This window comes from Vombatus ursinus, unplaced genomic scaffold, assembly GCF_900497805.2.
Source record: "Vombatus ursinus unplaced genomic scaffold, bare-nosed wombat genome assembly UNPS02014822.1, whole genome shotgun sequence".
NCBI lineage: Eukaryota > Metazoa > Chordata > Mammalia > Diprotodontia > Vombatidae > Vombatus > Vombatus ursinus.
Window position 1 is genome coordinate 14,766,570 of NW_020954600.1, and position 69,684 is coordinate 14,836,253.

A 69,684-nucleotide genomic window follows, 5' to 3' on the forward strand; every position below is an offset into this window, starting at 1 on the left:
AGAATCCACTGGTCACCTCTTGAAAGAAACTCCAAAGGGAAAACTCCCAGGAGTTTTCATAGCCAAAATTCAGAGGTTCTAGGTCAAAGAAAAATGCTTCAAGCATCCAGAGAGAAAGATTTAGAATACTGAGGAACCATAGTCAGAATCGCATACTATTTGGCAATCATCACTAAAAGGAGGGGAGAGTTTAGAATACAATATTCTAGAAGGCAAAGGATATTGGTTCATTGCCAAGAATAATTTACCCAGCAAAATTGAGCATAATCCTGCAGGGGGTCAGGGGGGAATGGATATTTAATGAAATAGAAGATTTTCAATCATTCCTAATGAAAAGACCAGAGCTGAGTAGAAACTCTGAAATGCAAACGAAGGATTCAAGAGAAACATAAAAAGGTAAACATGAATGAACAATTACAAAGGGCTAAACGAATAAATTGCTTATGTTCTAACTTGCATATCGTATAATTCTTGTAATTTGTATGTGGAAATTCTCTTTATTTGTCTGTCTTTCTTTGTCTCTCTGTCTCTGTCTGTCTCTTTCATTTAAAGTTAGAACAAAAAAATTACTCACCTTGGAATATTCTACATTCTAGCCATTCTGGCCTTTTTGCCATCACTCACACATGGCACTCCATCTTCTATTGCCAGACCTTTGTATTCTTTGTCTTTTATACCTGAAACACTATCCCTCTTCCCCACCATTTTTTGGAATCCCTAATTTCCACCGAGACTCAGCTTAAGCACCACTTTCTGCACAAAGCCTTTTCTGATCTCCCCAGATTCTAGAGCATTGCCCCCAAGGTTAACTAATAGGGAGGAAGGGTAAGGGAAGGAAGAGGAAGAGTAAGCATTTATACAGTGCCTACTCTAGGAGCACTGTGCTAAGTACTTTACAAATATTATCTTATTTGTTCTTCACAACAGCCTTGTGAGGTAGGTGTTATTATTATCACAATGTTGAGACAAAAAAATAAGGTTAAGTGACTTACCCATGGTCACCCAGCTAGTAAATATCTGAGGCTAGATTTGAATTTGAATTCAGGTCTTCCTTACTCCAGGCTCAATGCTTCATCTACTGAACTACCTACCTGCTATTTACATAATGCATACATACATACATACACACACATATGTGTGTGTTTTTTCTTCCCCATTAGAATGTAAACTCCTTGAAGGCAGGGATTGTTTTCATTTTTGTATTTGTATCTCTAGCAACAAGCTAGTATCTAGCACATAGTTTGATAGGGATAGGGATTAGTCCTATGATTTCCTTGGTATAGAGAACTTCAGAGTGAAGAAACTCAGCTAACTAATGCAAGTTAGCAGCTTTCCTTTAACTTACAGAATTAGAGAGTTGCTTAGAGCATGAGTTAAGTGACTTGCCCAGGGTCCCATGGCCAGGATATGTCAGAGGCAGAACTTGAATTCTGTTCTTCCTAACTTCAAGTTCAATTTCTCTATCCACTACATTTCAACAAATATTTGTGAATTGATTGGGGAAAAAAAGAGATAGAGTGTGCTAATAATCTCCTACTCTTTATATCCTCTACAAACATTAGATTAGCTGTTGGTGTTCTAAATGTGAGATCTATATCCAAAGACCAATGAGTAGACATTCTACTGAAAAAACTGAACTGTGGCAATCTTGATATTTTCACAATAAATGAAACTAGGAGACAACAGGAAATTATAGTTCATTGGAGAAATAAAGGAGTGGGGGGGTTGGTTTTATTATACATACAAAGGCAACAAGAAGCATCATTTAATGGAATATTTTATTATCTTGTACAGTAGGACTCATGAAAAGTATTTGCAAAAAGACAAATAATTGCAGCTTACATCAAAGGATGAGGAGGTAGAGAAAGTCTGTGAATAACTTGATAGGACCATTCAAATTAGAGCAACACATACTTTGATGATCAATGACTATGCCATGCCCTACAAAGGTAAACGTGGAGGAGGATAGTAAGTGTGTATGTATGTGTGTGTGTGTGTGTGTGTGTTTGCGCATGTGCACATGTGCATGGGCATATTGGAAAATATGGTTTAGGAGGAACAATTGAGAGAGGCCAGAGACTTTTAGAACACACAGAAACTTCACATCATAAATCATTGCTTCTAGAAACGACTCAAGGAATGCTGGATATGACAAACTTCAAGGTAGCCAAATAATATCAGAAAAAAATAAAATTGATTGCAGTGTATATGTCTATTTATCCCAATCTTGACCAACCCATAAGGGTCAAGGATCATGGTTGCTTTTTTTAGTCCATTTTTAAAATAATGAACTTGACAAACATCAATAAACATCATTCCATGTACAAGAAGAACAGGAAGAATTGCATAGCAAGCCTTGAACCTCATGTATAGCTTTAAAAAAAAATTTAACTTAGTAAAATGTTAAATGATTTTGACATGGTAATTCTAGTACCATCCTGCTAGTTACTGTCTCTCTGAACTTCTGCTTTCTCCTGTGTATGTTAGAAATGTTTTGTTAATACTCTTTTATGTCTTTTCTTCTTTTTTGGCATCACTATTAGGGCAGTGATGTGGTACGGTTCCTGGACTTGGAGTCAGGAAGACTTGAGTTTGAATCCTACCTTAGATATGTGTGATCCTGGACAAGTTACTTCACTTCTCTCTGATTCAGTTTTCACATCTGTAAAATGAGGATAATTATAGCACCTATCTCATAGGATTGTTGTGAGGATCAAATGAGATTACGAATATAAAATGTTTTGCAAACTTTAAATCACCATGTAAATGCTAACTGTTATTAATATATCCCCTACCAAACCAATAAATAAGAAGTAAGCAGCCTCACTTGTAACAAGTAAATATAGTCAAACTAAACAGACCACATGCATTTGACATGTTAGAATATATATGTCTCATTCTATATACCTCCAGTTCATTCTATCTCTGTCAGAATTTAGGTAGTACACTTTATCACTGGTCTTCTGGAGTTGTAGTTGTTCATTGCATTAATCAACACTTTTAAGCCTTTCAAAGTTGTTTTCCTCTGCATTATTGTTGTATAAATTGTTTCTCAGCTTCTATTTTACTTTGCACCAGGTCACACAAGTTTCCGTCCTCCATTTCTCCGAATCTATCACTTTAGTTCTTACAGTGCAGTAATATTTCATTACATCCATATACCATAATTTACTCAGCTATTCCTATTACCCAGCTGATGGGCACCCGCTTTGTTTCCAGTGTAATTGATGATGTTTTTATTGACATGAAACAACAAATTATTGATTTGTTAGTCATTCCTAAATGAACTATACCAGATCACTGAAGTGTTAAAGTAAAGATCAAAATTAATACAGAGCTAGAATAAAGAATCAAATGAGAAAAAGAAATGATGTACAATTAAAACAACTCCTGCCTGTCTAAACATATTGTGTAAGAAGTATGGAATAGATGGAGAAAGGGACATTAATATGGTTATAACAATTTCCTAAAGAAATTTAACCAATGTAAGTTAATATCCATAAAAAGGAGACCAAAAAAAGCAACAACTTCAGAAACAACCTCAGCCGATAAACACTTGACCTTTCCAAGTGGAGAACTCTGATCACCCAGGCCAATGCTGGTTTAGAATATAAACTCATTTGAAAAAAATCCTTCTAATACAGGAAAATTATGAGCAATATCATCTAAAGAAACAGCAAGAAGCAGTAGAAAGGAAAACAAATTTAGAAAAAGCTTGGCAGGCGACTCAACTAAGCAAAGCCATCTCAAGAGAATGTAAGGATAAAATCAGGAGGACAATAGACAGATAAAACGTGAAAAAAAATGTGGAGAGACTTTTATAACATCTATTCACCATCAAGAGCAATGAAACCATCCCATTTGGATTCCAGCGTTACAGTCTGAGATGTGCTATAAAACAAAGTAGAAATGGCATTGAAGAAAACAGAGATACAAGAAGACCGGAAATGTAGGAGGGGTCAGGTTATGGAGGGCTTTAAAAGCCAAACAAAGGATTTTATACTTGATCCTGGAGGTAATAGAGAGCCACTAAAGTTTATTAGATATGGAGATGACATCATCTGATATGCCTTTTATGAAGATCAAATTGACAAGCAAAAAGAAAGACAGCCCTTGACTTCAAAGAGCTTCCATTCTCTGACATACTCAACAAGGCTCCATCCAGCCTGTGTTTGAATACCTATAGTGAGGAGAAGCCAATTGCCTCCTGAGGCTGCCGCCCGTTCCACTTATGGAATGATCAGAAGTTTATCCTGACATCAAGTCCAAGTTTGTTTATTTACGGCTTCCACTCATTGCTTCCAGTTCTGTCCTCTGGGGCCTAATAGGATGAGTCTGATCCCTCTTTCACATAACAGCCCTTCAAATACTTGGAGACAATTATCATTTTTCACTAGCTCTGAAATATTCAGTTCTCAGGGGTAAATATCCCCAATTTTTTGTTGTTGTTTGTTTATATATTTTATTTTTCTCAATTACATGCAAAAATATTTAACATTCATTTAAAAAAATTTTGAGTTCCAACTTCTCTCCTTTCCTCTACCCCTCCCTCATTGAGAAGAAAATCAATTTGATACGGGCTATACATGTTCAGTCATGCAAAATGTATTTCCTTGTTAGTCATGTTGCAAAAGAAGACAGACAAAAAACCAACCTAAGAAAAATAAAGAAAGTTTAAAAAAAAAGTATGCTTTCATCTGCATTCAGACTCCATCAGTTCTTTCTCTGGAGGTGGATATCATTTTTTATCACAAGTCCTTTGGAATTGTCTTAGATCACTCTATTGATGAGAATAACTAAGTTATTCATAGTTGATCATTGTACAATATTGATGTTACTGTGTACAATGTTCTCCTGGTTCTGCTTACTTCACTTTGCATCAGTTCATATAAATCTTTCCAGGTTTTTCTGGAAGCATCCTGCTCATCATTTATCATAGCACAATAGTTTTCCATCACAATCATATACCACAACTTGTTCAGCCATTCCCCAATTGATGAGTATTTCTTAATTTCCAATTTTTGCCACCTCAAAAAGAGCTGCTATAAATATTTTTGTACCTATAGGTCCTTTTCCTTTCTTTTTTTTAATCTCTGTGGGATACAGACCTAATAATGGCATTGCTAGGTCAAAGGGTATGCAACTTTATAGCCCTTTGAGTACAATTCCAAATTGCTCTCCCAAATAGTTGGATCAGTTCACAACTCCACCAAGAGTGCATTACTGCTCCAATTTTCCCATATTCCTTCCAAGATTTGTCACTTTCCTTTTCTGTCATATTAGCTAATCTGATAGGTGTGAGGTGGTACCTCAGACTTGTTTTAATTTGCATTTCTGTAACCAATAATGATTTAGACCAATTTTCATGTGACTATCGATTGCTTTGATTTCTTCATTTGAAAACTGTCTGTTCACATCCTTTAACCATTTATCAATTGAGGAATGATTTCTATTCTTATAAATTTGACTCACTTCTCTGTATATTTGAAGAATACAGCATTTATCAGAGAAACTTGCTATAAAATTTTCCCCCCCAGTTTCCTACTTTCCTTCTAATCTTGGCTGCATTGGTTTTGTTTTTGCAAAAACTTTTAAATATAATGTAATCAAATTTATCCCTTTTACATCCTGTAACGCTCTCTATCTCTTGTTGGTCTTCCTTTATCCATAGATCTGACTGGTAAAGTTTTCTGTGCTCCCCCAATTTATTTATGATATCTCCCTTTATGTCTAAATTGTGTACCCATTTTGACATTCCTTTGATATTCTTGACCTTTTGTTCTTCCAGATGAATTTTGGTTTTTTTTCTAGCTCTATAAAATAATTTTTGGTAGTTTGAATGGCATGGCACTGAATAGGTAAATTAATTTAGATAGAATTGTCATTTTTATTATATTGGCTCAGCCTACCCATGAACAATTAATATTTCTCCAGTTGTTTGGATATGACTTCATTTGTAATTTTGTAATTGCATTCGTATAGTTTCTGGATTTGTCTTGAGAGATAGTTTTTTGCTGTTGTTCAGTCATGTCCAACTCTTTGTGACCTTATTTGGGGTTTTCTTGGCAATGATGCTAGAGCGGTTTGCCATTTCCTTCTCCAGCTCATTTTTCAGATAAAGAAACTGAGACAAATAGGGTTAAATGACTTGCCCAGGGTCACACAGCTAGTAAGGGTCTGAAGCCAGATTTGAACTAGAAAGAAGAGTCTTTCTGATTTCAGGCCCAGCACTCTATCTACTGCACCACCTAGCTGCCCCTTGACAGGTAAACTCCCAAGTATTTTATATTGTTTGAAGTAATTTAAAATAGAATTTCTCTATCTCTTCCTGCTGAGATTTGTTGCTAATATACAGAAATGCTGATGATTTATGTGAGTTTATTTTATATTCTGCAGTTTAGCTGAAGTTGTTAATTATTTCAACTAGTTTTTTTAGCTGATTCTCTAAATATGTTATTATATCATCTGCAAAAAATGATAGTTTTGTTTCCTCACTGCCTATTCTAATTCTTTCAATTTCTTTTTCTTCTCTTATTACTATAGCTAGTATTCCTAGTGCAATATTGAATAAACATGGTGATAATGAGCATCCTTGTTTTACCCCTGATCTTATTGAAAAGGTTTCAAGCTTATCCTCATTACAGATAATACTTGTTGATAGTTTTAGATAGGTACTACTTATCATTTTAAGGAAAGCTTTATTTATTTCTATGCTTTCTAGTGTTTTTAGTAGGAATGAGTGTTGTATTTTATCAAAAGCTTTTTCTGCATCTATAGATATAATAATATGATTTTTATTGTTTTTGTCATTGATATGGTCAATTATGCTGATAGTTTTCTTAATATTGAACTGGCCCTGCATTCCTGGTATAAATCCCACCTGGTCATAATGTATGATCTTTGTGATATATTATTGTAATCTCCTCACTAGTATTTTATTTAAAACTTTTGCATCAATATTCATTAGGGAAATTGGTCTATAGTTTTCTTTCTCTGTTTTTTCTCTTTCAGCAAAAAAGCACCATATTTGTCTCATAAAAGGAATTTGGTAGGGCTCTTTCTTTGCTACTTTTCCAAATAGTTTATATGTAGTATTGGAATTAATTATTCTTTAAATGTTTGGTAGAATTACTCATGAATCCACCTGGTCCTGGGAATTTTTTCTTAGGGGTCTCATTTATGGCTTCTTCAATTTCTTTTCCAAAGGTAGAGTTATTTAGGTATTCTATTTCCTCTTCTATTAGTGTGAGCAATTTATATTTTTGTAAATATTCATGCATTTTACTTAATTTATCAGATTTTTTGCCATATAGTTGGGTAAAATAGCTCCTAATAATTGCTTTAATTTCATTTTCATTGATGGTGATTTCACCCTTTTCATTTTCAATACTGGTAATTTAGTTTTCTTCTTTTTTAAATCAAAGTAACCAGTGGTTTATCTATTTTATTGTTTGTTTGTTTGTTTTTTCAAAAAACCAGCTCTTACTTTTAATGATTGGTTAGTTCAATGGTTTTCTTACTTTCAATATTATTATTTTCTCCTTTGATTTTCAGAATTTTCAACTTGGTGTCTATTTGGAGATTTTTAATTTGTTCTTTTTCTAGTTTTTTTTTTTTAGTTGCATGCCAAATTCGTTGATCTGCATTTTCTCTATTTTGTTGATGTAAGCATTTAGAGATATAAAATTTCCCTAAGTACTTTGGCTGCATCCTATAAATTTTAGTATGTTGTCTCATTGTTGTCACTCTAATGAAATTATTTATTGTTTCTGTGTTGTTGTTTTAACCAATTTGTGTATGATAGCTGGAGGTAGTTTGGTGGCACAGTGGATGGAGGAGTCAGGAAGACTTGAGTTTAAATCTTGCTTCAGACATTTATTCCCTGTGTGATCCTGAACAAATAACTTAATCTCTATCTGCCTCAGTTGAATAGGAAAAAAAAAATAGCACCTCTTTCCCAGAGTTGTGAGAATCAAATGAGATAATATTTGTAAAGTGCTTAGCAAAGTACCTGGCACATAGTAGGTACTTGGTAAGTGTTTGTTTCCTTCTCTCCTTTATATGACATCAATTTAAAGTGCTTCAATATCCTGGTTCCCTCCTTTCAGATACCCTTGGGTTTCTCAATGTCATTGCTAAGAACTGAACCAACTCCTCCAGAGGTGACCAGACCAGGGCAGACTTCAAGAATACTACTTGCTCATTCCTGGAGGCTATATTTCTCTTAATATTTGCTTTTTTTTTTTCACTGCCACATCACACTGCTGACTTGTATTAAGCTCCCAGGTGATTAAAACCCCAGATCTTTTTCAGACAATAGCTGTCTAACAATATCTCTCTCATTCTCCATTTGTGAAGATACACTCAAGTGGGGAACTTTCTATTTATTCCTTCTGAATTTCATCTTTCTAGATTCAGCTCAGTACTCTACCCTGTCAAAAAATAATTGGATCCTGACTCTGTCATCCAGGGTATTAGCTGGCCCTCCCAGTCTGGTGTCGTCTGCACATCTGATAAGCATGCCATGGCATCTTTAACCTGCTCATTGATAAAATATCAAACAGCAAAGAAACAACACAGGTCCCTGGAGCCTGCCCCTAGAGTCCTGCTGCCAAACTGACATCAAATCACTCATTTGAGTCTCTTCATTCAATCAGTTCCAAATCTTAATTGTATTATTATCTAGCCGATACCTCTCCATCTTTTCCACAAAAATAGTATGTGATACTATAACAAGTGCTTCGCTAGAATCTAAGTAAACTCCAAATACCTTAATCCCCTGATTGATCAGTTTAGTAACTGCCAAAAGAAAAAATAGCTAGCATTTATATAGTGCTTTAATGTTTACAAAGTACTTTGCAAATATTATCACATTTTATCTTCATAACAACCCTAGGAGGTAGGGGCTATTATTAGCCCCATTTTACAGATGGAGAAACTGAGATATAGAAAGGTTAAACGATTTGCCCAGAGTTACCCAGCTAGTAAGTATCTAAATGCTAGATTTAAACTCAGGTATTCCTGACTCCATGTCCAGTGCTCTATTCACTGCATGCCCTATTCTCCTCTAGGTTAGAAACAAGAAAAAAAGAAGTCAAGTTAGTCTGGCATGACCTGTTCTTCATGACACATCATTGGCTCTTTGTCACCCATGCTTCCTTTTCTACATATTCACTGTCTTTAAAAATCTGTTCTAAAATTGTCCCAGAACTTGAACTCACTGGCTTATATACTGCAGACTCTATTTTCTCTCCCCTTTTGTGAAAATTGGGATATTTGCATTTCTCCAGTCCTGAGGTACCTTTCCAACTGCCTAGGATCTTTTAAAGATCACTGATAATTGCTCAGCAGTCCTATCTGCCAGAGTTCTTTGAGTACCAGAGGATATAGTTGTATGGGCCAGGTGACTTGAATTCATCAAGGGCAGCTAGGTGCCTTCTTAATATCTCCTTATTTATCTCGAGAATGTTACTTCTTCTAGCTGTGTTCAGAAGTATAAGAGTAAGTAGTTGAGGAGAGGAATGGAGAAGGTATCTCAAAAGTGAAGATTGGAGTAGCATAAATGGCAATAAGCCAAGGGGAAATGGGACGCAAGGGTGAGAAGCAGCATAGAGTTTGGCAGTAGGTCAAGACTGTGAAGAAGGGAAACAGAGGCTAGGGAAGGGGTGATGGACTATGAGAAAAAGGAGATATGGAAAGTCCAGAGGATATAATGAGATTTAGAAGGAGAAGAGGTTTAGAACTAGTGAGGTGGGCCTGGGGGGAGAGAGAGAGAGAGAGAGAGAGAGAGAAGATTATGAGCAGGAAGTATAATTACAGAGTTCCATGTCACGGAAGTAACACATGGGGATAGCTGAAGTAAAGATGGAAGTATGGAAGTTGAGATTGCTAAACTGGGAAGCCACTATATTTGAGGGGACCTTAATGAAATCTTTAAATATGAGCAGAGATTGGATAGTGGAAAAGACTGTAAGCCACATCTGAAATCCTTGAAAAAGGAGGGAGAATGAACTGGAAGCTGACGGATGGCAGCAACAAGGATCTAGACTGGGTGATATACGTAAATGGGATGAGCTTCAAAGCAGAGGAGGTTGCAGAATGATGGCAGAGGGAGGGTCTGGAAATAGTGGTGAGAAGCAAAGACTATGTAGATTCCTTCTTCTGGCCATATGTTGAAAACAAGAGAGAAGGGGCTGCCTGTACTGAAGAGGGTAATTGGGAACCTGGTATTTTCCAGAGGGACCCATATTTCTATGAACATAAGAAAATAAAAAATGTAAGACGAGATCTGTGATGAAGAGTTTGTTAATGACAAAACATAAGGCACTATGGAAAAGGAGGACAAAGAAGGGTTATGGTTGAGGACTGGTAAAATTGGCCAAATCTCTTAATTTCTCTGAGCCTCAATTTCTTTATCTGTAAAATGAAAGACTTGGACTTAATGACCTCCAAGACTCCTTCCAGCTCTGAATTTATGATTTTATGAACTTAGGGACAGGAAGTAGAATGTAGAAGTTTGTTAACCAAAGAACAAATGGTAGCCCTTAGGGTCCTACAATGATGGAGTGCCACGTCAGTGTTGGGACAGCTCCTTCAGGTGTATCTTCTTTCTAAACACTAGCTGCCTTGAGGCAAAGGTGGCAGGACATTTGGGTCAAATATCTAAGTAGGCAAATATCTGTTGATCTGGTTCTTTGAACTGGTGCTAACTCTGTAGCTTCACTTGATGGCAGAGTATGAGGTACACTGAGAAAATACCCTAAACATGTAATGTGCACTTGGTTCTTGGTCATTTAAGGAGGCCTGGATTAGACTAAGCAAGGAGAGTCACAGTGAGGCACTGGAACTCTAGGGGGCGGGGCACGGGAAGTCAAACCTCTGGTTTAGGACTGGATGGGAAGGGGCAGCTAGGTGGTACAGTGGATAGAGTACTGACCTTGGAGTCAGGAGGACCTGAATTCAAATCTGACCTCCAATGCATAACACTTACTAGCTGTGTGACTCTGGGCAAGTCACTTAACCCCAATTGCCTCACCGCCCCCCCAAAAAAAGACTGGCTGGGAGTTAGATGGTATGGGATCTGTTGGCAATGGGGCACTTTTTGCCTCTGGTTTGGGTCAGGTAAAAAAAAATGGATTCAAATTTACTGTGGTCTGACTAGGACAAGGAACAAAGGAGAACATCTTACCCCTCAACAAAAATGTACCTTAGAATTTATGCTTTATATAGCTATATCATCAATTCTGTGCACATAACAGGTGTTTAATAAAGGACCAGTTGAATGGGGCTAAAAGATTAGTGATTTCATTGAAGGTACCCTGTACATCAAACTGGCCAATTCTTAGTATTTCCCAAAATGAACATCTTATATTTCCCTAAAACCTGCTTTCTCTTCTGACTTCCTTGTTTCTATGGACATCCTCTTTGACTTTTCCCTCTCCCTTACTGATCATAGCTAATTACTCACCTCTTCATAATATAATATCTCTTGTATTCATCACTTCCTTCCTTTGCGTCCCCACTGCTACACCCTCTACCTGGAATATTATGATAGCCTCTCGATTCTCCCTTTTCCAATCCATCATTTATATAGCTGCCAGATTAATATTTACTATGCAAAGATCTGGTAATGTCATTCTTTCACTCAAAATTCTTCAATAGCACCTCACTGCCTACTGAATAAAGTTCAAACTTCTTGGTGTGCATGGATTTCAAGGCCCTCCATGATATGCCACTATCCTACCTCTCCAAAACCTCTACATTGCCATCAACCTGGATGAATTGCTATTCCCTGTATATATATACCCTATTGCTCTGATCCTCATCTCTCTCTTATGTCTTAAATGCTCTCTCTTCTTATTTTGCCCTGTCCCAATTCCACCTGTTGAAATTCTACCCATCTTTTAATAATTCAGTACTTCAAAAAACAGAGATTTTGTCAATATGGGTTTCCCCCCCACTTCCTGCTCAGTAGATACAGAGTGTATTTCCTCTATAACTTAGCAGAAGGTGTTTGAGAATTGGTGTGGCCCAAAAATTCAATATCCTGAGGCCAACCTAATGAGCTAATCAATCAACCCAACAAGCATTTACTAACTTCCTACTGGGTATCTTCAATGCACTGGACTAATAACAATAATAGCTAACATTTATATAGTTTGCGAAGACTTTTCAGATATTATCTCATTCGATCCTCACAACAACCCCAGGAGGTAGGCGTTATTATTATCCCCATTTTACAGATGAGAAAACTGAGGTAAACAGGCTGTGACTTTCCATGGGTCACACAACTAGTAAGTTCCTGAGGCTGGATTTGAACTTAGGCCTCCTTGACTCCAGGCTCAGTACTCTATCCACTGCAGCACTCCATAGCTGCCCTGTAATAATTAGTTTTTCACTAAAACCTGAATCTCTCCAAACTTAACTTGACCAACCCTACCCTAACAAGGACTGAAATATCTCTCTCAGAATCTGGCAAATCACAGGCGCTTTGTGTTTATTATGGTTGAACGTATCAGGAAGGCTGGAGGGGTTTGGGCAGAAAGCCTATAGCATGTGCTGAATAGCAGTAGACCTCTACTTATTTCCTCCTTTCTCCCTTTGCCATGAGAAAACTAAAATGTAAAAAAAAATAAAAAAAAAAATAAACCCAAGCAGTCCTATTAGTAATCTCTTGCCCTGGGTCTCACACTTCTAAAGACCAACCCTGATTTCTATCTTCCTAGGGTTATAGGCCAGGAGCTAAGGTCAAATACAAACATACAATTGGCTCATGCTCTTGCCTTTCCTGTTTCTGTCATTGTCCCATCATTTTAGTTACCCAGGCTCAACATGGTTATTCATCTTTGATTACTCCTTCTTTACATCTAATCAGTCACTTATCATATGTAGCATCTATCTTTTTCATTTCCAATTCCATGAATTTAGATTGGACATTCATCACCTTATATGCTGCTATATCCTCCTACTTGGTCTCTCCATTCCTATTTATTCTGTGCAAAATTGTCAGAAGGATCTTCCAAAAACCTGTGTTTATTATGTTGAAAATACTCAGTGAGTCCTCATTATCTATAGGATACAAACCAAATTCTATAACCTTGCTCTTCAAGCCCTCTACAGTATTCTTCCCAATTTACCTTTCTAGTATCAATGAATAGAATGCATCTGTGTGAACTCTGTTCCATACTGCCTTAATTTGGCTGCTGTCATCCCCATGTACACCCCAAAGTCTGTGTTTTGGTTATTCTATTTCTTTTTCTAGACTGCTGTTTCTCTTATCTAGAATATCTTCCCATTCCTTTCCACTTAATCAAGTCCTACCCATCCTTCAAAGACCAGCTCAAGTCTCACCTCTTCATGAAGCCTTCCTTGAGCACTTCATCTCACAGTGAATTATCTCCTTCCTGTGAACTTTTAGCAACTGTCATGTGGTCTGATGATTTGTCACTCGCACACAAATGGCCTCGTGACCAGAGTTCCAGCGCCTTTCCCTCCAGGCAGTCTGTGCTTTGGGAAGAGCAGGACTTTGAGGATGGCAATGAGTAAGCATCAGGCACCTGACCTGAAAAGTTGGTGAGAAACCCATACTTTAGGGTTTATAATTAATGTGCTTTTTGTCAGTGTTGCTAATTATGTCACTTCTATGATAAAAAAAACAGTCTTGGAGAGTTGTAAATAAAAAATTCATCCTTCCTATGGCCAACTTGGTAATGAGCTCCTCCAAGCCTAGTCAGATTGATCTTCAGACAACAGACAATATAATCTATCCCTAAATCCACTCTTGACATCTTTCTGGCTTATTAAATCTGCTATTCTCCTCCCCAGGCTTTTCTTATACTGCCATTGCTTGCAGGTCCTGCTAGAGCTTGGGGCCTTATTATATAACTTTTGAGAAGGCAGGGACCTGTCATACCACAATAAGCCATCAAAACAAGATTTTAGTGGAGGTGGTGTGCTGGGCAGAACAAAAATACCTCTGCCCATAAGTTTTATTTAGTCACAGATAAAGGTCAATAGTAATTTCAGGCAAAATGATAAAGTGAGTGATGTTTCCTACCCTCTTCTTTTTTGGCCCCCCCGCCCAACCTACTGCACCAGTGGTGTTCCAAACCCCTAGGAGGCAATAAATCAGCAACAACTTTCAGAAATAATAACTGATATTTAGATAATGTTTTATAGTTTGCAAAATAATATATATTATCTCATTTGAGCCCTCAAAGGTAGGTATTAGCGCTATTATTATTACTCCCATTTTATAGCTAAAGAAACTGAGGCTTAGAGGGCTTAAGTGACTTACTTGGGTTTTTGAACCCTGCTTTTGCTGACTCCAGTTCCAGTACTTTATCCACTATACCAAGCTAGTACTTAATACTAGTAGAAAAGTGACCTAAGCATTGGGTTTCAGGTCCTTACCAGTAGGTCAGGGGTGGGTAACCTGTGGCCTTGAGGTCACAAGTTGCCCACCCCTGTACTAGGTCACCAAGGGAAAAGGAGAAGATGAAAAGTTCATAGAACAAAGATTAATCTGGAAAATTTGGAATCTTCACAGATAGTCAAGTTTGGATAGGGAAAACAGGTGTGTGTTTGTGTGCACCGGCTCCCCTTCTCACACCTGTTTTGTTTAAGGGTTCTTAGAACCCTATGGGGGTCAAGTCCATAACAAAGATAGTGTGTAAATACTTTGAGTGTTCAAATCGTTGAATTTCAGGAGGACCAGGCAGAATGCTTGGAGGCGGAGAAACTTAATGCTTGGGAAAAGCCTGATTTGGGTGATGACAATGGCCGGATCTGCCATCCTCCTTCCTGCTCTCCACCAGGCCACTCCAAAGATTAGAGTGATCTTGACTTATCAGTTATCTCCAGCTCAGCAGGAGAGAATTCAATTCAGTTCAATTCATTTATTAGTGGTGAGAGGTGGTGGTTGGCCCTTTCTTTAAAAAACAATTATTTTTATACTGAACTCAACAAACACCAAATAATATGGACATTTCCATGTACATAGTGGAACATAAGCAATAACAACAAGCATTTATTAGGCACTTACTGTGTGTTAGGTACTGTGCTAAGTCCTGAGGGTACAAAGAAAGGCAAAAACATCATCTCTACCCTCAAGGAACACACATTCTAATAGGAGATACAAAATGCAAACAATTATTGTGTGCAAAGTAGATACAAATCTAAATGAGAGTTAATGTCAGAGGAAGGCATGAGCTGTGTCGGGATGTGAAGGATTGCATATGAAGTTGTAGATCTTTAACATACACAGCTAGTTTTTCTTTTGAACTATATAAAAATTAAAACTGTATCTTTCAAAGCTCTCCTACTTGTCCATACTTTTTTCTGTTCTCTTCATTAAAAAAACCCTCTTTTCTTTTTTTTTTCCATCCTATCCCTTTTATCCCTCACTCTCCCATCCTTCTATTGGGAAAACAAAAATAAAAATGAACCAAAAAAAAGCCCTCATAACAAATACACACAGTCAAGCAAAAACAAATTCCTACAGTGACTGTGTCCAGAAACATATGTTTTATTCTGCATCTTGAGTCTATCGCCTCTATGTCAAGTGTCATCATCAGTCCTCTGGAATGGTGGTTGGTCACTGCATTGTGCTGGCAACACAGTGTGGCATGTATAGCTGTTCTGTAACTGGTTATAGTCAGCTGACCCTTCACTGAAGAGGAAGAGCATGATTTTTGTCAAAGCATTCAAAATGGCCTCTCAGCTTCAGCCACACACACACATACAAAAGGGAAGAGTCCCTTCTTTAGGGACTCTTTCACTTCCAGTGTCCAAGAAAGCAGCATTTTCAGGGAGAGACACAATGGAGCCATCTCCCTTCTGAGGCCACGTGACCCTGTGAAAGGGCAATCCTAGATCCTTATCTCCACATTTGTTCTTTTCAATTTTAGATGGAGGGGAGCCTCCATAACTTTGTGAGTTCTAAAGATCCCTAGGGTGCCTCGGTACCCCAGTGTTCCACAGTCTCTGTTCCAGAGCCAGGGTAGCATATAAATGTTTTGCTGTTGTTATATGTTAGCGACCTCTTCTGGAGGGCGATTGTGTGTCAGTAATATTCTATGGTCTATTGAACCCCCCTTCTACCTCCACCCCCACATATATCCCTCTGTTGCCATTTAGGTGACCAGCAACTTTTATTATTTAGAATCTGGTATTTCACAATTTATAGTCAGAGTGCATCACTGTAAGAACATTGGTATGGAAAAGATGGGATTTTATTTCAGGGAGGAACTTGGGGGTTAGTAAAGGCCCTCTGCAATTTCCCAAAGGCAATCCAGCCTATTTTGCTCCTCCTCTTCCTTTCTAGGCCCAGTTGCAATGTCTGTCCAAGAGAGTTGTACTAATTGGATCCAACCCAGGACCTTCAGCAAGCCATTTTCCATGTTTTCATAGGCAATTTTGCAAGGGAAAGAAGAGACACTGAGAAGTAAGACAGTGTGGTGGATGTGAGGACTAAGGAGGTTTCAAGGTCTAGCTGAGATGAGGGCAAAGATTTAAAGCTAATTTTGAATGCCATATTTGGTTTAGAAACTGGATCAAACCCCTAACTTTATTTAGTCAGATTTAAAATAAATCTGACATAAATCACCCTCCTCAGTGATCTCAAATTGCTGCCAAGACTTGTTTGGTCACACCCAAATCGCTTCTCTAAATGGTGTAACATTCTACTATATAATATACTATGTAACATTTTATATGGTTCTTTTAGTATTTAGTGGCATTTCAAAAATAGCAATTGAGTAGCATGGTGGCAAAGATAAGCACAGAAATTTAGAAATAGTTCAGTCGAAGACCAGTGAATAGACAAGAAGGTTAAAAAAATGAGCACTGGCGTAAAAATTTGTGGGGCATTAGGGTCTGGGACCCAGATATGGGGAACCTTCAGCCTCAATGCCACATGTGGCCCTTTAGATCTTCAACTGCAGCCCTTTGGATTCAGTTAAAGGGCCACACTTGAGGACCTAAAGGCTACATGTGGCCTGGTGGCCGAAGGTTCCCCACCCCAGCTGGGCTCGTGGTCTCTTTCTGCCCTCATATAGTATCCCTTGTGGGGACTGCTATTTTAAATTCTTCCCTTCCCAGTGCAGTTGTTTCTCAATGTTTCTCTACCCTCTTAACAATACAAAACAGTTAAACAAAACCAACCAGAAATTGTCCAGATCTGATACAATATGCAACCTTCCACTGAGAGGAAGCAAATATGTCTCATCATCTTTTCTCTGGTACCAAGAGAGTTATTGTAGTTCATGCAGTTTTAGTTTTCATTGTAGTGGTCATTTTGTATATTGTTTGGTTCTGCTTACTTTATTGCACATGAGTTCATGCAAGTCTTCCTATGATTTTCTGAATTCCCATATTTATCATTTCTTACAATTAGTTACGCAATTAGTTATCCTATCATATAATATACCACAATACTATTCTGCATCAGTGGGCAACAACTTTTTTTTTGTTATCACAAAAAAGTTCTGCTATGAATATTTTGATATATAGAGGACCCTCCTCACTTTTCTCTTTCTTTTGTTGTTCAGTTTTCAGTTGTGTCTAACTCTTCATGACCCCATATGGGGTTTTCTTGGCAAAGATACTAAGGTGGTTTGCCATTTCCTTCTCCAGATCATTTCATAGATAAGGAAACTGAGGCAAACAGAGTTAAGTGACTTGCCCATGGTGACATAGCTAATAAGTGTCTGAGGTCAGATTTGAACTCAGGAAGATGAGTCTTCCTGACTCCAGGCCTGGCACTCTTTCCACTGTGTCACTTAGCTATCCCTCTCTCTTTTAGATCCTTCTAATTGGTAAGAGTTTACCAAATCTGTTGTTTGTCCTTTGTTTTCAAAGAAGACCTATGACATCACAGGGTGATATCTTGACTTACGCATAAGTTGGATTTAAGTGAAATAGAGTTGCACAAAGTCTTCAGCCTCACTCTCTCTTCCAGAGTCATTGAAGTCCAGTGGCAGGACAAAAGTCAAGGTGACTGGCAATGGCCCAGGAAGAAGTGAATGACCTTGGTGTCTTCAATGCCTGATCAAGCTCTAAGCTTTCAGCTACCTTCATGGCCATTGGAACAAATTATTCTCATCTGCCTTTTCCGCCAAGGAAAGTCTTCACATGCTTGGGTTAGACGTCCTCTAACTTACCAACAGGTTTGGGGCCTGTTGGTTACCCTCAACCTGTTTTAGCCCATCTATCTAGATGTTTTACTGGGATCTGGCTGTTGTACCTGCTACAGCTTCTTGGAGCCACACACCCCTCACCAAATCTAGCCTTCTCCAGACTCACCATGTTGCTCTCCAAGCATCTTCCAGACATATTGTTATATCTCTCTGCCCCTCTTTGCTTTTTACTTCTATCTCTGTAACCAGTAGTAAAATCAATGCTATCAATCTTATTGTAGCTGGCCACATTCTACTGGTGCTCCTGAGGGGTTGTGTGAAGTCTTTCTTCTAATTCTATTAGCTTAATATTTCAGTCTGATGTGTGTTTTGACCATGTCATTGCCACCCTCCCCAATGTTTAAGCACAAGTGATTAGCCCCTCAGTCATTTTTACCCAATTAATTTCAATTAGCTTTTACAAGAGATATTAACTTTGAGGGTACAGTAAGAACAGGAGAGTAGGCTCAGATTTAACAAAACTTTTAGGTAACTTTGATCCCACCAAGTTCACTTCCAAATGTGGTATCGAAACTGGATAAGCCATTGTCTCACCTGCAATTTATCTGGGTTCTGAAAGTAGCTTCTAGTTCCTGAGGGTATCACATAGGGCTGGTTGCAAAACAGCATTTACTTGACTTCCTGACCCTCTAGTAGCTTGTTCTCTTGACTTCTTGAAACTCACAAGGCTGTAGTATCTCTAATCTCCTTCATTTAAAATGGAAGAACAAACAATGTTCATGGGCCACACATGAGTCTTGGTTGGGGAGGACCCCAGGCCTCTGTATTGTCTCTCACCAGAAATCCACTAGACTGGAAGAACTCAAACCAATAGAAAGGATGAGGTCAACAAGTACCTTTTGAGTGCACCCCCAGTTCTGTCTACAAAGCCTTAAAGAGGCTCCCATTTACCACAATGTTAGTAGACTAGAACCAGTGTCTGCCCACACATGCCAGAAAGTCTGTGTGGAAATTGTACCAAACAAGCACTTTCTGCATGCTTGTGAGGACTGGGTTCATCAGCCAGTCTCTCGTTAGACTAGAAAGGATAGTCAGTTAACATCCCTATTGTTTGACTCACCATTGCTGTAACTCCTCTCTCTGGGCTTCACTACCCCATGTGTGACATTGTCTTCCTACTTTAGACCACAAGCTCTTTGATGGATTGTCTCGCTTTTTGTATTCATACCCCAAGTGCTTAATCCAGTGCCTGGCCCATAGTAAGTATTTAATAAATATTTTTTCATTTATTCATTCATTTTCAGGATCAATGTTTAGTCATGTGATCACTGGGTCAAAAGGTATGAACAGTTTAGTCCCTTTCCTCACACAATTCTTCCAGAATGGTTGGACAAATTCACAATCCCCAAAATAGTATGTCAGTGAAGGCTCCTTTTCTTTAAACCTGGTACTAAAATTGGTTTCAAGAATGAATACATTTGGAAAGAACCAATTCTTTTGCATGCTGATTATCTTGATGTTTGCTGCCTGTGCCCATTTTCCCACATCACTAATTATCATGTGACTATAGGGTGGAGGCAATTATCCAGATAACTAGGTCAAAGAATTCTCCTTCCCTTTCCCACTCCCCTCCCCAACATATTGCAATGGAAAGAACACTGGACATGAGGTCAGAAGACCCAGGTAAAAATCTTGGCTCTACCATTTATTGGCTGTGGGATGTTGGGTAACTCAACCTTTTTGAGCATGTTTCTTTTTTTTTCTTCAATTTTATTTATTTTTATTCTGAACTTAAGAAATAAATAAGCATTTCCATAATATAGTAGAATAGAAAAATTTTGAAAAATGGAGCATGTTTCTTAATCTGTAAAATGAATTGAGTATTTATCAAAAATATGGATCATACCTTTCCTGTAGTGCAGCACAGGGGAAAGAATACTGGATTTATATACAGAGAACCTGGGTTCTAATCTCAGCTCTGCTGCTTACTACCTGGGTGACCTTGGACAAGTCACTTCTCTCTAGGCCTCAGTTTCTCCGTATGTAAAAATGAAAAGTTGGGTCTAGATAAGAGCCCAATTGCAGACCTGAGCCAGATTAAAATGTAATACTTAACAAATACTTAACAAAATAAATAAAAATACAATAAACTAGATAACATTACATTTAAAAGGTAAGCCAGTATGTGGCCAGGGATCCTTATGTATAAATTAGTGGCCCCTGTTTCTATTTAAAACTATTCTAGATGACCTCTATCATCTCTCACACCTCCAAATCTGCAATTCTGGGGTCATAGGCTCCTGTCTATCTCGGGGTGTTTTCTTTTTTCCAGAATCAAAGAAAACAGTTAATGTATATCAATGTACTTTGTAAACTTTAAAGGGTTCTATAAATTTCTGTATACAGCTATAATGTCATCAGTATAGGTACCTCCTGGGATGAAACTCCCTCCACCATTGCAAATGGACAGTTCACCTGTAATTTATACTCAAAGATCTGACCGGGGACATTGAAAGGTGCAGTAATTAGCTCATGGTCATATAGTTAGTATGTGCCAAAGGTAGGGATTTCTTGACTCCAATCCACTATGTCATGTTTCTTCTCATAGTTTTTATTAGCATTATTAATAAAATAATATTTATTTGTCTTAGTCATCCAGATTGTCTGCTTCGATTCAACATACAATTCTCTAAGTCATTTGACTCTTCAGACGTAGATTTTTAATGTTAGAACAATAGAGGTAGAAAGAATCTGAGTCAACTCCCTTTTCTCATTTTTACAGATGAGGCAACCAATGCCCAAGGAAGTTGTGATCTGTCCAAGGCCACATAGCTTTAGAAAGCACTAAGCCTGGAGTCAGGAAGACCTGAGTTAAAATCTTGCCCCAGACGCTAGCTGGGTGACCCTTGGGTAAACCATTTAACTTCTGTCTCAATTTTCTCATCTGTAAAATGGGGGTGATAATAATAGCACTTACCACCCAGGGTTGTTTTGAGGATCAAATGAGATATTTTCGAAGTGTTTTGCAAACCTTAAAGCACTATATAAATACTAGCTATAATAATAATTATTAAAATGATTAGTTAGTGGCAGAAACGGAACTAGGTCTTCCAGTTTCACCTAGCACTTTTTCTCCAGCCATATTTAATTCCTGAAAAATGTTTGACTTCTGCTTTGTACCTTACATGACTTATTTTTACATTTTAAATGAGAAAATGCTCCACTGATGACATTCTCTGATGCTTTATTGTGGTGTGGAAAGTAATACTGGAGATTCCAAAGGCCTTGTCACCAGACTGCAAGTTCAGGAAACACCCTCAGGTTTACAGATAAGGAAACTGAGGCAAAGAAAAGTGAAGCTGAAAGAGACCTTAGAAGTTGCCTAATCCATTTCCTCATTTTGTAGCTAAGGTCCAAAGTGACTTGTTCTAGTCACACAGAGAATAAATGATAGAGCTGGATACAAAGCTGGGGCCTTGGACTCTATGTATAGTCTCTGTCAGTACCACCCTGCCAGTAGGAGTTGGAGCCCAGATTGGATTACTTCCAATTTAGGCCTCCAGAGTACAAGACCAGTGTTCTCTCTATCTCTAGCTCTGTCTCTCTGTCTCTGTCTCTGTCTCTCTCTTCCCCCTCTCCCTCCTCTCTCTTTAACCACATCACACTAACCAACATGACTCTTGCATTTGAATACAATATTTTACCAAGAAATTAAAAACCTGTACCTCTTAATTATGTTTGCCCTTTACTATATTGTCACTAACTCCTTTCTCCCTAAAACAGGAGTTGTTTTAGGGTTTATCTACACATTATCAAACATTAGAAATACAGATTTAAAAAAAATCAGGTTTTTTTTCACCATGTAAAACAAATTCATTGTTGTTTAAATTAACAAAGCATTTGGTTTGATTGTGTTAAACAGTTATGTGCAGAAGTAATTTTTCTTTTTGAGGTAAATTAACTAGATTATTGACATTACTTAGAAAAAATTTTAATCTCATTGCTGACAAATGTTATGAGTCAACTGTGTAAGTATTAGGAACTAATTTGGGAATTGACTATGGGATAGGGTTGGATTAGATGACCTGAGGTCTCTTCTAACTATGTACACAGTCAGGCAGCTAAGTGCTCCAGTGGGCAGACCAATAGAGCCTTGGTTAGCTGTAGGACCCTGGGCAAATTACTTAACTCTTGTCTGCCTTAGTGTCCTCATTTGTAAACTGAGGACAATAATAACTCCTAACTCCCAGGGTTGTTGTGAGCATCAAATGAACTTATGTTTATAAAGTGCTTTGTAAACTTTAAAGCTATATAAATGCTAGGCATTATAATAATGTAATTATTACATTGACATAAAATTGACATAATGTCAATCTGTCTGGAGTATTTGCTGTCTGAAGAATAATCTTCCAAAATGAATTGTCCTGTATTTTTACTTTCAGTGGTGGGAAAAAATTTTTTTCCTCTATTACTCCAAATTCTATGTGACAAATGTCTGATGTTACGGTTTGGGGTTTGAGTTAAAGGAACAAGTGAAGAAAGGAAGGGTTGGAATAGGGCCAACTCAAACAAATTTGTGAAGTTGGTGAAGCCTGTCTTATCTTTGGCAGCCTCTTCTTTCTGCCCCTCTTACAATAATAGCTAGCATTTATAGAGTGCACTTTAAAGATTTGTAAAGCACCTTCCATAAACTATTTCATCTAATTCTCCTTCTCCTCACAAAAAACAAACAAACAAAACTCCTGAGGTAGATGCCATAATTGTACTCATTTTACCCATGAGGAAAGTGAAGTTAAGTTACTTGCTAATGGTCACATGGCTAGTGTACAGAGCAAAATTCAAATGTAGGTCTTCCTTATTCCAGGGCCAGTGTTAGTTGCCTTTAATGCTTTTCTACCACTGCATTGGGAGGGCAAACTTGTGAAAGCCAGTACAGAAATAGAAATTATGTGTTAACAGCAGTTCAATTTTTTAAACAAAAATTTCAACATTTTAAATTCAGAGAGTTGGTCAGTATCTTTTTGGAGCTCAGCTGAACTGTGACTTTTTGTTTTACTGACTTGACTAATCAAATCTGTAAAGATGGCCAGATTGGTTTGTCAATGTGGACAGCCTGTTTTATCCTTTAGAGAATTTAGATTGTGCTAGACACATGCTGATAGAATTTAGAAGATGAGAGATTGGACTCAACTTCCTATTTGCAACTGACATCCCAGGCCACTCACAAGCCGTTTCCACGTAGTAAATATTTAACATATCCACAAATCAATGTGTAATATGACCAGTATTCTTGCTTTTATGCACATTGCATTCTGATAAATGCATTTATCCAAGTCTCCAAGTGGAAGCAAGATGTGGATTGAAATACAATGTGTCTCTCTTGTGTTTTTCTCTGTCACTCGATTAAATACAGTTGCAGGCCACAAATACGAATCCTATTTTCAGAAGAAAAACAATTTAATGTAACGTTTTGGCCAACACAACCCTAGAAGACAAAACGATATTTTATATGGAATGTGGAGAGGATCTGTGATTTTATCAGTATGGACAATTCTTGGAATAGGAACACCAGTTTTCATGCAATTGCAGGCTGTGTACTACTTCATAGATAGTTGCTAGATGTACGTAGAGGCTAGGTGACTTGGCCTGGGTCACATAGCTAGTATGTATCAGAATAGGGATTTGAATGTAGGTCCTCCTAATGTCAAGTCCTGCATTCCATCCATGATGCATCAATATTCAACCTCGAAACCATTCAAAGAGACCTTCTTACTAAATGTCTGCTCCTGAATCAGCTGTGTTCACCATGCTGGTCCCCACAGGCTGATTTGAAGCCATATATGGCAGAAAGTTCAATATGAGTCCAATATTCAAACTTCAGTGACACCTTGTACCAAATAAAAAATTTTTAAATAGCAAAGAATAGAATAGTAAAATGAAGCTACTAAAATACTATAATAAGTAATAAATATTTACTTAGTATAAAATGCCAATACAAACCAAGTTTATTATACAGGTACAAAAATGTACACAATAAGAAAGGATGATTTATGATACAATGAAAACTTGAGGGAAGGCACGCTTTTAAAAAAGTTGATTATTCTAGTGGATAAAAATACCAGTACACATTGGGCAGACTGCCTTACATAACCAAAGAGAAACATTTAAAAATGATCAGAAATTTCTGAGGGAAGCACACAGCACAGCATATCATTACATTAGAAAAAAGTATAAAAATTGAATTTCTATAGTATCAAGTTACACTCACGTAGAAATACAGACTTTCAAAATGCAACTGAATAGAAAACATGGCAAATGGATCCATTCTAAATGAGTTCAGAACTAAAATGTTTTACTAACAGTTGATTTTGTGATTTGTCACCATTTTGCAAGTTTTATTTTTAAGCACATGATATTTAAATCTTCTCCCCCCTCCTCCTCCGGAATGAAGTCTTTAGAACATGAGGCTGGTTTTGAGAAAGGTCCAGCAGTGGAAGCCTCTGTCTTTAAAAAACTGAAAATAATTATCACACTGAAAGCTAAGCTTTTCCATCCTCAGTCCCTCCCCTTCCCCCCATCCTAGGTTTTCTCTTCTAATAGATGCACTGAGAAGTAGGAACAAAATCCTGCCAGAGGAATAATTGACTCCCCTGGGAACAGAGAGGTAGTCAATAATTAAGGTCAGTCTTCAGTTTTCTTATTGACATGACTGACCTGTAATATGGGCATTACTCAATACCCTCATTAAAGTATCTGAATATGTAGTACCCACAATCTCTAGAAGATAAAATTGGTAACATTTTGGGTCATATTTTTTTAAATAAACCATTTGGAAAATTTTTAAATTCATTGTAAGTCTTAGCTCACCCTGTTATCCATTTTTGTAAACTCATTGTTTCCTGTTTTTCCTCACGTGAGAGTTCTCTCTCATCAGTGAAATCACAGGTCCAGTCTTTATCCCTACTATTCCATGTTATGCTAGTTTAGTCACTGCCTGTTATAATGGAAGTTCCATCATCCAACAGAACAATCTGTTCCAAGGTTTTGTACATGATGGGCACTTACAATATTATTTGACTGATTGAGTTAGTGCCCAAAAGAGATAGGCTTTGGCCCATTCGTCCAGCAGCATCTAGATCATACCATCTAACTTAGCTAAATATCATGAAGAATTTTTATCCACAGAAATGACAAACACCCCTCAGAAGATGAATCAATTGTGCATGTCATATGTATACATAGTTTTATACACACATATATATACACAAATAAACACATATTTCTAAGTTGTTTCATATCCAGTTAATGGCTTGGTACGATAGAGGAGTTCGTCTTCAATGAAGATGTAAAAACAATCATGGAAAAGAGTTTTTCTTTCATCTTCCTTATCCTAGAAACTAATGCCCCATGTCAAAAATGCAAGAATGAGCTGGAACGGAATTCTGGAAACAAGTTTTGGGGAACAATTCAAGGAGTTACTCTTTCTAGTTCTGCTGGTGTGGCACCTAGAATCATAAACAATTTAATTTTCTACATACATAAAAAGCATACACACTCATAATTTATTGGAGGGGAATACATTGTTGCAATTTTCAAAGACAAGACAGGCTGAAGGAGCCCCAAGTAAGGGACAAGATCCTCCCAGCTCCTATGCTGCCTCCTACCCCCATCCCCATATACATTGGTAGTTTAGATCACAATAACAAATGATGATACAACAGTTATTCATTTAAACTTTTCTAAATAAGCTTGAGTTTCTTATACTGTGTATTAGAAATTTACAAACAGCTGGAAAGAACCAATATAACGCAAATGGAATTCTTTTTTTTTAAAAGAGTTTTTCTTTCTGAAAGTGAATCACTTATCTCCTGGACTTGCTTGGCCAGGTAGAATCATTACACTGAAACTATCATGCCGCTAAGATTTATCAGCCTCTTTCCAATCAGACTGATATAAAGCCTTCATTCCATCCAACCTCTAATAAAAATGAAAACAAAACAAAAAACCCCAGTCCTATCTAATTATTTGTGAAATTTTGTGCTCAATGGAGCTCTATGAGATAGCATTTTAAAACAATGGAGATCTCATAGTTAATATTAACCAACAACAAAAAGGAATAAAAATAAGCAATAGGGTGAAATTTTAAAAATAAGTTACTATTGAAATATTGCATTTAATATAGCCATTTGTCAATTAGGGTCTTCCCTCTTATCATGAACTGTAGAGATACTCTACAAACACCATGGATTTCACAGTTCCTCTGAGAATAAATCAGAGATTATTTCATACTGAAGTTTTATGATAAATGATAAGTGCCAACTGTATACAGCAGGGAGAGAGTTAGAGGCTCTGAAGCTAATTTGGACTAAGAGCTTATGTGTCAGTGGGCAGGACTCATAAAAATTTGAGAAGAAAAATTCCTACTGTCACTTAAGGGAAAGGCACCTTTTAATTATCAATTTCAAATACGGACACATTGTCACTAACATACCATTAGGTAATGTGTGATCTTGTGAGCAAGGTGGGGGCTTGGAGAAAAGCTTCTATTTCAGTCCTGCTACAAACTCCCTGGGAGATTTTGGTCTCCCTGCAGGACATCTGTTGTATTAGCTTATCTACTGTCAAAGGCAAAAAACTGAGGTTGTGGGAGAGAAATAAGTTTTACAAAAAGTCTTTAAGCTAATGCAAGAAAAGGTATGTAAAATTAGTACATAATTATTTCTGGTACTTTTTGTTAGATAATAATGTGTAGCATAAAGAAAAAGACTACTTTTCTCAAATTAAATGTGAAGTTCCTGGTTCTGCCACTTATGAGTCGGATGATGTTAGGCAGGTGCTTTCCCCTCTATGGGTCTTGGTTTCCTCCTCTGTCCAATGAGAATGCAAGACATCTACCTCTGACATTCTGTGAGCAGGTTAGTGACAAGTAGGCCATACAATGGAAGGGACTCTGAAAAAGATGCCTAGAGTACAAAACCTTACAAAGTTTAGAATGGCAAAGATCTTATTTTTTGCCTATATTAAATAAGATCTTATTATCCAAGAATACAAAACCCTCCAACTTATGTGTGATTTATATACAGGGGTAGGGAACCTGTGACCTCGATGCCACATGTGGTCCTGTAGGTCCTCAGGTGTGGCCCTTTGACTGAATCCAAACTTCACAGAACAAATCCCCTTAATAAAAGGATTTGTTCTATAAAATTTGGACTCAGTCAAAAGGTGGCACCCAAGGACCTAGAAGGCCACATGTGGCATCGAGGCCACAGGTTCCCCACCCCTGGAACCAACAGTACTACTTTGGTTTAGCATTCACCACCAAATTGACATGGACTGCAGCCTCCCCCCATTAAAAAAAAAACTCTGTAAATTATCATATAAAACAAAAAAATAAAGAAATAACTGACAATTATATAAGGAATAGAATCTTCTATTTCCCATCTCAGGGATATACTATTATTTGACCTCACCCCACAGGGGGAAAATATGTACATCTATACATCTATATATAGAGAATTCAAGTTCCTTTAAGTCTTTAAAGAAATAATGACAATAGAAGGGAGGATTGTAGGGAATCTGGGTTGAATGATCATTTTAAGTGTGCCTTAATGCCTGAGAAAACATATCACAGAGATGCAAAGGGTCACTGGTGACAAAATTGTACACATCTTTAACCAGAACAGAGATGATAAGAGGATAAATAAATTATCCCTTCTGGATTAAACTATTAATTGTGAGCTAGAATAAAACTCCCAACCTGAGTAATCCCATATGAACCAAGCATATAGTCATGTTGACAGAATCTATCTATTTCCTCATGGGACAAGCAGATTCATACAGAATCTAGAGATTCTGGGTCATAGAGGCTTTTTTTTTTGGTTGTAGAAAAGAACTAGAATTATAGCAGAGCTAACAAATCTGCAACCTTGTGTCACTACACCCCTGCCGTCTAAGTTTTAATGGCAGCAAGCCATTTGATCAGAAGAAAAAAGGTGTCCTTTCCTTCTCCCCACTAATGTATAGCTGATATAATCTCTAAGTACAAATACCTAGAAGCAACATCATGTGCTATTTCATATAGAATAATCATCAGGATTCTCTTTATGTTTTAAAGGCCACTGATTTATCATGGCGTTTAAAAGCTTTTTTACAAAGTCTCCTTTGCTGGAGAGTTAAAATAAACAGAGGAGAAAATACTAGTATCTTGACTCAAGAAGACTTAGAGCAAAAGAAATTCTTGTATTACATAATTCAGTTCTCAACACAACCAGTCCAGAACCCTTTCTGTGATGGTGGGTATGTTACTCTTCCTTCAGAACATTATAATTAGTGAGTTTTTGCCTAACGAGCTGGGCTGGTGATCTGGAGACTCCTACATCTAAATCAGTGCCTGCCTCCTAGCTGCACACAAAAATGAAGCCAATTCACTCATTATTCTGATGTCAGAGATAAAAGTCAGGATATCTGGAGCAAATGGACAGTCATCATTATTGCCATGTGTTTCTTAATACCTTTACAGAAGTGAAATGGCCAGCACTTGAAAGTACTGGAGAACCAAGTCATGGCGCCTTCTTTGAATAAACATCCATGTCTACATTGATATTGGATTTAGTGAGAAGGGAGCGACATAGACTTTTTAAACACCTTAAACCCTTTTGCTGGTCCAGGATATGGAGGAGGGGGAACGTCATATTTTCTAGTCAATGCCACAGCTTGTTCATAAGAAGGCAGTCCTGAGTCCTCCAAGGGAAGAGGTGACTGGGTCAAGGCAGATTCCTCTTGTCTGCTAAAGATAATAGTAGGATGATGTCGACCAGCTCTTATATAGACAGCTGAGGAACTAAACAGAGACACATTAATAGCACCGATTTCATTTTCATGTTGATAATTGACATTGTTGATGACATTTCCAGGTCAGAGTGTGGGTTTTTTTTTTAAAGTTTTTATTGATATCTTCTGGGTTTTTTTTTATATCATCATAGCTATCTCCAGTATTCCTCTCCTTCCCAGAGAGCCATTCCATATAACAAATAGTATTTTTAAAGAGTAAAAAAAATCCAGTACAACCAATTGATAAATTGAAAAAGTCTGAAAACATGTACAATGTGTAACAGCTGTGAACCACCCACTTCCAATCCTTCCATGAAGGTGTGGATTGGGGGTATCCTCTAATATCAATTTGTTTGTTGTATAGTTGTTCAGTGATGTCTGACTCTGCATGACCCCATTTGGAGTTTTCTTGGCAAAGATACTAGTGCGATTTGCTATTTCCCTCTCCAGCTCATTTTACAGATGAGGAAACTGAGGCAAGCAGGTTGAAATGACTTGCCCAGGGCCACACAACTGGTAAGTGTCTGAAGCCAGATTTGGATGCAGGTCCTCCTGACTCCAAATTCAATGCTCTATCCCCTGAGCCACCTAGTTGCCTCTCATATCAAAGCGTGTGTTTTTTATAGTAAAAGATGGAGACAGGAGGTATAATAGATAGAACATTGGATGTAGAGATGGGAACGCTCTGAATTCTAATCCTGCCCCATACATTTATTGGCATGAGCCTGAGCAAGTCCTTTAGCCTCTTTCTGCCTCAGTTTCCTTATCTATAAATAGAATAATACACCTACCTTCCAGCATGTTGTGAGGATAAAATGAGAAAATATTTGTAAAGTGCTTTGCAAACCTTATAGCACTATATAAATGCTAGCTATTATTTTGTTGTTACTATAATCAGAATATTTATTATAAAGAATTAGAGCATTCATGTTATAATTACTCATAATTAGTTGTAATATAATTAGTTATAATATCAACAATATAATTCTTCATGATAATTAGTTATAATAACATAGAACAATTAGTTACAATAACAGTTATTCTATTCTTCTGTGACTTTGGGCAAGTCACTTAATTCTCTGGGCTACAGTTGCCTCATCTATAAAATGAGAATATTGGATTTCAGATGTAAATGTTGATGTTCTCATGAGATGATTTCTAATGTCTCAGCTCTAGCTATACTTTTAATAATTTGATCTTGTCCACTGACCTTTCTCTTTATTCAGTCCCTCTCCAACCATTGTTATCATTCAGTTATCATATCAAGCCAATCCTGGCTTGATGAAAGCTGTTACAGCTCAGATCCCTGGAGCAGCCACTCTGCCTCTGGCTTCTTTCAACTTTATTCAATCTGCAAATTGCTCTCGGACTAATCTCTCTTATATGTCTTTGTAGTATGTAGAGATCTCTTTTCTCTCCCTAATCTTTTCTTCTTCTTTTCAACTCCTGTAGGACTTATAATTTGTATCTTACTATTTTTTGGCCCAAGATTATGATTTCATTAGTATAGGGCACTTTGTTTTTCAGTCATTTTCAGTCATGTCTGATTCTTTGTGACCATATTTAGGGTTTTCTTGGCTAAGATACTGGCATGGTCTGCCATTTTTTTCTCCAGCTCATTTTACAGATGAGGAAACTGAGGTAAACAGGGGTAAGTGACTTGCCCAGGGTCACACAGCTAGTAAGTGTCTTGAGGCTGGATTTGAATTCACAAAGACGAGTCTTCTTGATTCCAAGCCAAGTGCTCTATCTACTGCACCACCTAGCTGTCCAGTATAAGGTACACCCAATGAAAAAACTTCCTCTGCCAATTCAGGTTAATGATTTGCCCAGGGCAACACAGGCAGTATGTGTCAGAGTGGAGATTTAATTTAAAAAAAAAGAAAAGAGAGAAAAAAATAAGGTCTGAAGTAGTCAGGGATGACTTCACTACCATGGAGGGGTTTTGTTTTGTTTTGGTGAGGCAATCAGAGTAAGTGACTTGCCCAGGGTCACACAGCTAGTAAGTGTCAAGTGTTTGGTCTGAGGCTGGATTTGAACTCAGGTCCTCCAGACTCCAAGGCCAGAGATCTATCCACTGCGCCACCTAGCTGCCCCTACCATCCGTTTTAGACTTGACTTTGTATTATTTCATGCATTAGCTTTGTCTAAACCAGAGATTCCCAAACTTATTTGGCCTATCTCCCCCTTTACCAAAAAAAAAAAAAAAAATTACTCAATGCCCCTTGGAAATCTACCTTTTTAAAAAACCCTTTAACAGTTTTTTTAAAAAAAATTTGTGTCATTTCAAAAAAAATTTTTTAAAATGTTTTGAAAAAAAAGACACATCTTAAATTTAATAATTTATCGTAAATTTGTGGTTTTCCCTGCATTGAAATTTTGATGATGAAATATTGTGTCATGTAACCATATAGTATCGTATTGTAAACAAGTCATTACATGCATATTCCTGCTGATGCATGCTGGACTTCCTGACAGTGTGTGGAAGGCTCGCCTGCTAACATGTGCTTGTTAAGACCTGTCAGTGGACTTGACCATTGATGGATTATAACTTGCATTTTGTGTGTTTATTTGAAAAATAATGTAATCACTATGACTTTAACTCTGTTACACAACAGATGAAACATATATAAACGGTTTTTCAAAATTTTCTTATCTTCTCTTTTTTCCTTATGCTTCCATCGCCCCCTTATTTTTATTCAACACCCCCCCTCCCCAATTGCATCCAAGGCTACTACCACCCCACTTGGATTGTTCCAGCACCTCTCCCAAGGGGCAGTATCACCCACCTTGGGAACCTTGGGTCTAAACTCTGAGATCTTTATTTATATCTGCTCCCTATCCCACCCTCTGGTATCTAGCAGAGGGTTCGGCCACTTAAAATGTATTAGATTACTCAATTAACACTTATTGAATGGTCGATATGAAACATAGCCCTGGTGTTTTGAACTATCATCAGCTATTAATATGATTATGGTTATTATTCTCAGTCCTTCTGATGTATACATTTTAAACACACAATTTATAATTTATGATGAGTGATTTGTTGAATGGTGGGGCATGTACTCCCTTCTCAAGCCTCTTCCCAACTGCTTATAAGTAAATTAATTCCATTCAATGATTAGATCATAAGTTCCTTGAGGCAGGGAATGTCTTTTGCCTCTTTTTGTGTCTCCAGTGCTTAGCACAGTGCCTGACACACAGTAGGTACTCAATAAATGTTTGTTGACTGACTGATATATATATATATGTTTATGGACTAATCAATGACCCAACTGTGGTCATTTGAAACTGGATACTGAAAATCCAGAGACAATCTCTAATCCTCACATCAGTTGATGAGGACAATTTCCTCTTAATCAGATCTAATAAGGAAGAAATTCACTGACCTGTGTTTCTTTTCACTTGCCTTTGAAGGATAAGAAGCAAGGGGACATTGTGGAAAGAAATAACAGTGGACACAGAGGGAAACAATTGAAGTCCCAAGCCCTGTTTGACCACTTCCCAGGCAAGTCCTTGACTTCAGTGAGACTCACTTTCTCCACCTGTAACATGGAGATACTACAAGGTGTATCAGACCTACCTCTAGGATACTGTGAAGACTTTGAAAATTGTAAACCATTACCTCATGTCAGCTATTCTTTTTTGGGAAGAATTGATGAATACTGTTGGTAATGGGGAGAGGCAAAGATTGGGTGGGGGTAGGGAAAGGAAGAAGGAGGGAGGGATAGGAAGAGGGAAAAGGAGCAGGAGGAGATGGAGAGGGAGAAAGTCAGTGTAGGGAGCGGGAGAGGAAGAGGGAAACAGGGAGACTGAGACAGAGACAGACAGACAGACAGAGAAGAGAGGCAAAGGCTTGGCTAATTCATAAACTGGCTAATCCTCTCTGGAATAACTGATAATGGACTGTCAGTGAGGCGAGCACAAGTGTGTTCAGAAGGCTCAGCACACACTTCCTCTTCTGTCAGAAATCTGGAATGTCTTGATGATAACTACTCATCCCCTGCTCAATCGAGCTGAACTGTCCTCCATTTGGGAGGGAGACAAGCCCTCTGTTTGCCCATAAGGCTCAGGTATGTCAGATAAGGCAAACAAATAGAACTTCTTTGCCCTAAGCTGCTGGATCAAGCAAGTGACAAGTCCTTATCAAAAACACATTCCAGGTTGTGCTTTAATTACAAGTCATCTTAAAGCAATCTGCCTTTTCATTGTGAGAACAAGGGAGCAATTATATCAGAAAGTCAGCGAATGGCTCCAGTGTTCTGCACAACATCACACATCCATTGTGAGTAGAAGGGCAAAAAAAACCCATTCTAAATATTATTTTCTAGAAACACTAGTATGGGCTTATTTAAATGAATTCATCGTTTTCCCATCTTGAGATAAAGAACATCACATTAGGCACTTTCTCCCCAACACAACTGAGAAATGGAGTGGTCTTAAAGCATCCATTTATCTGGCATGTGTTTATTGCCAAGATGACGTAATAATGCTCTGATTTCAACTTTTTTTTTTTGGGGTGAGGCAATTGGGGTTAAGTGACTTGCCCAAGGTCACACAGCTAGTATGTGTCAAGTGTTTGGTCTGAGGCCAGATTTGAACTCAGGTCCTCCTGACTTCAGGGCCGGTGCTCTATCCACTGCGCCACCTAGCTGCCCCCTGATTTCAACTTTCAAAAAAAAAAAAAGTAGGCATTGAATACCATAGTTTTCCCCAAACTTTTCTGCCAATTAACTTTTCTGGGTTTTTTAAAAAAATCCTTAAACTTTGCCTACATTTAGATTTCAAAGTCAGGGCATACTTTATCTCAAAGCAATCCTCTGCCCTTAATCTTTGCCCCCAGAACCCTACACAAACAGGATTGCAATGAAAGAATGAACAGTGTAACTGGGGACCCAGGAAGGAGTTAAGACTCCAAATTTATATTGGCTGTTACCCATTCACAACAAACCACTGAGAGACAGCTGGGGAACCTCAGCCTGTAGCCTCAAACTGTCGATATCTCCCCAGCCCTGGGAAACCCCACAAAACCCCAGGTCCTGTTAGGAGGCTGCAGCCCCAGCTCAGGTGAAAGGAGCTCATAGGACACTACTACACATTGAGAGAGTTGGGCAGGACTAGCCTGGGTGCAGTGACACTGAAGCCGCCCCAGATATCTCACCACAACCCCAGGACAGAGGGTATAGGCAGGGTTGTCCCTTACCAAGCTTCAGTGAAACAAGCAGGACAGATTCAGGTTTAATTTAAGGAATGCGACAGCACAACCACTGGCCTAATATAGCTTCCCAAAGACCTGGCCTAAGGCCGGCCCCCTCCTCCTTGGGTCAGAAGTTTGGCCAGTTGAGTTGCTCCTCTGACTTAGATAACACAAAGTGGGGCATTGTTTCCTGAAGGCCACGACTGAAATACATGTGTTACCAAGAAGGAGGGAAGGCTGCCTGTCTTTTCTCTGGCTCTCTCCCATTAGCACACACAAACACTTTAATAAAACAGAAGAGCCATGATTTCATCAGCATAGGTTCCTCTAGATTGGGGGGGGGCAGTCTTCTTGACCTGAGGTCTGCAGATGGGATGATGGCTTAGAAAGATTTAAGGACCTGCCTACGGTTATGAGACTGGTACAGAGTTGGCACTAGCCCCCTGGTATGCCAAGTCCAGCCACCTTACTACACACCCCCCCAATGATGAAATATCTGGTTACTTTAACTCTGCAGAAGCTCAAAGGATATAATTTTCAAAATAGGTGCAACAGCTAATTAGATGCACCCTCTAATCTACACAGAATAAAGATACTCATGACTACTGTACCACATTTCCCACCATGGCCTATATGGGGGGCAAAAGGAAAGGAGCATTTCAGGAGAAAAAAAGTGAGGAAAGGAAGAGAAGGAGGGGAAAAGGGAAAGATAAAAAGGGGAGAAAATAGAAGAAAGGTGTAAAATGAAGAAAAAAGTAACAGGCATGCGTATGAGTGGCAGCAAATTAAACCAGAGCTAGATCATCTGACTCAAATAATTGTTAATGTTGGAAACAGAACCATATGTGCCGATGTGACTTTTAAAAGTGATACGAAAATATTTTCATATTATAAGAGTAAGGGGGGAAGAAAAGAGAGAGGGGTGTGGGCATATTTCATGTTCTTCTTGCTAGATAGGAAGCTCCATGAGGACAGGGCCATTTATTCCCCCTAGCAGAAAACATTACAGGTATTTTGATAAATGAGGATAGAGGAATATGGTAAAAAAAAAAAAAAAGCCCAGATGAAGTAAAGAGGCTCTTAAAAGATGAATGCTAGGGCAGCTAGGTAAAGTGGATAGAGCACCGGCCCTGGATTCAGGAGGACCTGAGTTCAAATCAGGCCTCAGACACATAACATTTTCTAGCTGTGTGACCCTGGGCAAGTCAATTAACCCCATTGCCTAACTCCTCCCCCCCCAAAATAAAAAATATAAAAGATGAACGCTGTCTACTTCCCCATTGTGTCTCCCATATCTCATTATAGTTCTAGTATGTCCATACCATTCAATTCAATTCAACACACATGTATCAGGCTCTCCTAGCAAAGTCCTGGGCCAGGGGTTCAAGGGATAAAAAAAAGCCCCAAACAAAGGTCCCCTGCCCTAAAGAAGCTGACATTCTACTATCTCCAGGATGCCTCCAGTTGGTGATGAGGCTATATCTGGTAGAATGGACAATATATAGCAGCAGAAACAATAGCAGTTTAATGGCATTAGTAGCTGAAAATGGCTAACTATCAATGGAAATTTCACAAACTGAAGAAAACTACTGAAGGTCTGCAGATTGGGAGGCATGGGTGGGTGGAAAGAAACATTTGCTGGACAGATCCTTCTGACTTTTACTCTACATGGACTCCTTTCATTATACTGGCATAGCAGGACCCAGCCACAAGCACAGACTATTCCTCTCATTCTCTTTCTTTAAGGAGTACCTTGTTTTTGTTTTCAAATATTTAATTTTTTTCTAATTACATATAAAAACTATTTTTAATATTCTTTTTTAAATTTTGTGTTCCAAATTCTATCCCTCCCTCCCCTCCCCTTTCAATGAGAAGGCAAGTAATATGATATAGGGTATACGTGTGCAGTCATGCAAAACATATTTCCATATTAGTCATGTTGTGAAAGAAAACAGACCAAAGGAAAAAAAAACAAGAAAAATAAAGAAAGTTTAAAAAAAGTATGCTTTTTTTGCATTCAGATTTAAGGTGTACTTTGTAATTATATCTCTACAAGTATTTTGTATGCTTTGATAGATTGATCCCCAGATACTCTATGGATTTTGGAATTATTTGGATTGGGATCTATGTGAACTACTGAAGGCCATCCCATATCTTACTATTCCTTGACTTAAAATTTAATGGAAACAATAGATTACAATACTATCGAGGCAGACATGGAAACATCAAGAAGGGGAATTGTTCACTTTCTCTCTGCTTCATTTTTCTCTGTTGGTGAAATAGGAATAAATTGAGTCCTTTACCTACCAATGAAGTTCTTCACCAGTGGTCTGTGAATTTTTCAGGCCATTTTAAAAAGACATCTCTTTCTATATTGATTATTTTTTAAAGTTCTAATGGGCCCATTGGAATAGGAAAATTACTTAGGATATTCACAGCAAATTTGAAATTAATTTGATTTTTAAAAACTCATGCCTTTTATAAAGAGGATCCCTTAGCAGTCTCTTCTATGACATCAGAAGGACACTGATGTGTAAAATGGTAAAAGAGATAAAAATTCCAAATATCTCCTAAAGGGAAAAATGCTTTCCCTGAGAGAAAGAAAAGATAATTTCACTTATTTTAGAAAATACTTATAATTATTATGTTTTAGGACAAAACTTGACCCCTTTTTATATTTAGCAAATTCACATAAGTTGATTTAATTCAACAAACATTTATTAAACATTTATTTTGTGTAATGTGCTTAGTATATAGTCACTGTCCTTAAGGCTCTATTTCCATGTTCTCCATTAACTCAACATTGCCAGACAAGAAGCATTTGGCTGATGCTTACTATATAGGAATAGGGACTGAGTTCTGATCTCATTGGCATTGGGTGCTCCCATGAGAAGAACTCCCATTATCAGTATAAGTCGGCATCCTCTCTGCAACTCAATAGTCTTACAGAGATGCTTGAGGCACTGAGAGGTTATGTGGTTTGCCCAGGGTCACAAAACCAGTATTTGGGAGAGGTGGAACCTCGGTATTCTTGGCTTCAAGAATCCACTACATCAGGTGGCTTGCTTACGGCATGCAATTAAAACAAAACAAAACAACAACAACAACAAGCCTTGGACCTCTTTCCTAGTCTGAGAAACAATCAATGAAAGTTAGAAAGTACATAAATGGGAGTAATGAAAAGAATCTCGATTCTTTCTAGAGATTAGATTACAGTCCTGACTCTCACATCTACTATGGAGGAGACACTGGGCAGGTAAGTCAGTTATGTCCATTTTACAGATGAGAATACTGAGGCTCAAGAGAGTTGGTAGTACAGCTATACTACCTATATCTAGGGCTTTTGTGAGGAAAGTGGGTTACCACCCTTAAAGCACTGTATAAACCATTTTTTATAAGAGAAAAAAAGGACATGCTGAAAGGAATATTAGGGGACATCTAGTCCAACCCATTCATTTTATGGATGAAAAAGCTGGGGCCCAGAGAGGTGAGTTGCCCAAAGTCAAAGAGCTGATTAGGGAAAGCATTTCAGCTAGAACCCCAGTCTCTTAACTTGGTCCAGTGCATTTTCCTTTACATCCTATTCTCTCACATGCTTCTGATATAGATCGAGAAGGGACCTCAAAATCCAATAAATCCAGCCTGCTCTTTTTATAGTAAGGAAATGGATTACGGAGCTCTCACGTGATTGGTCCAAGGTCACAAAGACAAGCAAATGGCAGGCAGGGCTGGGATGTGAAACTAGTTTCTCTGACTCCCAATCTAAGTCTCTTTCCATTGCAAATCAGAAACTTCTCAGATCAGCAGTTACGGCAATATCTTTGTTAAGTAGGGATCAAATTTTATGTGGCCCATTTAGTTGACCAAAACGGTAGCTTGACCAATTAGATTTGCTAGTTTGGAAAAATAATAACAGCTGGCATTTATATAGTGCTTCATAAATATTATCTCATTTATCTTCAGAAAAACTCTGGGAGGAAGGTGCTATTATTATCCCCACTTTACAGATGAGCAACCAAGATAGACAGAGGCTAAGTGACTTGCCCAGAGTTACGTAATAAATATCCAAGGTAGGATTTAAACTCAGGTCTTCCAAGCTCCAGGTTCAACCCTCTACTCACTGCACCATCTAGCTGCCTCTAGATATCAGAAAGGTTGGGATTCAATCAATCAAGGATTTATTAAGCACCTACTATATGCCAGGCATGATGCTAGTTTCCTCTGACAGTAGCTATGTAACCCCACCTAAGCAAGTCACTTGTCCTGTTTTGTCTCAGACAATTCCCAATGACTGTTGTGGCTGTCCATCAGGCAGTGGCGGCTCCCTACCCTGAAGAAATCAATCTCATATTCCTATATTCGTTTGCCCATTTATAGAAGCTTTTAGTCTAGGGATGGGGAAACTTTGGCCTAGAGGCCACATGTGGCCCTCTAGGTCCTCAAGTGCAGCCCCTTTGATTGAATATAAACTTCTTGTTCTTATTCCTCCAAATCTAGACTGTCATTTTTTTTACCTTCCTATTCCCAGAACTTAGCTGTGCCCCATCCCCACCCCCCACAGTAGATACAAAATACATTAAGATTAAATAACTCCAAGCTATCCTAAAAGGTGGGCCTGACTGGTCATCTCTGTTAGCCAATTCATAGCAGAGCTGGGGTTCATAAACATGAATTTCCCATAGTACATTTAGCTTATGCTGCCTTTTGACTAAGGTTAGATATCTCCTTATCCACAGTCATTCCATGAACCTATAAAGCTAGGATGAAAATGAACACATTTGTTCATACAAGAGTATGCCACTTAAGAGGCTGTGTTATGGTGTAGTAATTATTGCCATCAGGAATCTTGAGGTGGGCATTTAATGTTGGATTTCTATTGTCCATCTTCAGTAGCCATTTAATTTTATGATGCTCTGTGACTTTGAAGATAGCAATAAATACTTCCCTCTAAATGCTATGTCACTTTGTCAATGAGTAATTATTATTACTATTCTTTGTTTTACTAGAACCGCTATTCCATCAGTGTTGGAGAGCTCCCGGAGAAGGACTCTTTCTACCAACGCAGATCAAGCACCTTTTCAGTAACTTACAGTCTGAGAGAGCTAAATGATTTGCCCAGGGTCACATAGCCAGAATGTAGCATAAGTGGAATTTGAACCCATGTCTTTGTGACTCTGAGAGCAGCTTTGAGTCCACTTTATCAGTGTTGTGAAGCTCAAACAGAAAGGGGGGGGGTCACTAACCTTAAGGATCGTAGCAAGCCACATATTGACTTGCTTTTAAAATGTGATATTACCTACATTTTACTGTATATTTGTTTTAAAAAATATTTCCCAATTACATTTTCATGTGGTTCTGGGTCCATACTTAGGAGGCGACATGTTTGACACTTCTGCATTACACCATGCTCCTAGACCGTACGATAAGTATCATATAATAAAAAGTCCATTTCATATATAATAAATATGATTTCTATCTTTATTGGCTTCTTATCATTTCTAGTATAAAACACAAATGTTTCAGCCTGACATTTAAAGCCTTCTCCAGTCTAGATTCCCATATACCTTTCCATTAGATTATAAGCTCCTTGAGGGCAGGGACCAACTTTTCCCCCTTTTTGTATCCCCAGCACTTAGCACGGAGACTGGTACATAATAGGCACTTAATAAATGTTGATTGACTTTCCAGATTGATTTCATTTTACTCTGCCTCACAAACTCTATCTTCCAACCCAACGAGTCTGCTCGTTTAGTCCCTGACCTTGAACTTCTGTCTTTCCTCTCTAAGTCTTTGCAAAGGCTGACCCAACATGCCTAGAATGGATTCCCTTTCTTTACCTCTGTCTGTTAAAACCAGCCCTACCTGGGCTGACTTCAGAAACACCTGGAAAGACTTGTATGGTCAGATGCAGAGTGAAGTGAGCAGAACCAAGAGAACATTGTACACAATGACAGCCATGTTGTTCGATGACTAATATTGATAAACTTAACCCTTCCCGGCAATACAAGGATCTAAGACATCTCCAAAGGCCTCGTGATGGAAAATGCTATCCACATCCAAAGAAAAAACTATAGAGTTTGAATGCAGATCAAAGCGTACTATTTGCTATTTTTTTCTCTTCTGTTGAGTTTTGTTTCCTCTTTCTGGTGGTTCCTCCTATTAGTTCTAATTTTTACTTACAACATCACTAATCTGAAAATATGTTTAATAAGAATGTATATATATATATATAGCCTATATCAAATTGTGTGCTGTCTTTGGGAGGGTGGTGGGGAGGGAGGGGGAGAAAAATTTTAAACTAAAAAGCATATGGAAGTGATTGTTGATAAATCAAAATAAATTAATAAAAATAAAAAAAGAGTAATTTAAAAAAAAACCAAAAAACAAAAAACAGCCCTACCTTCCTTCAAGGCTCAACTCCTGATGACCATCCCTTGGATCCAAAGCCTTTCTCGGTCCCCTCAGCTGTTGGTTAATTGAATTCCTTCTCCTGGAATTTTCTTGTATTTATTTAGCTGTCTTTTTATCATAACCACTCCCTCCCTGAGAATTTAAGCTTTCTGCGGGCAGGGCCTGCTCCATTTTTGTCTTTGTGCCTCAGTTGCATTGGCACATAGCAGGCACTAAATAGAATGACTATCTGGTGAATTAATTGGGATGAGAGCAGGTCTGGACCAGCTGTTAATGGGACACAGAGCTTCATTTCTCCAATTGTAAGCTCCTTGGAAGCAAGTACTGGGTGGTTTTTCATCTTTGTATTTATTCCTGCTGCCTAGCATCATGCCATGCATACAGCAGGTACTTAATAAAAAGATTTTTTTTCAAGTTTGTAGGGACTTTAGCCATCTAGTCTAATCAATATCTGAAAAGGAATTCCCACTACAATATACCTGACAAGTGTCTGTCCTACCTCAGCTGAGAAACTTCCAATGAAGGGGAGCTCACTACCTTCCAAGGTGGCCCTTTCCACTTTTGGACAACTCTAATAGGCCGTTTTTCCTGACAATCAAACCTCAATCTGCCTCTTTGCGCCTTCCATTCATTGCTGCTGGTTCTGCCCTCTGGAGCCAAGAGGGACAAATCTGTTTGTTTGTTTTTTTTTTTTTTGTTGTTGTTGTTTTTTGTTTTTGTTTTTTTCTTTTGGGCAAGGCAGTTGGGGTTAAGTGACTTGCCCAGGGTCACACAGCTAGTAACTGTCAAGTGTCTGGTCTGAGACTGGATTTGAACTCAGGTCCTCCTAACTTCAAAGCTGGTGCTCTATCCACTGTACCACCTAGCTGCCCCGGGAGGGACAAATCTGTAGGGAACTGGATGGCATAGTGGATAGAATGTTGGATTTGGAGTCAAGAAGACCTGCATTTGAATCCTGCTTCAGGTTACTATTACTTGTCCCTGAGGAAGTCATTGAATCTCACTCAGCCTTATCTATAAAATGGGGATAATAGCCCCTACCTCCCAGGGTCACATGAGATAGCACACTCAGAGTGCCTTGTAATCAGAGGAAGGAAGCCATTTGCTCTGTATCACATTAACAGCACATGCAGACGTGCTATATCATCCAAGTGAACTCACTAGACATTCATTTTTTACATCCTGACTATGTGCCTTGAAGCACTACAGAAAAGCTAGCCATTAATATGAATTCCTCTTTCTCATGCAAACTGTAAAGCATGATATAAATATCAGGCATTATTATTCTTGTTGTTATTGTGATCTGCTGGTCTCAGGCCAATGGAGAAATATTAAAGTGACCTACAGCTAACAATACACCGGGGATCACATTCTATTGAGAACAAATTCTCAGTTATACATACCACGGCTGTCTTCGTCTTGTGCATTTGGTGATGCAGAGATGGTAACCAAGTAATCCAGTGATAACCAAGAACACTCCAGCTGCAATTAGTCCAGTCAGAAGTCCCATAACATCGATCTTCTCTCTCTCAGCATCTTAAGGGAAATTATTCAATCACCTTTTGTCAATATCCCTATAGCAACAGCAGAGCACATCTATAATCTTGAATTTCTCCTGAACCTAAGCACAGGCCTGCACTCTGTATATTATGAAAAATAATGTCAGCACCAAGCACAGTGCCTTGCATGTAGAAGATGTTTATAAAAAATATCCTCATTTGGTCTTCAGAACAACCCTGTAGGGGCAGCTAGGTGGTGCAGTGGATAGAACACCAGCCCTGAAGTCAGGAGGACCTGAGTTCAAATCCAGCCTCAGACCAAACACTTGACGTTTAACTAGCTGTGTGACCCTGGGCAAGTCACTTAACCCCAATTGCCTAAAAACAAAAAAAAAGCAAAACAACCTTGTAAGTTAGGTCCTATTATTATCCCCATTTTTACAGATGAAGAAACTGACACGGGCAAAGTGACTTGCTCAGGGTCACATAGCTAGTAAGTGTCAGAAGTAGGATTTGAACTCAGATCTTTTTGAAGGTAGGCAGGTAAGTGGTGAAATCCTGCCTCAGGGTCACTTACTAGCTGTGTGACCCTGGGCAAATCAATTAACATTTGCTGCCTCAGTTTCCTCATCTGTAAAAATAGAGAGAATACCACCCACCTCCCAGGGTTTTGTTGTTCAGTCATGTACGACTCTTTGTGACCCCATTTAGGGTTTTCTTGGCAAAGATACTAGAGAGGTTTACCATTTCTTTCTCTAGCTCATTTTACAGTCAAGGAAACTGAGGCAAACAGGGTTAAGTGACTTGTCCAGGGTCACACAAATAGTAAGGGTCAGAGGCTGGTTTGAACTTATGCTATTGTGAGGATCAAAATAAGATAATATTTGTAAAGTGTTTTGCAAATCTTAAAGTGCTATAAAAATGCTATTATTATTATTAAAAATCTGCTAAAGGCAAATCTGTCCATCTATCTATCTATCTATCTATCTACTTGGTCTGTTACTAGCATAACATTTAAATTATTTTAAAATGGCATCTCCAGAGGCCCAGATATCATTTATATACACATATTTTTAAATTTGGTTTTCCCTTTTTGGTCTAGGATTTCATTGATACAGGAGCTGTTCACTGGTGAAGAAACTTTCTCTTCCCATTCAGATTGGTAACAATTCTGCAACTTACGTATTAATAATATGTTATCCAAAGAAGAAAAAAAATCATAGAAACAACATCTCCCTGCTCAGTTTAGTTGGGTAGCAAGGACTTGGGTAAACGTGATCATCCCCTTCGGGTGGAGCCACGGTACCAGAGTCCACAAGGCATCTAGGACCCCACCTAGGGGGACTGAAAGAAAACCTGGCAGGAACAACAGCTGGAGATAATCAGCCAAGATAAGAAAGAGGATCACTTTCTCTGAAAGGTTCTAAACTCAGCCTAACAATCTTACTTTATCCAGCTTGCTGGCATGCAGCAGTTAAAATAAAAAAATTAAAATATTTAGCCACTTTGGCTCTGGCTAAGAGTATTCAACTTGTATTAATACAAGTCTAGACGTTGCCTATTTCCCTTCCATAGTCTTCTAGAGTCACTTAGAAACATGGTGCCAGCTGGGAGGAGGTCTATTATCTCCCTGCTCTAGTATCTCGACAAACTTGATTTTCAATACCTGGGCACTGGAGTTTTACCTCCATTTGCCTCAGCTCTCTGGGTACATAATTGGCAAGTCTACTACAGACTTAAAAGCGCTGACCAACAAGCAAACTGAATGTATGGATCGTTAGTCACAAAACTGAAGTTTATTATAAGAAGAGGAAGGAGAGAAATGAATGCTATTTAATTAGTTCTTGACTCACCTGATCTTGTGTTCGGGCCTTGAACTGAATAATCCTGCCAAAATGCCATCTGTAAAAGTAAGTCAAAGTTCAGGGAGGGAGGTATTTGCTAATGATTTTGTTTAGTGCTACGTAGCCTTTTCACTAATCATGGAGAAAGATATGGTATAAAAAACTAAGGGCTGCTAACCTCAGGATATGCACCTCAAGGGCCACTGTTTGGCCCTGGTTTAGTCATAACGGTGACCTCGGCCAGGTGGAGCCGCGCCTGTTATCCTCTGCTGCCCTTCTTTCCTTTACCCCTGACTCCAACTTGGGTGAGTAAGCATTAGTGCTGACCAATGTAATTAATTCAAAGGTATTTGTTAAGCACCTACTATGTGTTGGGCACTGTGCCAGGTGACGTGTATACAAAAAGGAGCTTCTATACCTTGGTGGGAGATATCATGTACCCAGATAAGTTCATACAGGACAAATCCAAAATAAATACGAAGTAATTGGGGGAGAAGGGCACACCAGCACCTGGGGAGGAATGAGATAGCTCTCATGCAGAGGCTGGTTCTAGAGTTTTTGAGGAAATAGATTCTAAAAGAAGGTGAAGACAGACTATTTCAAGCATGGGGGAGAGCCGGGGCAAAGACACAGAGATGGAAAATGGGCCAGTATGAGGGAATGGAAGTAACGTACAATAAGGGTGAAAAAGGAAGGTTGGGACCGGGTTAAAATGCTTTAAAAGACAAAGAGGAATTTATAATTGATCTTAAAGGCAATAAGGAAACAATGGAGTTCATTGAGTCAGAGAGTGACATAGTTATGCATGAATTTTAGGGGCAAAACCGTTTTAATGGCGTTTATGTATTGGTACAGGGAGAGACTTGAAGCAAGGAGGCAGTAAGTAACTAGGTCAGGGGTGGGGAACCTGCAGCCTGGAGGCCACATGTGGTTCCCCACCCCCCACCTAGTCACTGGAGCAGAGGTTTTATGTTATCCTGATCCAAGGTGCTGAAAGAGATGGAGTGACCCACAAAGGATGGTCTATACCTGATCAAGACTACTTTGGTCTAGGTGGGTTTGCAATTGCACAGAAGCCATCAGAACCTGAGGGTCAATCAAGAAAGGTGTATCTTAAAGGCATTCCTAACATCGTTATTATTTGGAAGAAAGGACTTGGACTTCAAATGCCCAGGACAAAATGAGAAAAGACGGTATCGGTGAAGAATATAACCTTTGTGTCCCCAAACAGGCTACAAATACTAAGTAATGGTAGTTAAGTGCAATGATGGCAGACAGAGAACTAGGGATCCCTGATCTCCATATACGCACAAAAATATTTAGAGTGGCTCCTAACTGATTCATGATAAAAACAGAATCACATGAGGCAAAATTATTAAAGGAAATGTGACTGATCGGCAAAATAGGTTATGGGGCAAAAAACACTTGTCAAATATGGGACCTGTTAGTACAGGAAGAGCCCTCTGGTTGTTCATTTCCAAAAAGGATAGAGGTTTGGGCAAGACATAATTTAATTAGACTTAAGGAAGGACTTTTATAGTGGGGAATTAAATGGTGATGTAAGTAAAAAGAGGCACAAGGAGATGTCCACTCACTTCTAGGAAATCTTTAAAACTAGCGTCACAAGTCAACACATGGCTAAAGTAGAGGTGTGTCTCAGTCAGGGGACTAGGGAAAGGGAAGAGCCTTTATATAGTCCTACTATGTGCTAGGCACTGTGCTAAGTGCTTTACAAATATTTGATCCTCACGACAACCCTGGGAGCTAGGTGCTATTATTATTTCCATTTCATAGTTGAAGAAACTGGGTCAGACAGAAGTTAAGTGACTTGCCCAAGGTCACATAGCTAGTAAGTGTCTGAGCTCAAATTTGAACTCAGGACATCCTGACTCCAGGCCAAGGTGCTCTATCCACTTTGACACCTATGTGCTTCACCTAGACCAAGTTATCTCCTACAATTTTTTTCAACTTTCTATTCCATAATTGTCCTTAAGTAAAAGAAATGTTAAACCCACCTAAACAGATGAGTCAACACTTTGGTAATTAGTATAGACCCAGAACCTAAAAATATGAGGTGAGATAGAAATACATTGAGTTGACGGTTTAAAACAATTTTAAGACTTAGGATAAGAATGTATACAATTTCCAAAGAAAAGAGACTTTCCTATTGAATAACCACTTAATGCTTCCAACCAATTCATGAAACCAGTACCTTACCGTCTTGTCTTCATCCCCAAAGATCTCCCTAGCTTCTTCATAGTTGCACAGTTCCTCATTACACTCTCTTTCCAGATCTCCAGGAGTGAAGAGTTCCAAGTCAAATCTATTGTGGAGGAGACGTCTATGTATGAAGACACTGGCTTCTTCTTTCGATGTAAAGACTAGTGAAGCAACAAAAGGTTTTAGATGAAGACCATTTAAAATCAACTATAGAATAAATCCCCCCTTCAAAAAAAGGTTAACATTGGTGTTACAGTTATTATTATCTTCATTTTACAGACAGAGAAGCTAAGGCTCAGAGAAGTTCAGTGACTTACTTGCCTGTGGTCATAGAGCTAGTATAGCCTTTGTTTCATAGTGGGGAAAAACATTTCTGTTGTGGCTAAATGATATCTAACTTCTGACAAAAGGGAATTGCTGTAGTAAGATATTTTCTGCCAAAAAAAGTAAAATACTAATAATTTAAAGGACATTCATTGTATCTGAAGGAAGGTTTTTGCTCAGTACATAGAGGTCCCTCCTCTGCCCCAAAATACACACAAACTTTGCTAGCTGTGGAATGCTGGGGCTAGCTCATAAAGATGAAAGCCCATTGTTAAATTTTCATTGTGAACATTTACACCTCAGAAATCAGGAAATGCTATAAATCAAGACTTCATCCATTTTTTAATTGCCTATTTAAGAAAGCAATGGAGTAAACATTAGTAATGCAGATAAACTTAAAAGTATTTTATCCATAATTTTCTTTTCTTTCTTTCTTTTCTTTTTCTTTTTTTTCTTTCAGAGCCAGTTGGTAAACATCTACCTGCATAACTCTGGTCATTAGTATAAAACAGAAAGTTGTTTTAAAGATATAGTCTTTGGTTTTAGATGCTTGTTTAATTAAACAAACCAAAAGGGGTTTGAAGTCCACAGACAAAGTCTTTTCTTGATTGAGAACTAAGTTAGACTGTGGCATGATAAAAGATCATTAAAATAAGAGTCCAGAGATCTGGGATCTGCCGCCAATCAACCACGTGATCTTGGGAAACTCACAGTCTCCCTGGGTCGCGATTTCCTCATCTGCAAGCATGAGAGGATCAGACGATAAGGTCTTTAAGATCTCTTCCAATTCAAAACTTCAATAATTATTACAGGAAATTCCAACCCCTCCTCCTACTTAAAAAGGGATGATGTTTCCAAAGGATTTTATTTAGTCACTTTCTCCATCAATCTTTATTGTGATGGTGATTGACAGATACCATAGGGCTAGTAATAGTCATACTTAAGTTTTCATAAATGCTTTCTTCCACTAGGAAGCAGAATGGTAGAGGTGACAGAGGGCTAGGCTATGAGCTGGGAAGACCTGGATTCAAATTCTGCCTCTAAAACAGTTTCCCAAAAGTCTTTATGAAGCTTTAGGTTTTAATAGTTTAAATGGTACTTAGTAGCTTTGTGACCACATAACCTCTATAACGTGTATAAGGTAACTCCCTAGGACTAATCCACTGAAATTTCCACATCAGAGATCCTTCTCCAATTCCATACAACCATCCTATGAGGGTTGTTGATCCGTTGATTAGTTCTGTTGAACTGAGTTTTTTTTCCCTTTATTTTTTATTCTTTCAATTTTATTCTCTGATAGCTTTCTGAGTAGTGAGGGGCATATTCATAGAGAAAAGTTATGTGAAAACAAAAAAAATCGAAAAATTTTTTAAAAAGAAACGGAAAAATAGCCTCTGCTGCTTCTGAAGGAGCCTGCTGCCGTCATGAATAACCCTCTAACCACCTGAACGAAGAAGTTCTATCCTCATTTTTACTGATGAGGAAACTGAGGCATAGAGTCGTTAAATGACTTGACCATGGGCAAAGATTTAGTTTCTAGTAATAGTAATAGAACTTAGTTCTTCTGACTCTGAAGACCCAATACTTTCTTTTCTTTTTTGAAGTTTTTACATAATTTACTTATGCTCTGATGAAAATTTATTATCTTCACAGATAAACATCATCCCTAGTGCCTTTTATTCCCTCTTTTTGCCAGCTCCTACATGTGCCTTTGTAGTACCCCTGACTTTCTTCATTCTGTTCTTGTGTTCCTTTTGCTGCTTTCTTAATGTTTTTTTCTTCTCATACAGGCCATGCCTTGCAAGTCTGTGCTTTGGTTCATCTTTCTTTGCATTGCCAAGGGAATCATAAATCATGCCAAAGCCTGTTGTTTTGCGACCACCAAAATGGGTTCTGAAGCCAAAGACAAAAGTGACATCTGGAGTTGTCTTGTACATCTTGGCCAGTTTTTCCTCAAATTTCAGTCTTGGACACTGTGGCCTTTCCAGAATGAAGGACATCTATAACCATCTGTTTATGCTAAAGAAGTCTGTTTGTCATGAACTTCTTTGTTCTGATGGTAAGAGGGTCATTCATGATGGCAACAGGCTCCTTCAGCAGCAGCAGAGGCTATTTTTCCTTTTCTTTTTAAAATTTTTGTCGATGTTTTTTTGTTTTCACATAACTTTTCACATAACTGAATATGCCCCTCACTACCCAGAAAGCTATAAGAGAATAAAATCAAAAGAATAAAAAATAAAGGGGAAAAAAACTCAGTTCAACAGAACTAATCAACAGATCAACTGTGTGATAATCAAGTGACACACTCAATCCCCTGCCTCTGTAAGCAAGGGAGTGAGGTGCATTTTCTCATCTCTCCTCAGGTTCCAGGCTTAGACCAGAGTCCTTTGCATTACACCAATCGACCTCTCATATATGTAACTACATTTTCACAGGTACGTTGGCTGAAGTACAAAATGAGGCTGTATTACTAGTTAAGAGTGAGGACCCATGATTTTGTCAGTACAAATACTCCCCCTACTGGTGCCCATCACAACATCTCTTTCCTCAAGGAAATGGTTTTTCTGAGCTTCGGCCAATCTTCTAGCCAGGAGCCTCTTTAAACTTATTGGGGAGGCTGATTGAGAGGATGACAGACTTACAGTCCATCACAGAGGGCCTCGTATGGCAGAGGATAACATCTGTCATTTAGAGAAAGCTTTAATTCTGGCAGGACCTTCACAAGTATTATTTCATTTGAGCTATACAACAACCCTGTGGGAGGGGAGGGTGGGTACTATGTGCCCATTTTACAGATGAGGAAACTGAGGCTCATAAAAGTACCGTGATCTGCCCATAGCCATAAAGTTAGTGAATGTCAGAGGTAGTTTGGTGCCTGGTCTTCTTGGCTCCTGGTCCAGTACTCTATCCATAATGACACTTTTCTTTTTTTTTTTTATTTTTAGGCAATTGGTGTTAAGTGACTTGCCCAGGGTCACACAGCTAGTAAGTGTCAAGTATTTGGTCCCAGGTCAGATCTGAATTCAAGTCCTCCTGACTTCAGGGCCAGTGTTCTATCCACTGTGCCACCTAGCTGCCCCAATACTTTACTTCTGAGACAGAATCATACAAAATCACCTTTCAGAAGGTGAAAGAGACCATAGAGGAAAGATAAAATAACTGGATTTTTTCCAACTGGTTTTTTTATTGTCAGGTAGACAAAGTTGAGTTGTTCTAGATTAGGAAACCTGTGACAGTGAAAGGACCAGGTGAGCAGCTGATCCATCAGGAATATTCAGGAAATAGGATGTTAAAAAGGGTCTTCTCCTTGTTAACTTTTCCTAAACAAAAATGTAGAGCGGAAGGCAGCTAAGGCTAGAATAGAGCATTGGGTATTGGTTGCCTGACTTCTTCTGTTCTGGCATCAGGAAGAACTGGGTTCAGATTCTACCTTGGACAGAATCACTTAACCTTAGGGAGCCTCTGCACCCTGATTTGTAAAACAAGGATGAGATGCCAATACCTATAGCACATACCTCACAGGGTTATTATGACATTCTGATGAGATAATGTAAGTAAAGCATTTCTAAATTTTAGAAGGATATATAAATGTCAATCATTGTTATTCCTTTTATCCCTTTCAGGGGTCTGCAAAGGAATACAGTCATTTTTTTTTGTTTGTTTAAACCTTCAGTCTACCCATTTTGAGCTTCAGATTGAAGCAAAACTAATTTGAAGGCAACCTCCCTGACCAATTCAACTAGTAATGCCTCTACCTTCTCCTAAGACATTTTTCAAACCTCTCTGGCCTTGAGGTAGCAAGGTGGCAAAGTGGTTAGAGTACTGGAGCTGGAGTCAGAAAGACCTGAGTTCAAATCCAGCCTCAGACTTTTACTAGCTGTGTGACCCTGGACAAGGCACTTAATCTCTGTTCACCTCATTTCCCTCAACTGTAAAAAGGGAGCAGTATTTACCTCACAGGGTTCTTGTGAGGATCAGTGAGATAATAGATGTAAAGTGCTATCTGACTATTGTTCAACTGTGTCCCGTGAACCAAACTGTCCATGGGGTTTTCTTGGCAAAGATACTGGAGTTCTTTGCCATTTCCTTCTCCAGTGGATTAAGACAAATAGGGTAAGGGTCACATAGCTAGTAGGTATCTGATGCTGAATTTGAACCCAGGTCCTCCTGATTCCAGACCCAGAACTCTATCCTCTGAGCCACCTAGCTGCCTCATTTAACTATTAATTATTACAAATAGCATGACCCTAGCATGAGACTTTTGATCCTCTAACCAGAATTCCCTCCCTATTCAGTTTACATTTTCACTACCTTAGGCTGTTACATAGTCAGCTTTGTCCCCAAGCCCTACACTTCAAATGCATAATTTGAGATCCTCCATTCCTTTCTTTCATGTCTGCCCTTCCCTTCTAACAAACCCCATTCAATTCTTCCCCATGCTTTGGCACAGAGCAGGTGTTTAATAAATGCTTGCTGACTGATTGGCTGATTAACAGCTCCACACCTCCAGGATCATATCACCTTTCTTCCCCCCACCCCTACCCCTGGCTCAGCTAAGGCTTGTCATATTTCCCTTTACAATATCACCATTCAAGGATTAACGTCACGTCTCCAGGGATCCCTTCTTTGATATGGGAGGAGGGGAGTGGGGAGCTCAGCCTTAAATCCATAAGGATTTTCCCCCACTGGCAATAGGTGGGGTTGGTCAGCTTTATGCATAGGCATATGCATAGGCAGCTGCCTATAAGGCATACCGTATAGGTATGATCTCTATCAATACCAGGAAAACTTCCCACTCTGATACCTGAAATGACATTCTTGTAAGATAAGGCATCTTCCCCAGTTAAAATGGACATGACCCTGGAAAGGGTAATACACTGAACCTCTCTTTGAAGGAGCCATATTGGTGTGGGAGCTAGAAGGATCCGAAGAAGTCATTGAGTTCAATCTCATTTTACAGTTGAGGAAATGAAAGTACAAAGTGACCTGCCCCGGGTCACATAGGCAGTGTTAGAGGAAGGAGATGAACAAAGATCCTTTGCCAGTGTTCTTTCCACTGTCCCAAGACATCTCCCAACTCCTTCATCTCTGTAGATAGCTCATGTGTTGCTGTAATCAAAAGAATACATCGCTTGGCACTAAGCCTCTCAGAATTTAGCTAGGCTGAGTCCCAAATAAAAGACAGAATTCCACCTCCATGCCTCTCCTCCACACCTTTCCAGCTTGGGCAGGAGGCCCTCCTGGAGCTTATGCTCTCTGGCAGAGCCTTATCAGTCATTAAAAAGTTAGTGTGGATTCGTTCAATGGATTCTTTCCAACTGATGGCTAGCTAAGAACAAGTTGAGCTGGAGGGATGGGGGAAAGAAGGAAGAGGCAGGTTCAGAATCTAGGCACTACCCAAAGAGGACAGGATTAGGTGGGAGACTGCAAGGCCCCAGACAAACTTTATCTACTTCTCAATTTTGCCTAGGGTCAGTCTCCGTTCAGGGCATCCATCAGAGGTTTAAGTATCAGATGCTCTTAGGGACCTAGAATTTATGTCAGACTTTTGAGTTATTGATCTTTTAACTTAGCTTTCTTCTCCACTCTCCACCTGTACCAGAGTAACCATATCATTTTAGACCTGGAAGGATGTCTTGGAGATCTTGCCTGATGCTTGAGTCTTACAGATGCCGAAGCTGAGGGCTGGAATGGTAAAGGTGCATGTGTATGTGTATGTATGTATGTGTGTGTGTGTGTTTGTGTGTGTGTGTGTGTGTGTGTGTGTATGTGTGTGTCCAAGGTCATGTACTTAAACTGTTGCCATTTATACTGCAAACCTCTACGAAATGAGAGGATTGGGCACAATGGCCTCTGAAACTCCTCCCTGCTCTGGAACTATGATTCCAGGATCCCCTTGAGGGCAGGAACCTTGCCTCCCTTTCTATCTTTCTTAACCTCCACACTTAACCCTGTGTGTTCTACACACAGGAGATACTTGACATATGTTTGCTGATTTATTAAGACAAGCCCCGACTAGAACCCAGATGTCCTAATTTTCCACGCAGCAGTTTGCAATTCTTCTAAAACAAGACTATTAATTATACCTCCCTTTTCCCTTTTTTGTCTCCTCATTGCTCAGCAGAGTGCATGGCACATAGTAGATACTTAATAAATATTTATTGACTGATATATGATGATTACCATGTAGACCTGACTTAAAGAAATGTCACAAACCTATCTGCAATAGTTGGGCAGGCTTTGTATTTTATTAATCACAAATGCTCACCAGGATTTAAATGTGCATTTATCATTAAAATCCCTGGAGAGGAGCCCATTGATTTGAATTGAAAACAAAACAAAACTAAGCAAAAACACACGAGGTTTGCCCTAGTGGATACAGTGTTGAGCTTGGAGTCAGGAAGATGTGAACTGCGATCTTGTCTCAGACACTTCCTAGCTGTGTGGCCCTGGGCAAATCACTTAACCTCTTTCTGCCTCAGTTTCCTCATCTCTAAAATAGAGATAATAGCATCTGCCTCCCAGGATTAGGACCAAACGAGATAACATGTAAGGTGCCTTGCAAATTATAGACATTATTATTATTGCTATATGAGTTCAAAGTGCTTCTATTGGCTGATTATTCCCCTAAACGCGATGTTTTGGTTCAAACATTAGATTTTTCACTTTGGACAGAAAAAAAATAATATAAGATGTGGTTATAACGTCAGTATGGCTTTTTCCCCCCTAAAAGAGGTGATTACCGTCTTTTCCTGCATGTGTAGACTCTCGGGGTCTTCTTGAGCAAGGAGGAAATGCAAAAGTAATAGCAGGCAGAATGCTGAGCAGAACCAAAAGTTTAAACATAGTCTGGCATCTGTCGAATAAAAGACATACATTTACACAGCTTTTGTCTCCAGCCTCCAACCAGCACCCACGGAGGCAGCGCAGTACCAGACCAGTTTTCAGGCCGTTCCGGCTGGTCCGCATACCCGGCACAAATGCTGAGAAGGCTCTCACCTGGCTTTCCACCATACTCCCCCCCTTCCCTCAGGGCATTCTCAGCAGACTCCAGTCCCTCTACACCCACCACAAAACCTCCAGTCACTTCCTGGGAAGCCCTAGGCGCCCCCAAGGAGTGGCTACGGGGTAACCTGTAACCGTGGGCCACGGAGCGCACCCCTCCCGGACAAACCCAGCCCCCCCCGCCGCCACCGGAGGCAAGCGGGAAACAAGCGATTAGGGTTCCCATCTCGGCCCCCAGCCCCACCCCGACCGTTCACCTCCCCGCTTCCAAATGTAGAGATCGGCCCCTGCCAAGTTTCTCTCCGGACGAACAGGTTAAAAGGTACCTTTCTCCTACAAAACTACTTCTTATGGAACCTAACGTGAGCCCCCGGCCCAGGTGACCGAGGATCCAGTTCAATAACCCAGACTCTTTCTCTACCCAAGGATGAAGGAGGCTCCGATTTCAAACTTTGGGCCCCACCCCCAACCCTTCCCACCGTCCGGGTTTCCGAGGCTCTATTCACAGACCCCAGACAGCCCCAGTACCCATCGTCCTGGCTACTTGAGCTCGAGTTCCAGAACTCATTTTTCCCACCCTTCACTTAGTCGCCATCCCCTTGGTTAAAGAGGTTCTGATTCCCGACTCCAGCCCCAAGTGCCTCCACCTCCCACCCCAGATCTCTCCCCATCACCTGAGTTACTGAAGCTCCATTTACACGCCCCCTCCCCCCTTCAATTCCCCACTGCTCCAGCCTCCATCTTTGGGATTACCGAGGCTCCTATTGAGACCCCCGCCCCCAGCCCCGTCCTCATCCCCAGGATTTATGGACCTCCCAGTCCCAAAGCTCAGACTTCCCTCCCCCTCCTCCCCCCACCGCAGGTCTCCCGGGTTACCGAGGCTCACTTTCCAAACTCCAGGCCTCCCTCCCCGCCCGGTCCCGAGTTCCACGGTCGCGGCCCCCCACAGCTCAGCCCTACGGTACCTGGAGCCACTCGCACATACTCCGGAGCCGCTGTCCGGTTTCTGCCAGGCCCAGAGTGGATCCCAGGCTTCGTCGCTGATGCCCGCACTCCTTCTCCTCTCAAAATCAGTCCGGCCCGCGGAGGCTGGGAGGCTGCGAGCCCGGGCTCCTGATCTCAGGATCAACCAGCTGGCAACCGCTCAGCCGCGCTCCCCGGCGAAACCTGCTGCTACAGCGGCTGCTCCCGGACCAGACGGGCGCCGTGGCTCTGGGGCGCTCTCGGCGGGCTCACTGCGGGCTCACTGTGGCTGGGCGGGCGGGCTCCTAGGAGCTTCCTGGAGGGGGCGGAGTCCCGGGCGATGGGGGCAAGTCCCCAGCGGTTCAGTCTCAGCAGGTGGCCTGGCGCCCTCACGAGTCCCCGCCTCCAGCAGCTCCTGGGGCTGGAGGCTGAGCCGACAGGTAAGGAGGATCCGATCCCTGGCTGCAGAGAAACTGGAGCGGTGTCGAGGCCCGCCCCACGCAATGAACCGGGCTGGGCCACCTACAAGTCCTTCCCTCCTGGCTCCCGCTCGGCGAGCTAGAGGAGAGCCACACCTGGGGAGGCCTGAGCTCTAGCAGACTGCGTTGCAGTTGGGGGGGACTCCCACGCACTCCATCTCAGCCCTGTGAACAGTCCTGGATCTGGAGGCTGTGGACTGCATTCGCGTTCTGGACCTTTCGCTGCTTTCGCTTGTATGTCCTTGGACAAGTGCTTGACAAATTTCTGGTCAATCAATCGAGTATTTATTAAGAGCCTACTGTGTGCAAGTCACCGTGCTAGGGGATCCAAGTACAAAAAATTAAACAATCCACGCTCGAAATGGGGTGAGAACACACACATATACATATAGGTATAATAAATACAAATACATACAAAGTAGTCAAATACAAGGTCCTTCCAAAATCTTAATTGAATCTTAAGCTATTAAACCTTTACAAATCTCTACTAAAATTTTTATCCTCCCTCCCACCCCCACCCGAAAAGTAGTTTGTGAGTGAATGCACTAGCAGTTGTGGTAATCATGCAGAAGATGATGGCCGAGTTGCATTTTAAAAGTACTCTTTGAAGAGGAAGTAAGGAGGCACTTTTCCCGACATGGGGGATGGCTAGTGCAAAGGCATTCAGCTGGGAGATGGTGTATCTTGAGGGAGGATCAGAGAGAGGCATACCTTGGTTGCTATCAGAAAGAGGGAGTAACATTCAGTGAGGATGGAAAGATAGGTTGGGGCCAGATTGTGAAGGGTTTTAAAAGCTAAACAGAGGAGTTTATATTATATCCTAAAGGTAATAATAATAGCTATAGCACTTACTCTGTGCCAGGCACTTTATAATTAATATCTCATTTGATCTCACAACAACCCTGGAAGATAAGTGCTATTATTATCCCCATTTTACAGCAGAGGAAACTGATACAAATAGTGGTTAAGTGACTTGCCCGCATTCAGACAGCTAGTAAGTGTCTAGGCTTGGATTTGGACTTAGGTGTTCTTGACTGCAATCCAAGCACTCAATCCACTGAGCCACATGGAGTCTATTGAGTAAGGGAGAGGGATGGTCACATCTGCATTTAAGGGAAATTATTTTGTCAGTAGTATGTAGGATGGAGTGGGGGGGGGGAGTAGCGGAGACGAGACAAGGAGACTAGTTGCAATAACTTAAGTGAGAGGTGATGAGAGCCTGAACTAAGGTAGTACCTGTGAATGGAAAGAAGGGATCGAATGTGAGAGATGTGAAGCAGGAAAAGCAAGATATGGCATCTAAAAGGACGTGTGGGATGAGCAAGAGTGAAAATTCCTGGATAATGCTGATATTATGAACTTAAGACTCTGGAAGGCTATTGTGTCTTTGAAGAAATAGGGCAATCAGAAGAGAGGAAGGTTTGGGGGAGAGATAATGAGTTCAGTTTTAGACATGTGGAGTTTAAGATTTCTCCAGGACATCTCATTCAAAATGTCCAACAGACAATTGGTGATATGAGGCTGAAGCTCAAAGCAGAGACTTTATATAGTCTCAGTGGCATCTTGGTGGAGAGATGATGGTTAAACTTATGGGTGCTGATGAGGTCACTGAGAGAGAAGGAGGGAGAAGAGAAGGGATCCCAGGACAGAACCTTAAGGAATACCCACAGGTCAGGGACAAGGAAAGTTTCAGAACTGCAGGATGTAGATGATGAGCCAACAAAGGAGGCTGAGAAGGAGCAGTCAGACAGGTTGGAGACAAACCAGGAGACAGCAGTGTCACAAAAGCCTAGAAAGAGTATCCAGGAGGAGAAGGGAGTCAGTCGTATTAAACACAGCAGATAGATTGAGAAGAATTAGAAGACATTTAATAACTTTGGAGAGAGCAGTTTTAGTTGAGTGACTAAGTCAGAAGAAGGCAGATTGCAAAGGATGGAGAAGTAAATGAGAGGAGAGGAAGTGAAGGCAGTGAGTTTAGGAAAAAAAAAGGATGATAGCTGAGAAAGTGAGAGGTATAGGACAACAGCTTGAGAGGATGGTAGGATTAACTAGCTAGGTGGTCCATTAGGCCTGGAGTCAGGAAGACCTGAGTTCAAATCTACCCTCAGACATTTGCAAGCTGAGGGACCTTGGCCAAGTCACCTAACCCTTTTTGCCTCAGTTTTCTCATCTGTAAAATGGACTGGAGAAGGAAATGGCAAACTACTTGGGTATCTTTGCAAAGAAAACCCCAAAATGGGGTCATGAAGACTCTGACATGGGTTAAGTAAAGGTTTCTTTGTTTTTAAAGGATGGGGACATTTGGTTATGTTTGTAGGCAGTAGGGAAGGAATTTTGATAGGGACCTATTGACAATTTGAGGGGGAGGGGAATGATTGAGGACACGGTCTTTTGGAGAAGCCAGGAAGAGATGGGATCTAGTGCAAATGTAGATCAAGCAAGAATGTTGGCTCTGATAAGGAGAAGAGCAACCAGTCTGTCAGAGCCTGAGACAAAGGAGAAAAAAAGTGGGAGTCAAAGGATTTTCAACGAAGAGAATGGGAAAAGAGGAAATTCATGTCAAATGGCCTGAATTTTTTTCAGTAAAGTAAAAGGCAAGGTCGTCAGCTTAGTGGGAGAAAGAAAAAAGTGTGAGGGGATTGTAGAAGGAAGGGAAAGTTTGGAATAGCTTCTGCGTATGGAATTTCTCAAGTTCTTGGAGAATAAGGAATCAATTAGGGAGAAATATAAGGACTGCCTTGGTGCAAGAAGGGCCCAGTTATCACTGGCATGGTCGTGAGATTTCCTCCAATTTTGTTCAGCAGTTCATGAATAGCAACAAAGAATGTAGGGGACGAGACTAATCCAGGGCTGAGGTTTGGCAGCAGACAAGCAGCCATAGTGAAAGGGGTAAGGGATCCAAGAGCAGGGGAAAATGTAATGTTGAAATGGCTAACCTCCCATGGAAAGGTAGGAAAATGAAGTTAGAGCCTGTGAAGGTACTAAGGGGTAGAGGGAAGGGAGATCCTGGGTAAAGAGTCAGTTTAGAATAGGTTTATGCCTTCTTATGAGGCACTGGGAGACGTGGAATGATAAAAGGTTATGGTCAGATAGAGGAAGGTCAGAACTTCTAAGTAGGTGGACCACTTGTATGTAATGGCAAGGTCTAGTGTGTGACCATCTGTAAAGTCCCTTTCAGCCTACATCCTATAATCTTATTGTTTGCTACTACCCTGCTCCCCAACTACCTTATACTTAATATGCTTGTATATATGTGTATATATATATATACATATATATATATATTTAAATGCATATACCTCCCTATGGAATGTAAGTTCCTCAAGAGTAGAGATTGTTTCATTTTTTTTGTCTTTGTCTCCCTACTACTTTAACAATACCTGGTGAAGAGTAGGTGATTAATAAATGCTTGTTGATTGATTAATTTGAAAAGGAAGGGCTATCCTGAGTCAATCAGACATTTATGGGACACTGGGGTGTCCTGTAAACATCTTAAACTCAACCTGTCCAAAATCCAATTCATCATCTTTTCCCCTAAACCCCTGCTTCCACCTGACTTCCTTATTTCTGTCAATGGCACCACCATCCTTCTGGCCAACCAGGTTCACCAGCTGGTGGTCATCTCCTCTTCAGCTCCCTTATCCCACCCTTTCACTCCCATATCCAAACACATGGAAGTCTTGTTGACTTTGCCTCCACACCTTGTCTCACATCTGGCCCCTTCTCTCCACTCACATAGCCATCACCTTAGTTCAGACCCTTATCTTCCCTCTCATGGACTATTGGAATGGCCTCATCATTGGTCTCCTTGTTTTTAATCTCTCCCCTTTCACATACAACCTCTACACTGTGTTGTACACACCTTCTACTCTACATTGATATCCCTAAAACACAGGTCTGACTTTGTCAGTCCCTTGACCAAGAAGGTTTTGTTGTTGTTGTTGAGTTGTGTCCTACTCTTCATGATCCCATTCAGAGTTTTCTTGGCAAAGATACTGTATCGGTTTGTTATTTCCTTCTCCAGCTCATTTTACAGGTGAGGAAACTGAAACAAACAGAAGTAAGTGACTTGCCCAGGGTCACAGAGCTGGGAAGTGTCTGAGTCCAGATTTGAACTCATGAAGATGAGTCTTCCTGACTCCAGATCCAGTGCTCTGTGCACTATGGTGCCACCTAGCTCTCACCTAAGGAGCTTTAAAAAAGTGGCTCAATCTGGGTCCCTGGATAGGTTTCACGGAGCCTATGAACTTAGATGGTAGAAAATGACATCTTTAGTTCAATATTATTGGTTTCCTTTGTAGTTCTCTTTGTCATATGAATTTAAAAACACAATTCTGAGAAAAGGTCCATAGACTTTACCTGAATGCCCCTCAAAATGTATTAAGAATATTTGCCTTCTGCCATTTATAGCCTTGCACAATCTGTTTCCAGACCTATCCTTAGACATTTCACATCCTATACTCTCTATTCCAGTGACATTGATTTACTTATTCCATCCCGCCGTAAAACATTAAATTCCTTATATACACATTTTTACAAAGTTTATTCCCCATTCCTGGAATACCCTCCCTCTTCACCCTGGTCTCTTTATCCTCCTTGAAGGCTCAACTCAGGTGTCTTCTCTTACCTGAATGATCTCCCAGTCTTCCATCCCTCCACCACATTACTCTACATTTATTATGTATATTTTTCCTTTTCCTGATCCGTGTTCCTTGAAGGTAAGCATTATTTTGCTTTTTCTTTGCTCCCAGTCTCTTAACAATATGGTTTACATGATAATAATAATAATAAATAATAAAAACCTTAATAATAATAAATACATCATTGTATTATAATAATAATAAAAACCTTATTGTATTGAACTGATTTACAACACAAAGGTTCCCATGGATGGTAACGCACAGGGGAAGAAATGCTGAAAATCAAGAATGCTGTTTTCAAATGTTGGTCAGGGCTCAGAAATGCCAGTCGGGTTCTGGTCTTAGAATCATAAACTTAAAGAGCTGGAAGGAACTTGAGAGGTCACCTACCTCAATCCCCTCATTTTACTCATTTCCATTTCCATGCAGAAATGCAGCATTATATAAAGATAAAAACTGTAAAATGTAAAAACTATAAAGATAAAAAACATTATATAAAGATAAAAAAAAACTGAGGTCCAGAGAGGTGAAGGAATTCTTCCCAGGTCATAGAGCTAGTAACTGTTAAAGCCAAGATTCTGTCCAGATTCTTTGCTGTATTTCATCTGATGCTCTTTCCATACCACATCACCCAGCATCCCCTTTCCCAGTAATACTGTAAAACTTCAACTTCATTTTGTAATCCTGATTCTCTCAAAGTTTTAGCAATTTTAGGCAAACTTCTCATACACATTTTCTGTGTACAAGATAAACCTGAGGCTTCCTAACAACAATGGATAATGAGAGCAGCTCCTTTTCTTCTGTAATAGAGAGCCAAAATGATGCTGGGGGCAGCTGGGGCTTACTCCAGGGTATCAAGTTTAGAGAGCATCAAGAATACTTGAATTCATGGAAACAATGGAGTTTAGCATCTGGTTAGCAAGACTAATTAGAAACAAAAATAGCAAAGATGAGGTGAGATAGAAAGGTACCAGATTGAGACAGATGGAAAATGAGTAGGGCCCAGAGTTGAACAGGAAAAAGAAAATTGCAAAGCTCCCAGGCTTCCCAGCCGAGTAAAAGCTCATCTTTGTAATATTGACATTCTCCCACTGTTGTTAAATAGCAGCAAAATATGGGATACGACAGTCTCCAAAGATTAAACATGATTGCCACACAGAAAGCAACAGAGAGGAGCCTTCTGTGGTAAATTACCAATGAGAAAGCCCATAGAAGAGCAGGAATAAAAGATGTCATCAGGGAATTGTATGATAGGAAAAGAACAAGCTTGTCACATGGAAGAGAGGTGGATAGTCAGGTGCTCCATGGGTCCCTTTGAGATGTCAGGAGGAATTGAGGAATATCACTGGTGAGAGGCAGTGTAATGTAGTGGATAAGGTACTAGACTTGGAGTCAGGAAGAGCTGGGTTTGAATCCCATCATAAAAACTTACTAGCTATGTGCTTTTGGACAAATCACTTAATCTTTCTCTGCCTTAGTTTCCCCATCTGTGAAATGATGGGATTGGATCTGATGAGCTCTAAGATGTCTTCTACCTCTAAATCTATGATCTCATGATTTTCTGGAAGGATATGGTCAAAAGTCAGGATGGATAAGGAGTTGGGCAGGCCTGGATGTATTACAATCTACAACATTGGAAGGACCATCCAAGTCTATGAGATCAAAGATCCATTTACTGTGTTGTCTACCTCTGGCTTTTCTCTGCTTCCTGAGGACAGAGACTGTTTTAATTGTATTTACAGTGTCTAGCACACAGTAGACATTTCATAAATAAATTGTTGTTGACTGATTGATGAGCAACTAGTATGAGGTCCCTTTCCACCATACTGGGACTTCCCCAACAATGGTCTTCCCAAAGCCACTGTCCTGCACATCCTCCTCCCCAGTTGAAGGCAAGCTTCATGCTTCTCACCCTAGGTACAGTCTGTGGTTCTTATCCTGGCTGCAAAAGTCTCTAGTTATGGCTCTGCTGTTACTAACAGTTATGAATAAATATTACCACATAAGTGACATCTAACTTTTTGTGCAAATAATGTAATTGGTAGGATTAGGAAAAAATAGATCCTCTTACTAGCTGTGTGACCCTGGGCAAGTCACTTAACCCCACTGCCTAGCCAAAAAGAAAAAAAAGGAAAATATAGATCCTGGACATTGTCTAAGGTTCTGTGTCTTGACCAGGGTGAATTGAACTATATAGGAAAATGTCCAAAGCACAGTTCAGAGGAAATAGCTTTATTCCATCGAAGGAAGACATTTAAGAAATGAAACCTTGAAAGAAGAAAATTTTAAGAGGGTTGGGGACAAAGAGAAATGCAGCATTATATAAAGACAAGGATTGGGGAGAAGATGGGAAGAAGAGGGAGATGGGGAATGTTGTGAACTCTGATTTCAACAAATATGAACTTTATGATGAAATTTCTACATAGCAGAGGCACCTACCCACACATTAACAAGCCACAGACAAAAATAAATAGAACTTTGTACTAAAATCAAATAGCTCAAACTATTGACTGAGAGAGGAGGGTGGGCACAGAAATAGAACTGCCAGGGTTTGGAATTATGGTTTCTACATGTTTTCATTGCAATAGGGAATCCCAAAGAATACTATAGCACATCAGTCAATCAGTTATTCATTCTAGCATTTATTAAAATCCTATGCTATGTGCCAGGCACTGTGCTAGGTATGGGGATACAAAGACAAATGAAATATTCCCTGTCCTGAAGGGATTTGTATTCAAATAGGGGGAAATAACTATACCCCTCCAAATATATGCAAAAATATAAATAAGCAAATGCAAGGGAGGCGCTAGTACTGGGGAGGGTAGGATCATCAGGAAAGGCCTCATGTAGGAAATGGAACCTGAGGCATGCTTTGAAGGAGGTTAGGAATTCTAATACTCAGAAGATGGAAGGTAGTATATTCCAGATAGAAAGGACAGCCTATAAACAGGCAGGGGGATAGGATATGAAATGTTGCATGTGAAGGATATCAAGTCCTTTAATTTGTCTGAACCATGGAGTACAGTCCCATTTAAAAAAATAGACAAAAATAATTTAAAAGAATAACAAATGCTATTAGACGATAACTAAAGTTTCTACTAACTCTCAACCTGTGAACATGTGAATCATTCCTGGTTCATAGAAAGTTAGCAGAAGACAAATAATTGGAAGGATACTCACTGTTCATGGTTGGGCTGAGCCAATATAACACAAATGACTAGACTATGCATTCTTGGTCAGGACTAGCTCATTTTGGATTGGAGTGAAATGAGATACTTGTAGAACTTCTAACTAACATTCAACAAAACAAGTTTACTTAACAGTAGCAAGGGAAGGATAATAAGCAATAGTACAAATCAATCCATTTGGGCCTAGCTTCTTTACTTCTGCATTTGTCATGGTAATGTACCTGGTTAGAAACCTGTATCAAACCTGAGGATCCTCTGGTTTCTCATACACTGACTTTTGTATTTAGATAACCGGGACCTCCATCAAGTATTATTAATTAAGAACCAATTAATTAGTTCTTTGGAACATTAATTATGACTTTTTTTGAGAGGCAATAGGGGTTAAGTGACTTGCCCAGGGTCGCACAGGTAGTAAGTGTAAGAGGCCTGATTTGAACTCAGGTGCTTCTGATTCCAGGCCCAAGCTGTATCCACTGTGCCACCTAGCTGCCTCATCATTAATTAAGCCTTGAGGATAGTTTCATTACCTTTTAAGGAGAAACTAGCCTTGACTAAATGGAATAGGCGCTCTCCTATGACACTAACCAAATTTGCAGACTTAATGTAACTTCACCCAATATGGAAGTACAGCCATATTGGGGTTAGATGGCAAATACAGAAACAAAGAAAAGAGAATCGTCTTACATCTTCAAAGGAGAATGTAAGCTCTTTGATGGGAGCAACTGTCTCATTTTTGTCTTTGGATCCTTAGCACCCAGCACAGTGTACACACTAGGTGTTTAATCAATGCTTGTTGACTTGGACAACGTCCAAGGGTCTTGATCTCCATTTCTATTGACCTTCTGGAATCAATTTATTGTCTTGTATCTATTTTAATAAAATAAGCAGAAACAGCACAGTATAAAGAAAAGAATGAATTTGGAGTCAGAGGACCCGGGTTTGTGCCTCAGCTAGTATTTATTACTTGTTTGATCTTGGGCAAATCAACTCATTGCTCTGGGCATCCACATACATAGTGCCTTCTATGTGCCAGTTGCTTTACAAATATTATTTCACATGATCCTCATAATAAGCCTAGGAGGTAGGTGCTATTATTTTTCCCATTTTACAGTTGAGGAAACTGAGGTTAAGTGACTTGTTCAAGGTCACACAGTAAGTATCTGAGGCTGGATTTGAACTCAGGCCTTCCTTACTCTAGATCCAATGCTCTGTATTTAGTCCCTGTATTTATGCCTGTATTTAGTGAGGAGTTGGACTAGATCAGTGGTGTCAAACTGAAGTGGAAATGGGGGTAGGGGCATACATAAGGGCCCTATATTGATTTAGAATTAACATTGTGTTCAGACAGCTAGGTGTCACAGTGGATAGAATGCTGGGCCTAAAGTCAGGAAGACCTGAATTCCAATATGACCTCAGATACTTACTAGTTGTGTGATCCTGGGCAAGTCACTTAACCCTGTTTGCCTCAATTTCCTCATCTGTAAAATGAGCTGGAGAAGGAAATGGCCAACTATCCTAGTATCTTTGCCAAGAAAACCCCGAATGGGGTAACGAAGAGTGGGTCACAACTGAAATGACTGAACAACAACCTTATGTGTGTTCTATTGTATTTTTATATATTTTTTTAAATAATTAAATTTAAATATTTATATATTTGTATATATATTCATATGTTTTGTTAAATAATTTCCCAATTACATTTTAATCTGGTTCTGCCCCAGTTAGGAGTGTTGCTGCCTCATTTTTGATACCTTTGGACTTAGATCATCTCAAAGGCCCCTTTGTAGCTTTAAATCAGATGTTCCCATGAAAAACCATACCTCACTCCAGAAAAGTTCAAAGCACTCCTAAGTATTTATCCCTTTGGTTATTACAACATATTTGCAAATGACTCTCATTTAACAAAAAAGGAAAATTGAGACAAAGACAAGTTAAGGGACTTGCCTTACACAAGGAAAGCAGAGACAATTTCCTGATTCTGGGTCCATGCTAAGCCCTGGATAGTGCTGGTTTAGCTCTGTTGGAGCTATCCTGAAACACGTGTTCAGTGGAATAAACACTTGGACCCAAAGTCTGGGTCCAGATTCCCATCCCACTGTTTACTGTGTGATCTTGGACAAGTCCCATAACTTTCCTGGGCTTCAGTTTCCTCCATTGTAAAATGAAAGGTTTGGGTTAAATGGCTCTGGTGGTCCCTTCCTTTTCTAAATCATCAATCCTTTAAAAGAATACCACAAGAAGGAGTCAGAAGGACTGGTATCCAGAAGTTGTCCTATTAATCTGCTGGGGCACTTGGATCAGGTGATCTTTAGGGTCCCTCTGTGATCATGAGAATTGCTTTAAGGAAAAATCACATATACAATATGAAAATTGCAGCCGGTGCAGATGCCTAAGGCTTTTGCAACCTCCACACCCAGATTGCTTGTGTCCATATTTGGAACCGGAGCAACAACTTTGGGGAACTTGACGTCTCTGTGACTTCCAGATCTGACATTTTAGCTTCTCTTATTTTCTGTCTGCAATGTGCCCAACAACATCAGAGTGAGGGAAAGTGAAAGGCTTCCACCAGGAACAGGCTGCTTGTATTTTCAGGGGAACCCAAAAGGCAAATAGGTTAAGGGGTCCTAAGTTCCTCTTTGAATAAGGTAGTTATTTTTCCCCCTTAGGGGCAGAACCCTGAACTTAAAAAAAAAAGCTGTATTGATGCTTTCTTTGTTCCTTTTAAAACCAGTCATTTCCTGATATTCAACACTCCAAGCCCCTATTCCTGTATTGAAACTTCCCTTACCACAAAGAAAAACAGTTAAATGAAACCAGGCAACATGGTTACAACACACGAAACATTCTGTAGCTGTATTCCCCCACTTCTCCAAGGAAAAGACTGGAGCAAAAGATGATCTGATCTTTTGCATTGTAATTGGTCTCACTGTCTTTTAAAAAATAAAGTTTTAATGTTATAACAAGTTAAGATTCCTTTGCCTAAGAGAAGTCTTTTACATATCCACATGTATTTTAATAATGATAATTAAATTAAATAATAGTACCAGCTTTTTAATATTCAACAAACATTTTAAGTGCCTTTTGATTATATGTAAAGCCCAGAGTTAGGTGCTTAGGGAGATACACAGTTTAGATAAGATAAAAGTCCCTGCCTTCATGGAGTTTACAGACTAGTAGCTGGATAAAACAGATGTTCAGTTATTTTTCAGTTGTCTCTGACTCTTCATGACCCCATTTGGGGTTTTCTTGGCAAAGATACTGGAGTAGTTTGCCATTTCCTTCTCCAGCTCACTTTACGGATGAGGAAACTGAGGCAAACAGGGTTAAGTGACTTGCCCAGGGCCACACAGTTAGTAGGGCTAGATTTAAACTCAGGAAGGTGAGTCTTCTTGACTCAAGTCCGGGCACTCTATCCACTGCCACACCTAGCTGCCCTACCTATCCCACAGAGCTCAACAAATATTTGTTGGTCAGTTAGTTAGATTAGTCAATGTTGATACAAGTGATTTTGGAAGCATCATTTCCTTCAGTCATTATTAATACCTTAAGAAGTTGGTATTCAGGGGTTTTTGTGGCCACTTAGCTGCCCCCAAGTACCTCCTGGTAGATGCTTAATAAATGCTTGTTGAGTGAATTAATTTCTCTTTTGCCTTAGACATCTTGATATGGCTGTCTTTTACATAGATAAATTGATTGTTTTTCACTTTGGAGGCTTGTTCTGTAGAGAATTTTCCAAATTTCCAGGAATATAGGTATTTGTAGGTAATTATAGAGGCAACTCGGTGGTGCAGTGGATAAAGGGCTGAGTCTCAAGTCAGGAAGACCCGAGTTCAAATTTGACCTCAGATACTTGCTAGTTGTGTGATGCTGGGCAAGTCACCTAACCTCCCTGCCTCAGTCTCCTCGTCTGTAGAAAGGGGACAATAATAGCACCTGCCTCTCTGGGTTGTTGTGAGGATAAAATGAGAATATTTGATTCTTTGTAAACCTTAAAGTGCTATATAAACATTACCTGTTAGTGTTGACTTACAAATTGCCCTCTTATACACACCAGTCCATTGGAATAGTGGTCCTTACACCTCTAGATCCATGAGCTATGCTAGCTATAAAGTACCACTGTCTCTTTGATTTCAAGATATGGTTGAACTGCTCAACCATCCCTGCCTTTGCCTCATCATTGATGACAAAAGGGTGAGTAGCAGTTTAAAAGTTTCTTAACAGGGTGGTTCAAAAATTCTTCCCATAAAACCACTCCTTATGGCTTCTTAAAAATGATGTGCTACCATAGCTACCCCCTCTAGTGAAAGTATTACCCTTAACAAAGGATCCACTCCAGACCTAGCTGCCAATGAATTGATAAGGCCACAAAGTAAATATGCTCTGAGAGCAGGGGAGGAAACAAAGTCTTTTATTGTTTACAGATGGAGAGTAGACTGGTGATTCTCTTTTTTTTCTCTTTTTGCTAGGCATTCAGGGTTAAGTGACTTGCCCAGGGTCACACAGCTAGTAAGTGTCATGTGTCTCTGAGGATTCTCAATGATCAGGTCTAGTCAGGTGGAAACCAACAGAGATCCTAAATTTAGCACAGGAAGGGGCATTTGATCCAATCCTTTCATTTCATTAAAGAGGAAATAGAGGTGTAGGTTAACAAGAGGGAAAGTTAGGATTTAAACCCCCAACCTCTGATTCCTGAGTCTCTTTCCCACAGCAACATGATGCTGCCAGTAGCCAGGGCTTGCATGAGATTGGGCTATGTTGTATTTCTCATGGTGCTGTGTATAGCCTGTTGTCTAAGCCAAGGTCCTCTGGAGTTACATAAGAGAAAAAAATACACATTCACAGCTTCAGCTTGTTCACCATGGCCATCGTTTTTCCTTCTGATGCTCATTCAGTGCCATTAAGAATATACAAGCTTTTCAGAAGAGAATGGAATTTCTTGTTGGCATCACTGAGTGCCGCTGGGGTCCCAGTGGAGATTGGAGAGTTCCTTTTTTTTTTTTTGAGATTGGAGAGTTGTGTTGGTTCCTCTGTAATATTGTGTGTAACCTATGACACAAACATAGTGCCCCAGCACTTACACCAGGCAGCTGTCAGAAATTCTTACTGTTGGAATTCATTAGCAGGTCCTGAGCACAGCTACTGTTTCTCTACTTATTCACAGCCCCAGCTATATATTCTATCCCTAACCCTTCCTCTCCTGACTCAATGGGACTCCTCCACAGTGGTCTTCAGATCCTGGAGTTTGGTGTGTAATCAAACACACCAGCCAGTGACTACCACACTTGTACTTGAAGGGAGGCTGTGTTACTGGAAGCTTGATGACCTCATTACACTAGGCTGAGACATCATACTTTTAAATAAGCCTGCTATGTGATCTCTAAGGCAGCTAGGTGGCACAGTGGATAGGGTTCCAGGGCTACCTACAGTCAGGAAGATCTGAGTTCAAATATAGCCTTAGATGCTTAAGTGTGTGATGCTGGGCATGTCACTTAACCTCTGTTTGCCTCAGTTTCCTCAACTGTAAGATGGAGATAATAATAGCACCTACCTCCCAGGGTTATTGTGAGGATCAAATGAGATATTATCTGAAAAGCCTTCCCAAACTTTAAATCTCTATGTAAAATGTTAGCTCTTCTTAATGAGGCAGTCTCCATCATACTCTGTTATGGTCAAGCCATATCTGAATTATTCTGCTTTATTTGGGGCACTACATTTTTGTTATTCAGTCACGTTCAACTCTTTATGACCGTGTGAACCATAGCGCTCCAATGCTGTCCATGGGGTTTTCTTGATTAAGATACTGGAGTGGTTTGCTATTTCCTTCTCCAGGGAATTAAGTCACACAGCTAGTAAGTGTCTGAGGCTAGATCCGAACTCAGGTCTTCCTGACTCCACGAGCAGTGAACCACCTAGCTGCCTTATTTTAGGCATCCTCAAGATGTTAAGCTGAAACATGTCTAGAAAAGGGTTATCAGGAGATCGAAAGCAAGACAGAACATGTTCTACAAAGATCAGTAGAAAAAAGTGGGGATGGTTAGCCTCAAGCAGAGAAGGCTTGGAAAGAACCTTAAAGCTGCTTTTGGAAGGTTGTCTTGTAAAAGGGGATTAGATTTAACTTTGTTCCCGCCCAAGAGGCAGAACGAGGGGAATAAAGGAAGGAAGGAAGGAAGAAGTTCCTTTTTAGTGGAAATTGCAGAGAGCCAGATTTCAGCTTGATGTTAGGACTTCTGAGTGACTGGAACTGTCCGGAAGCTGACTGGTGCACTTCACAAGAGTGGCAGGAGCCTCCCCATTGGAGGTTTTCAATAGGTGGTTGGGTGACTGCTTGTTGGGGATGCGCTGGAGAGGACTGTTGGTCAGGTTCAGGTTGAACCTGGTAATCCACAATATCTCTTCCAGCTTTTAGATTCTGTGGTGCCTGTGAATCATTTAAAATTCGCCAGGAAGAGAGGGTAAGGGCAAGAGAATCTTAGGTTTCTGGGTGGAAGGTCAACAACAATTCCATAGGCTGTTGTAAAGGGTAGTAAGACATGAATCTGATGTCTAACAAACAGTAATCTTGGCATCCCTGACAATGCTCATTGAAAACTGAATCATTGTGGCTGAGTTGCACCCGTGACAGAGACTTATGTCACTGATTAGCATGGAACTCTGTCTCCTTGTTCTGTGTAACAGACCACAACTTTCTTTATAACCATAACTAATTCTCATACTCATCTCTCTAGTTTCATCGTCTTAATAGAGAACCCCTTTCACAATCTCATTTTGCAATTATGCCAACAGTGTTTTTCTTTCAGTCTCTTATTAATGCAATATTTACTTACTTATTTCTGTCCATGTTGTATCTCTCCTATAGAATGTAAGCTCCTTGAGGGCAGGGTTTTGTTTCAGGGTTTTTTCTCCTTCCTTCCTTCCTTCCTTCCTTCCTTCCTTCCTTCCTTCCTTCC

At 39.7% G+C, this 69,684-nt stretch overlaps 2 protein-coding genes across 3 annotated transcripts in view; both read right to left on the reverse strand.

The window, feature by feature from the left end:
• Positions 1-3,102, reverse strand: part of LOC114024676 (collagen alpha-1(I) chain-like) — a 7,222-nt gene extending 4,120 nt beyond the window's left edge. Inside the window, exon 1 of the mRNA XM_027837755.1 lies at positions 3,069-3,102. Within this exon, the coding sequence (XP_027693556.1) occupies positions 3,069-3,102 (34 nt within the window). The remainder of the gene's footprint in view (positions 1-3,068) is intronic.
• A 21,029-nt stretch (positions 3,103-24,131) lies between these two features.
• On the reverse strand, positions 24,132-54,607 carry PRRG4 (proline rich and Gla domain 4). 2 transcript variants are annotated; one of them, XR_003566929.1, is made up of 7 exons: positions 54,433-54,514; positions 53,206-53,318; positions 46,136-46,299; positions 43,928-43,976; positions 41,979-42,111; positions 27,425-28,977; positions 24,132-27,231 (listed from the first exon to the last, which is right to left on the reverse strand). XR_003566929.1 is itself a non-coding variant. In XM_027837660.1 (6 exons), exons 2-6 carry the CDS (start codon positions 53,306-53,308, stop codon positions 28,746-28,748), a joined length of 681 nt encoding a protein of 226 aa, XP_027693461.1. In that variant the 5' UTR covers positions 53,309-53,318; positions 54,433-54,607; the 3' UTR covers positions 27,403-28,745. The 2 variants fall into 2 exon arrangements, 1 of the variants encoding a protein (XP_027693461.1); XM_027837660.1 differs by lacking the exon at positions 24,132-27,231 and having other exon boundaries at positions 27,403-28,977; positions 54,433-54,607.
• Positions 54,608-69,684: the final 15,077 nt, after the last annotated feature.

Excerpts from the sequence above, each read along its gene's own strand:
- PRRG4 (XM_027837660.1), bottom strand. The coding sequence starts at position 53,308 with ATGTTTAAACTTTTGGTTCTGCTCAGCATTCTGCCTGCTATTACTTTT. Across the intron at positions 43,977-46,135 it reads TTGGGGATGAAGACAAGACG|ATGGCATTTTGGCAGGATTA; the intron begins GTAAGGTACTGG and ends TTACTTTTACAG. Across the intron at positions 42,112-43,927 it reads AGGCCCGAACACAAGATCAG|ATGCTGAGAGAGAGAAGATC; the intron begins GTGAGTCAAGAA and ends ATTTCCCTTAAG.